Source organism: Ambystoma mexicanum, chromosome 7p (assembly GCF_040938575.1).
Source record: "Ambystoma mexicanum isolate Mex_15411 chromosome 7p, UKY_AmexF1_1, whole genome shotgun sequence".
NCBI classification, from domain to species: domain Eukaryota; kingdom Metazoa; phylum Chordata; class Amphibia; order Caudata; family Ambystomatidae; genus Ambystoma; species Ambystoma mexicanum.
In genome coordinates this window covers 901,078,853-901,150,941 of record NC_090939.1, presented here as the reverse complement: position 1 = coordinate 901,150,941, position 72,089 = coordinate 901,078,853, and positions in this window count along the sequence as shown.

Sequence of the window (72,089 nt, the reverse complement as noted above, 5' to 3'; positions counted from 1 at the left end):
ACCCGCGTGGCGCTGCCGCCGCATTCCCCCAGACAGTGGTTTACAACAGCAAAGGGGAGCAGCTCCGGTCCAATCCCTCTTTTAAAAACATCTAGCGGACTCAACTCATCCCTCTTGATCTGATGCTGCAAGCGACTTAATTCATGAGCCCACCTGACCCTTAATGTTTTCATCACTCGATAGTTTAATAATTTCTGCTTGTGGTTTCCTTGTCTACTGCACAGCCACAAGATTAGAACGCTTCGGACTACAAGATCTGGAGAGGGGACTGGGGGTGCATGGAATGGACGGGTGGGCATAAGGGGGACTGGAAGTCCAGCAAATTTATGTGGAAAATTAAAGTACTTGGGAACATTGCTACTTCCTGTTTTGCTGGGGTGCCCCGAAGCACTCTTGCTAATTGTGGGTTTAGTGCCCTGGTGTTACTTCCATTTTACATTATTTCAGCGGCTCTGGGAAAGACTCTGGGGGGCAGCTCTGGTGTGCCAGTAGTGATGCCCCTGGCAGACCTGGGAGCAGAGGCCATGGCTGTAAATTTAGGGGGGGCGGGGGTGTTTGTCCCCCCAACTTTCATGGCATACCATTTTGTCCTCATTAATTTAGCTGGGGCACCTTTTCTTCAAATGTCATGTCCCCCCCAACATTTTAAGCAAAGTTACTCCACTGGCAGAGGCCCTCAATTCTATCAGGGGAGCAGGAGCTTTGCACCCCGGTTCCCCCTGAATGTGGGGTTATCGCTATTGGGGGACGCAAGGGGACCGGTGCTGCATTAATAACGCAGCTCCCCCATGGCAGATTGCCGGGCTCCAGCAATCTGCCATGGGGTAGCCGCGTTGTAAAAAAACACCGGCAGAGCAGTTCCGGGCCCCCGCTCGCCTCCTCTCCCCCATGCATGCCCCCCAATGTGGGGGATGCAGGGAGAGAGGGGCGCAGGGGGACCGGTGCTGCATTAATAACGCGGCTCCCGCCGTGTTTAAAATAAAGCGGGAACGGGTGACTTACCTTGCACTCGCACACGTCGGCAGCAGCAGCAACAACAGGGAACACAGGACACCACAACGCAGCCTGGACACACGATCCAAATGCAGGAAAGCGCGCGTCCAGGCTGCGTTTATTTCCTGTTTCCATGGCCACGCCCCCACCATATCGCACTGGCTGAGCATGTGCATGGGAGCCAGTGGCTCCCCATTGCATATGCTCAGTTCAGTGCGGCAGAAAAAAAAAAAAAAGCGTTACTCTTTTTCTTTTCTTTTCTTTTCTTCTGGAAGGCATCACGCGCCCCCCGAGGCATGGTGGCGCGCCCCCCATGGGGAGCGCGCCCCACAGATTGAAGACCTCTGCCCTAAGGTGAATGCAAACAGGTATCTACTGTCCTTGTGTATAGGAATACTAAAGAAAGCATTCTTCAGATCCACAACACTAAAGTAAGTAGCTGAAGCCAGGATCACAGTCAATATTGTCATCACATTAGGCACAATTGGAAATTGTGAAGCGACGATCTTATTGATGGCACGTAAATCAATTATGAAATGAAAAGGAATTGCATTATTGCCTTTTTTGTACACAGGCAAAATCGGACTATTGCACAAACTATCTGCAATTTCCTCAATCACCCCTCGATGCACAAAATCGGAGACGATGCATTTCAAAGCTTGCTCACCCTCGACTGAAATCTTATATTGTGGAATACGTGGCAGCTTTACTCCATGTTTCAAGACTATTCTAACAGGCTCGATCTGCAAAACGCTGACGTCATTGTCGTCAATTGCCCATAAACACTCAGGAACTTTACTAAACTCCGGCGGCAAAGGTCTAGTCAAGAATTGAGAGACAGAAAGATGCTGTGGTGAAATCGTCAAACGCACTCCATCAGAAGAACAATGAATTAACGCATTTAATTCCTTCAACAGATTCAACCCCAGCAAATTCTCTCCACAATTCGAAGTCAAAAGGAATGTACAATGGTCCGTAAATGGACCCAAAGAGATAGGTACCGGCGAGGAAACCGGACTGACAACTGGTGTGCCAGAAAACCTTACAGAAACATTGGTTTGCCCTGACAGTGGAATGTTTGGAACCCGAGAATGATCAATGGAACACTTCTGTGCCTCTGTATCTATCAAGAATAGATGTTTCCTATTTCCCACTATCATTTCAACGTAGGGACCTTTCTGATTAACGGGAATAGGCATAGGTTCCAATCACTGCTTTGGGTAATCCTAACGAAACAGAATGTCATCGAACGGAAGTTCTTCAGAGAGGTAAGCGGCAGAGGGATGATCAAAAATGTTTCTATTATCCACACTTGGTGCCTGATTGTCCTGTGAAAAAGGTTGCTGTGAATCCTGTGCGAACTGACCTCTACCAGGACCCCCTAAAACCGGGCGACCTTTGGATTGTCTGCCCATATTTCCAAATGTGTTATTCGACCTTTGTCGAAGGACCGGGCATAGTGCACGCCAATTACCCTCTTACCTACAATAGGCACACTGGTTAATGTTAACAGGACCCAAGGGCACATTCCCTTGCGGAACATACTGACCTCTAATTTGTGAATTACCCCCTCTAGGGCCTCTAACGGATTTTTCCAATGTCGGGAATGGATTGTCTAATAGTGTTCACCTCCTGTCTCGAAAACGGGACGTGAACAAACTGTGACACATAATGTGCAGGAATTTTCACAGCAGCTGTACCCGCTGCAACATTAGCAAGGATCTCAAACTTTGGGACAAATGTCGGAGGAACCTCTCTCATAGGCAACTGAGAAGTAGGCAACTCCGAACGCTTACTAAGCAACAGAGGCAAATCGAGCGCTAAAGCAGCCGAAGAAGTGTCAAGTGAAAAAGCTCTCTTATAAATACTTAATATCTCTGTGGGACAACAAATCTTTCTTTTTACACACTCATCCTCTAGGTACTCTACCATTACCTGTATCACTTTCCTCTGCCTTTCTGGCGTATACTGACTATACGTGTCATATACTTCAACTGGAGTTATCGACGAATCTGAGATCCATCTAATCGCGTCCTTCGTGCAAATTCGCATTTCCTCAGATATCGATTTACGACAAGGGAGAAATCGCTTCTGAACACACATAATGTCCAAACTATCTTCATCTTCGTCCTCATTCTGTAACCTTTCCAACTCCTTTCTATACTCAAATACCCTCTCAACATGCTCTTGTACTTTCTCCACAGTGTCTCTAGAGAACGCTAAGGTGTTCAGATCCCTTAACCCTTGTGGGAGATCTGTATTATTTAGTCTGCCCCACATTACACACAAATAAATCCCTAATCCCTCAATAAAAACATTTTTCTCAGGAAAATTGTCCATATTAGAAAGTGTGGCAAAAACATTAGCTCGATCACCCCCCTCCATACAATGCTTAGCCCATGCAATCAACTCACGTTTCTTCTCTGGAGGTACAGTGCTGCGAGTAACAACCCTCGATCCCGCTCCCTGATCTACTACAAGCGGTGCAGGACCACTTGGAAGAGGGAGAGCAGGCAAGTTCAACGGAGGTACTATCACTGGTGCAATAGGAAAAGGTGGAGGAGCAGGTGGAGGAACAGCAACAAAAGGAGGAACGACGACTGGAGGAAGAGGAACAACAGGAGGAGCAGGGGGTGCAGAATAACAGCAGGAAGATGCAAACCAGCAGGAAGAGGAAAATATGGAGGTGGCGCAGTGGCACCAGACCTATGTTCCTTTAACAATTTATCGATAAGCTTGTCGGAAACATGAAAGTCTTTGGAAGGATAGGTTTTCTGAATGCCAAGTGAGGAAGCCCTATCCATATTCCTAGCTGACTCAGACCGTTTATCTTGGTCATATAACAACGCTTTTTCAGCGTTGTCTTATGACGGCGTGTATGTTTTTCTCTACTCTTAAACTGCTGTAAAGCTTCTTTTTTTCCAATTCTGTAATGCATCAAATGCTGCAGGTCTAGCCTTTTTCTTTAATAAAATTGACTCTAAATACTCAGTACGAGGTATTTCAAAACTACCATTGATCGGCCACTGAAGTTCGGAAGCATGTCTAGTTTGTCTGTGCCAAATATCATTAAACAGTATACTACCAATGCCATGCTTACAGTACATAGTAAAAGCCGGCGACCCCTCCTGTGGTGCCGGATGGCTAAATTCTAAAGATTGTCTATCACTGCGGAATATCAGAATACTGGTGTTACGTGGTCAATAATTGTATTTGCAGATACAATGCGCCAAAACAAATTATCAGGATACTTAAGAATCGGGTCACGACTCACCTGATCAATCTTAAGGAGGTCCGATCAGATTGCAAAGTTCTTCTAACGAATTTTACCTCGTGTTTGGTGTTTTTGGGAAATCTGCCCACCTCGATATGTGGACCCTCGTCAAGATGCCGACTCGGACCGCAAGCTCACCATCCAGGGATCGGGCCGTGCAGCGCTGTTGTGGTGTCGCGTCTCATTCAGAAAGGGGCCCCTTTATTTTACACCGTCCGATCCCGGTCCGATAGCTTCCGTCAACCTTCAACGAGCTGGCATCAATCTTGAGGGTCCCTATTCGGGCGCCATCTGTGAAACCAAAAAAGAAGATATCGAGCCGGAGTACCCCAAAAGGAAATACACCAAACATGGGTTACAAAGAAAGATACAAAGATCTTTATTCTATACTGAACAGTTTCAAAGGACAAAGCAACAGATAGCTATCGGCTCTCAGTACAACACTGCGAACTCCAGCCCTGTTCGGTGTGCTCAGTGAGTGGGACTGTACATTAGAATAGTCACACCTTTTATACAGTCCAAAACATGATGTCCAGCCCAACTACAATTTAATACATCACGGTGTTAGGGAGAATTCTCTGTTCAGGCTGAATTTCCTAACCTAGTGAGTCCCCCAGCAGCTTTGCTGGATTTTTGGGGTTTATTTTTTCTCCTGCCAGGAGTGAGACTCTTTTACCCTCACTCCTGGACATGATTTGAGAGTGTTTTCTGTGACTTGTTATGTGCTTATGGGCTAGGGGGTAATTTTCCCCATAGGCCATCATTGGTTTTTGGAATGTGTGTTACACAGCACCCTCAGTGCAGTAACACCGGGGTGTCATAGAGACCCCCAAACATAGACTCCACACCCTGGGACTGACTACTGTCTCCCTGGGTCAGTAAAGTTACCATTAACTTTACTAGTCTAAACTTAGGAACTTAACCAGTACAAACCATCTTACTGTGGAAGTACTGGTAGGGGCAATTAGATTGCCCCTGGGTCTGTTGTCGAGGGGGTACTGTCCCGTCCCCCCTCGCCGAGTTCTGGCTGGTGGCAGTGGATACCACGGAAATATTCCACCGGAATATTTCCCAATGGGATTTCCCATTGTTTTTAATGCCCCACTTTTTGGTGCAATGTTAAAGATACCGCCGGGTTATTTAATTAAAATAAATTCACCGGTTGGGATTTTTCGCCAGAACTCGCCACCAAAATGGCGTCTAGGTTCACTTCAGTAACCCTGAACCCGAGTCGAGCCTTTGTTCCACTTTTGGCAGGCTTCTGCACAGAAGCCCTCCAAAGTGGTGCCATTCTGTCTGGGTACCACAGGGGGTGTGGGAGGGGGTTTAGGCACCCTGGACTGAGTTGCCTTGCCAACTCATGTCGCCCTCTAGTGTGATTGGCCCAAGTGGTGAGCCACCCCGCTCACCACTTAGCATGTTTGAGTGACAGCTAGGCTGCATGAATGGGGGTTTGCTGCATAAAAGCAGGGTTTTTGGGACTGGTTCTTCAGAAGTCGCCACAGGACCTAAGAAGCCGAAGAGGGAGAAGCTGAGCCGACCTGCCAAGACGACACCACCGGTGGAGCCCTGCGGAACCGTCTCACCACTTTTCCCGACGACAGAGGAGATCTCCCGCCGGAGAGTCTTCTTCCCTTAACTGGTGGGGACAACTAGTTGTTGCCTTCTTTTCGCCGTCCCGAAGCATCTCGTGGCTGCCTGGCCTGTGCCAAGCACTCCGGCAATCGGGATACCACTTTTTACCTCAACCGCGGAAGAGGGGTAAAAATCCTTTGTGTGCGGAAAACTCCACGGCTGGCCTCATCCCTGGTAGTGCAACGACCTTCAGCTTTCCTCCACGTCGAGATCACCTCTTCCTCTGGACGACGCCGCAACTTGCACCCACTACCAGGAAAGACTACCACCGCTGGAGGATCCTTTCCACTTGTAAAGGTACTGTGTTCCGCCTGGCCTCCCTTGCCACCGATTGTACGGGGTAGATTTAGTCCTCGGCTCTCGACCCTGGGTAGGCCTGGGACACCCTAACTAAACTTTTCGGAAACGTAGTAAAACCTTTTCTACTCACCTGTAAAGACTTGAGACAGTGTGTGATCTTGGGCATATTTTCGCCTGGCTCCCTCTAAAGCGGCCCGAACTAAATTTCCTTGTTCCACCATTGTCTGCCTTTGCTAACCTTATGTGAAAAGTGTTTTATCTTACTGCTCTCTTTATTTCTGCCTTTTCCCTCCCTTTTTTAATAACTTGTTGGAGTACCATCTAACGTTAAGCGCTCACCTCTGGTTGGAAATAAGTGGTGTTAACTTAGAACTGTCCAACAAATGATTAGGGATGTACATATGAGTAATAGTAACTGTGTTTTGACCTTCTTACCTTTTCTCTGTGCTAGTGTAATTTATGAGCGTGTCTTTAATAAATAAGTTTATACTTTTACACCTAGCTCTGGTCAGTGTTTGTTTGTACTACTGTGCCTCTGTACCTATTGCGTATCCTCTGTATACTGCATAACTCTTCTTGAGGGAAGTCTGACTGCTCAGCCACAGCTACCACAGTGAATCTGTGTGGTGCAGACTGCTACCAAGTGGGTTTACTGCCAACACCTGTAGTCTTAAATCTTTTGCAGTGGTCCCAGAGGGAACTGCACAGGTTTCTGCCTAACACTGGTGTACAGCGGTGGGATCTGTATTGAGTATACACTTTAGAGTACTTTTGAGATACCTTAGTGCAACTAACCACAAAGCTTAAGCACAAGAAAGAAAGAGTCATTTTTAACCTGTCTACTATGGAAAGTTATAGTCAAGAGTCCCTTGCTACAAAAACTGCTGATTGTCTAAGACTTCTCTGCAAGCATAAGAATCTCATGACTAAAGGAAAGAAAATGGAGCTAATAGAAAGGTTGTTAGAAAACCAAAGTCTGGATGATGGTTCAGAGGAACCTATCACTCCAGCAAATGTAGAGAACAGCAATGAAATTGATATTAAACAAAATATTGATGATCTTGGGTCAGAACCAGAAGAGGAGGATGAAACTGTTGTAGATAGTCCCTCTAGGCCTCTGTCTGCTCTACCAGCTGTACCTACTGGACCTTTTCCAGGTCCCACATTTAGTCCTCAATACTTTGAACTAGAGAAAATGAAACTTGAATTAGAGTACAAGAAACTTAATGCTCAAACTGACAAAGAACTAAGGCTAAGGGAAATGGAGCTCAAGTATGAGCTAGAAATGAAGAAATTGTCTGTTGAGAATGCTTCTCTCTCTGGCTCCTCTAGAAGTTCCAGTCCTAAAAGACCCCGGATGCCTAAGGAATTGATTGGTATGTATGAGCCAAAATTGGATGTGTTGGATTGGTTGTCTCAGTTTGAATATAATCATGGGCTCCAGAATATCACAGGAAATGCTTTACTTACCTGGTTGTTCTCTAGGCTCCCCACTGTTGCGACTGAGGTGGTAATGGAGTTGGGGGAGGAGGATAGGCAAGAGTATGAAAGTGTGAAACTAGCTTTAATAGCTAGGTTTGGGAAGACCCCTTCCCAGTATCTTAGGAGGTTTAGAAGCCTCAAAAAGCATGATGGTACCCCTTGGGCTACCTGGGTGTGTGAAGGGTTGAAAAACTTAGAGGGATGGATTAAGGGTTACAAAGTGAACACTTATGAAGGAATGAGGAATCTTGTAATGTTGGAGTCAATCTATGATGCCTGCTCTCCTGAGCTCAGACAGCACTTGGCTGATTCACAGGAATTAGATCCTAGGAAACTAGCTAAGGCTGCTGACTTGTGGGTTGCCAACAGGGCTACTCACAAGGATTCTGGGGCAACTCAGAAGAAGGATGAGGGAAGACAGCCTAGGAAAGACTCCAAAGAGAATTCTAATAATTCTAATTCCAAAGAGGGCCCCAAACCAAACCATAAGGGTAAGCCACCTGGAAAACCACAGCAGAGTAGTATACCTTCTGGTGCTAAACCAGAAGGAGGTCAGAACAAGCCTCCATTCCAAAGGACCTTTGGGGCCTGTTATGTCTGTAAGGCTACTGACCATGTGAAAGGAGATCCCAGATGTAAGGGTAAACCTTCAGGGGTCCAGCTTGTCTCCTTCGCCTTCGCTCCAGAGGAGGAAGTCACTATGGCAAGTGGAAACTTTCTACTACTGGCTGATGAACCCACTGGAATCTCAGCCAGTGTTTCTTTAGTCTCTCTGGGGTTGTGGGAACAACAGAATTTAGATGTGTATAATTCTATCCCAGATAATACTAAAGAGTATTATAAGGACAGTGTCCATGTGAATGGTCAGGAGACTCCTGCCATCAGGGACACTGGGGCCAGCATAACTGTGGTGGATGAATCGTTTTTCAAGGCAGAGGATGTTGCTAAGGCACCCAAATGCCTCACCAAGTTAGCTGGAGGGCCTGTGCAGATGTGTCCCCAGTTACCAGTTCTCATCCAGTGTAATGATATGGCTGTAAAAATACCTGTCAGTATACAATGTGAGGTGCCAGGAAGGGTTCTGTTGGGAAATGACCTGAAAGCTCTTGGAGTTGTGTCACATACCCCCAGACCTCCTAGTAAAAGGTTACAGGAGCTCACCAAACCTGCAAGAGAGAAAACCCTGCGAGGTTTATCTCAGGAGATGATGACAGAAATCACTCCTCTCCCACTGGAGCAACTTACTGCAGTAACTACCAGATCAGGAGCAAAGGGGCAACCCAAGACTCCTAGAAGAAAACCTACAGCAAGCACTCCAGTGCTTCCAACAAGGACTTCCCCGAGGTTGTCCAAAGTTACACCTGTAACTCCACCTCCAGCTGAGGCTGAGAGGGAGGTACAACCCTGTGTGGTTGAACTAGACTCTGAAGAAGAGCTAGTAGGAGGCCCAGAACTTATTGGAGACCTGGACCCGGCTGACTATCCTGAGCTGCAGTCTTTACTGGCAGAAGGTGGACCCAGCAGGACAGCTTTCCGTAAGGGCCAAAGAGAATGTCCAACTCTGGAGGGTCTCCGCCAGCAGGCAGCTTCTCAGGCTGATGGGCAAGAGCCTGGGAAGTATAGGTTACACTGGGAAGATGGCCTCTTCTACAGTGAACCAACTGAATCTGAACCTGGAGCCTACCAACGCCTGGTAGTGCCCCAAGAGAACAGACAACAGTTCTTGCAACTAGCCCACGAGATTCCTTTGGCTGGTCACTTGAGTTTCAAGAAGACCAAGGAAAGGCTCTCCCTCTACTTTTATTGGCCAAAGATGGGGGCTGAAGTAGATAGATATTGCAGGAGCTGCCATACCTGCCAGACTTCTGGTAAGGTTGGTTCCAAGAATGTGGCACCTTTAGTGCCCCTCCCAGTTGTGGGAGTCCCATTTGAGAGGGTAGGGATTGACATTGTTGGTCCCCTTGATCCCCCAACCTCCTCAGGCAACAGGTTTATCCTTGTTGTAGTAGACCATGCTACGAGGTACCCTGAGGCAATTCCTATGAGGACTGTTACAGCTCAGGCTGTGGCTAAGGCTCTCCTTGGTATCTTTACCAGGGTTGGGCTTCCTAAGGAGGTGATCTCTGACAGGGGATCAAACTTTATGTCCAACTACATGAAAGCCATGTGGAAAACCTGCAGAGTCACCTACAAGTTCTCAACCGCCTACCACCCTCAGACAAACGGGTTGGTAGAAAGGTTTAACAGAACCATGAAGAGCATGATAGGTGCTTTAGAGGAACCCCTTAAGAAGAAGTGGGACCTTCTACTGCCATGCCTTCTCTTTGCTTATAGAGAAGTCCCTCAGGAGGGAGTAGGTTATTCTCCCTTTGAACTTCTCTATGGCCATTCAGTCAGAGGCCCCTTGGCCCTGATTAAGGAGGGGCTGGAGAGTGCTCCTTCCCCCAAGCCAGTCAGAGTGACTGACTATGTGATAGGTCTCCGTAGGAGAATGTCACAAATGATGGCAGAAGCAAGTGACAACTTGAAAGCTGGCCAAGCTCTGATCAAACATTGGCATGATCAGAAGGCTAACCTGGTTGAGTTCACTCAAGACCAGCTAGTTCTAGTTATGCTTCCAACAAGGCAGAGGGCCTTGCAAGAAAAATGGATGGGACCCTTCAAGGTTGTGGGAAAACTTGGAGAGGTCAACTATCTGGTGGATCTGGGCAACCCCAGGGAGCTCCCAGAGTCTTCCACACCAACCGCCTCAAAGCCTATGTCTCTAGACCGGAAGTAGCAGCATTGCTTCTAGCTTCATCAGAAGAGGAGGAGGAGAGTGAAGCTCTACCTGACCTCCTGAGAGGCTTACCTTTGGACGAAAAGGTTGAAGGAGTTAATCTCTCTTCAGATCTGACCCCTGAGCAACAGGAAGAGTGCAAAGCTATGTTAAATCAGTTTGCCTCCCTGTTCTCACTTTCACCAGGCTTGACCCCTTGGGGACAGCATGAGATACTCACTGGTGACTGTCTGCCAGTCAAAAGCAGAGGGTATAGAATGTCAGAACATGTCAGAACCCACATCAAAGGTGAGGTCAAGAAGATGCTTGATCTCGGGGTAATAGAGCCCTCTACTAGTCCATGGTCTAGCCCAGCGGTGTTAGTACCAAAGGCAGGATCCAAAGAGTTGAGATTCTGTGTGGACTATAGAGCTCTTAATGCAGTCACCAAGACTGATGCCCACCCTTTGCTAAGGACAGATGAGTTGGTGGATAAACTTGGTGCAGCCAAGTACCTCAGCACACTGGACCTTACGTCAGGCTATTGGCAAATAGCCCTGACCGACCATGCCAAGGAGAAAACTGCATTTTCTACCCCAGTTGGCCTATACCAATTCAAGGTTATGCCTTTTGGACTGAAAAATGCACCTGCAACATTCCAAAAGATGGTGAACCAAGTTCTAGCTGGGATGGAGGACTTCTGCATGGCATACTTGGATGACATTGCAGTCTTCAGCCACTCCTGGGAGGAACATGTGACCCACTTAGGACATGTTTTGCAGGCTCTTGAGCAGGCCAATCTAACCATAAAGGCAAGCAAATGCCAAATTGGTCAGAGTAAAGTGGTCTACCTTGGGCATGAGGTAGGAGGTGGAGAAATAAGGCCTTTGCTCAGCAAGATTGAAGCTGTGCAAAATTGGACAACACCTACTACTCAGACCCAGGTGAGAGCCTTCTTAGGCCTCACTGGGTACTACAGGAATTTCATTGAGAACTATGGGACCATAGCTTCTCCCCTGAATGTGATCTCCTCTCCAAAATTCCCTAAGAAGGTCAAATGGAATGAGGAATGCAATCAGGCCTTTGAAAACCTGAAGAAAGCTCTCTGCCAAGCTCCAGTACTCAGAGCTCCTGACTACCACCAAACTTTCATTGTACAAACTGATGCTTCCAATGTCGGTATAGGTGCAGTTCTTAGCCAACTGGATGAGAAGGGTAGGGAACACCCCATTTGCTTCATCAGTAGAAAACTGAAGGATCCTGAAACAAGGTGGGCAACAATCGAAAGAGAATGCTTTGCTATTGTGTGGGCACTGAAGAAGTTTAGACCATACTTGTATGGATCTACTTTTGTCATTCAGACTGACCACCAACCCTTGAGATGGTTAATGCAAATGAAAGGGGAAAATCCAAAACTATTGAGATGGTCAATCTGCCTCCAAGGGTTTGATTTCACCATTGAGCACAGGTCAGGGTGTCACCATCAAAATGCTGATGGACTCTCTAGGATGTATGTCATCGACTAGAGGTATGAGGTTCATGCAGGAGTGGATTAAATCCTCCTGTCCCTTAGTCTGGGGGGGGCGAGTGTTAGGGAGAATTCTCTGTTCAGGCTGAATTTCCTAACCTAGTGAGTCCCCCAGCAGCTTTGCTGGATTTTTGGGGTTTATTTTTTCTCCTGCCAGGAGTGAGACTCTTTTACCCTCAATCCTGGACATGATTTGAGAGTGTTTTCTGTGACTTGTTATGTGCTTATGGGCTAGGGGGTAATTTTCCCCATAGGCCATCATTGGTTTTTGGAATGTGTGTTACACAGCACCCTCAGTGCAATAACACCGGGGTGTCATAGAGACCCCCAAACATAGACTCCACACCCTGGGACTGACTACTGTCTCCCTGGGTCAGTAAAGTTACCATTAACTTTACTAGTCTAAACATAGGAACTTAACCAGTACAAACCATCTTACTGTGGAAGTACTGGTAGGGGAAATTAGATTGCCCCTGGGTCTGTTGTCGAGGGGGTACTGTCCCGTCCCCCCTCGCCGAGTTCTGGCTGGTGGCAGTGGATACCACGGAAATATTCCACCGGAATATTTCCCAATGGGATTTCCCATTGTTTTTAATGCACCACTTTTTGGTGCAATGTTAAAGATACCGCCGGGTTATTTAATTAAAATAAATTCACCGGTTGGGATTTTTCGCCAGAACTCGCCACCAAAATGGCGTCTAGGTTCACTTCAGTAACCCTGAACCCGAGTCGAGCCTTTGTTCCACTTTTGGCGGGCTTCTGCACAGAAGCCCTCCAAAGTGGTGCCATTCTGTCTGGGTACCACAGGGGGTATGGGAGGGGGTTTAGGCACCCTGGACTGAGTTGCCTTGCCAACTCATGTCGCACTCTAGTGTGATTGGCCCAAGTGGTGAGCCACCCCGCTCACCACTTAGCATGTTTGAGTGACATTTAGGCTGCATGAATGGGGGTTTGCTGCATAAAAGCAGGGTTTTTGGGACTGGTTCTTCAGAAGTCGCCACAGGACCTAAGAAGCCGAAGAGGGAGAAGCTGAGCCGACCTGCCAAGACGACACCACTGGTGGAGCCCTGCGGAACCGTCTCACCACTTTTCCCGACGACAGAGGAGATCTCCCGCCGGAGAGTCTTCTTCCCTTAACTGGTGGGGACAACCAGTTTGTGCCTTCTTTTCGCTGTCCCGAAGCATCTCGTGGCCGCCTGGCCTGTGCCAAGCACTCCGGCAATCGGGATACCACTTTTTACCTCAACCGCGGAAGAGGGGTAAAAATCCTTTGTGTGCGGAAAACTCCACGGCTGGCCTCATCCCTGGTAGTGCAAAGACCTTCAGCTTTCCTCCACGTCGAGATCACCTCTTCCTCTGGACGACGCCGCAACTTGCACCCACTACCAGGAACGACTACCACCGCTGGAGGATCCTTTCCACTTGTAAAGGTACTGTGTTCCACCTGGCCTCCCTTGCCACCGATTGTACAGGGTAGATTTAGTCCTCGGCTCTCGACCCTGGGTAGGCCTGGGACACCCTAACTAAACTTTTCGGAAACGTAGTAAAACCTTTTCTACTCACCTGTAAAGACTTGAGACAGTGTGTGATCTTGGGCATATTTTCGCCTGGCTCCCTCTAAAGCGGGCCGAACTAAATTTCCTTGTTCCACCATTGTCTGCCTTTGCTAAACTTATGTGAAAAGTGTTTTATCTTACTGCTCTCTTTATTTCTGCCTTTTCCCTCCCTTTTTTAATAACTTGTTGGAGTACCATCTAATGTTAAGCGCTCACCTCTGGTTGGAAATAAGTGGTGTTAACTTAGAACTGTCCAACAAATGATTAGGGATGTACATATGAGTAATAGTAACTGTGTTTTGACCTTCTTACCTTTTCTCTGTGCTAGTGTAATTTATGAGCGTGTCTTTAATAAATAAGTTTATACTTTTACACCTAGCTCTGGTCAGTGTTTGTTTGTACTACTGTGCCTCTGTACCTATTGCGTATCCTCTGTATACTGCCTAACTCTTCTTGAGGGAAGTCTGACTGCTCAGCCACAGCTACCACAGTGAATCTGTGTGGTGCAGACTGCTACCAAGTGGGTTTACTGCCAACACCTGTAGTCTTAAATCTTTTGCAGTGGTCCCAGAGGGAACTGCACAGGTTTCTGCCTAACACACGGATCTAGAGTTCATGCCGAGTTCATACATCTATACAGTTAGGGTTTACCATTAATACATTCACCAACAAGTTACAATGGCAACAGTGTGTCTTCGGATTTCTTGTTGAGCTTTCTCATACATCTTTATACAATGCAGTTAAACAAGTGTTCACATTTCAGTATTTGAATATATTATGTTTAATATGTGCTCGCGGATTAACTTTGTTGGCATAGGTAATCCTCTATACACAGGTCAACGAAGGACAAGGTCTCAGTTCATGACCCCAACATGTGACCTGCAGGCAAGTTACATATTAGCTTGTACACAGAGGTCAAGACGGCCATGTTACATTCAGAATGACACTGTCCACCATCTTAGAACATAGGGTGACTTTAGAGAGAGAATCGAAAATGGCAGATTGACCTAAAATGGCGGTTTACACTGATCTAAGGTCAAGACCTTGTAACGCGGATTCTCTTCGCAAAGCGACTTGGTGTAGGTCAATATACATATATTCATACAGTATAGGAGGCATGATATGATTTCCCGTTCGACAGTCATATCCCGAGTAGACTACGCCAACACCCTATATTTGGGTATACCTGAACTACTTTAAAAAAAACTACAACGCATACAAAATGCGGCAGCTAGACTGCTACTGAAACTACCCTGAAGAGAACACACCACAACAGCGCTGAAAACACTACATTGGCTACCAATAAAACAACAAATAAAATTCAAAACAATGTGCATCACGCATAGAGCAGTACACAACCAAGGCACTGAGTTCCTGAGAGACAAACTGCATCTACATCAACCAACAAGAACACTCAGATCAAGCATTGACATCCGCCTGGAACCAAAACCCTACAACAAAAGAAAACTTGGAGGATCCTCCTTCTCTGACATGACAGGAGGAAACTAACGACTGAATACACAGGCTGACCAAGACAGATGCACTAGGACGCCCCATCAATAGCACTCCAACCCTGAACCATTCAAAGCCTCAACCGACCAGTGTCAGATTAGATAACAAGATAATAGATATTACCAACCCAGTTGCACACCCGAAGAAATGGTTCAGACACATCTATCAGTCCATACAATACTCACTATGATACAGCTGGATCAGCGCAGCACCATCACAGCGAGACGGCCCACGAGGGACCAGCAACAACCCCACTCACAGGGATACAGCTCGGAACCAGAAGTACCTGAATCAGGATACAGACCCCTCTAACCCAACCCTCAATCTTCTGCATACTTAACCCACACAAAAGCCACACATCCATCTCTCTCCCTGCAATAAGCATGCACTTTACCACACCGCATCAACAACACATAAACATCACCTACAGCACACAAGGTCTCGGCCGATCTGATACTTGCACCAAAGCCCAGCACTCCGTGTATACCGAGCGGAAGCTACCAACAGCACACTACTTCTCCCTCTCTCCTTCTCCTCTCCTCCCGACTAACCTTAACCGTCCTCCTTCCTGTTTACAGATCCGCCAGAGCGCCTGTGGATCAATTCCGTTGGTGACGGTGAGCTATATAAGTACCTTTAACATAACATGGACCAGTATTCCCAACTTTGAACAGTTTGCAAGGTTGGAGGCACTGGTATCATAAAGCTTAAAATTCTCAACACTTAGAGAGGGTTGAAGCAGAATGAGCAGATGAAACAAGAGTGAGACACACGTGTATTAGTGCAGAGGAGAAATGTCAGCTGTGTAGCAGTAGGCAAAAGTGTGTTTGTGTGGACTGTGCACAGGAGATGAAAGTGGAGCAGTGGAGAGGGTTCACTGTGTGCATAGGAGGGAGCAGGGCTCAAGTCGAGGACACTTTTTTCAGAGGGTGATTGAATGTCCTTTTTGAATGTATGAATTAAAGTCGACCTCGGGGACCGGATCGTCAGGTTTCCAGGCCTTGCACCTCACCACTGCACTGTATATAACCTGATGTAAAATGATAAACAACTAAAGGTGAAATGTCCCATTTTCGGTACTGCAAGTTCCAGGGAAAACATTTGTATTGCTTCTTGGAATTTAAAACATGCACACTTTTTAACGTTTTCAAAAACACTATTAGAAGAAAATATCCTCTCTTGGTTTTGAGTGTGTGTTGATTTTCTGAAAGGCAAATGCCATTTGTCCTGTGCAATGCGAGTGGTTATGCAAAGCCGAGTTAATGAAATGTGCATATTTCACCATGGTATGCTAATGTCTGGTGACAGCACATCCCATTTCGTTTGTCGATGAGTCCCCTCACTTTAATTTGTAGGCTTGACCGCTAGGAGGGAGTGCAGCAAAGTGAGAGACTAAAGTGCAGAAGCGAACAGTACAGACAAGTGAGAAACAGCAGATGAGGATGGATGTTGGTCAGGGATGAGAAGACGGAGTACAATTGGAGTCAACGTCAGAAACAGATGCCTAGAAGAGGAGAGGACAGGAAAACAGAGGTGTATTGCAGACAGAAGAGGAGTGGAGGGAGGGAGCGGTGTAAGAAGGCATCTGCAGGTGAGAGGGGAGTGTAGATTAGAAAAGAGGGCCAGGGTAAAGCGCGGCTCTTGGACTTGTGGAAGTGAGCACTATTACAAAATAATGATTATTAACTGTCTGTGCTATCTTCTGACAGCAAGCAGATATGGTGCAGAGAAGGCACGCGTATCATACTCAAATGGTTTCTAGTACTGCAGAAGTCGTGACATATTACTCAGGGGTCAAAGTAGGGGAGAACTAAAGGGAACGACGTTCCCTTCTCTGGGCAACCCGGCCTCGTTCCCTTACCTTATGCGACCCACGATACTGTTCCAGAACGGCAACTTTTTAAAAAATAGTTTTTTTAAATTTCATTCCCATTGGGGACTCCAACCTGAGCCCTGCTGATATCAAGCCAGTGCAACATTGAACAGCGCCTATCATAGGTGCTGGAAGACAATTATTTATTTCAATAGGCTGCTTAGGGTACAAAACCCATTGTTGTGGCCTCTAAGGACGACAGGACGCTTAGGTGGGTCTTAAATGTCTTTATTAATAAAACAAACTGGTGAGCATAACTTGCACTTGAGTAGGGCAGGAGAGTTACTCACAGTTCCAGTCTGGCCTTCCAGTTGCTATGAGCTTCCAGGGCCCCCAGGTGGCCTCCTGTGACCTTGGATTTATGCCCTGGAAGCTGGCACTCAGAGGGTTCTTTGTGCCTCCTTTATAGTGGCTCCTTATTAGGAGCAGCGCTGTGTGCCGACCTCTTGGTCTGGCGCTCTGCCAAGATCTGGCGGCAACGCTCTCCGACGTTTTCTTGGGAGCGCGGGCTTGCAAGATCCCGTTGCGTCGAGATCTCACGAGATCGCGCTCCCGCGATCACGTGATGTCCCCACACACCTCCTTTGCTGGAAAAAGGATAGGATGTCATTCCATGACAAAGTCTGCAAACTTGCTGGGTTTCCTTTTCTCTCTTTGAGGTCTGCCTTGATCCGGAAACGGGGCAGAGCTGCAGGAGCACTCTTGGGGTGGTGCGGGTGATTCAGTTCTCCTTGTCTTGCCCTTCACTGTGACTCCCTGAGTGGAGTTGGGGAGTGTACACTTGAGAACTCCTCGCCGTAGGGTGACTCCAAGGCATCTCTTCCTGACTGGTGAGGGTTTTTGGATGGCTCTTGTTGGTCTGGGTCTTCTCCAGTTTCCCAGTGTGCTGCTCAATGGATTCTTTTCTGCGGTATATGGCCACCCTTTCTAGATTCCATTTGCTTCCGTCGCTGGTGCAGATGTGGTTTGACCCTTTCTCTATGACTTCTATGGGGCTGCTGTATCTGGAGCCGGTCGAAGTGTCTTTGTGAGGGAGACGTATCTTTACCAGGTCGCCTTTGTTGACTGCTGTCTGGCGAGCGGCTCGACGCATGTCCCCTTGGGCCATCATGGCTTCTTTGTTACGCTGCATGCAAAAAACCACATCTTCCATGTCCACATCTTCATCAGCCCTCACTTGATGGAGCCAAGGTGGTACCAGTGTGGATGCTGCCCTTCTCCACCTTAGTAGATGGAAAGGTGAAACGCTGGTGACGGCGTTGGGGGTGATGCGGTGGGCTGCGACAGCCTCCTTGACCGTCTTGTACGGGTTTAGGCCCGAGGCATGCACTAGTTGCAGCGCTCCTTTGATAAAGCGGTTCGACCACTCGACTCGACCAGGCCATTGGCCTGTGGGTGGTAGAGACTTGCTCTCCGCTGCCGAATGTTGTTGAGGTTGAGGAATTTCTCCATCTCTCGAGAGACCAACTGGACTCCATTGTCTGTCACAATTTCCTCGGGGAGGCCTTCTTGATGGAATATGGTGGTGAGTGCTTCGATGACTGTGCTTGTGGTGATGTCTGAGGTGAAGTCGACTTCGACACATTTGGAGAAATAGTCAACCGTAACTATCCCATATTTATGTTCTGGGGGCATGCTGTCCAGGAGCCCGATGAAATCCAACCCTAGTTTGCATCACACTCCTTTGGGGACTTCGGTGGGCAGCATAGGGGCTTGTCTCACAGCCAGACGCTTGTCACTGTTGGTGCACTCATGGCACCTTTCGACCATTTGACGTATGTCCTGATCCATGACTGGCCACCAATAGGCGTCGCGTATCCTGCGTCGGTCATGTTGCATCCCAGATGGCCTGAGTGTGCTCTGCACAGGATCACTTCGCGGATTCCGCTGGGTGGGATCACTTGATCGCCTCTCAGAATGAGACCGTTCATGGTGGCGATTTCGTCGTTCAACTTCCAGTATGGACGTAGGCCTTCAGGGATTGCTCTTTCGTCAGGCCACCCTTGGCGGGTCCAGGCTGCTACGCGTCTTAGAGCATCATCCTGCTCGAACTCTTCCTGCCAATGGCGCTCACTTAGGTCCATGTACTCGCCGTTCCTCAAGTCACCTATGGAGGCTACGACACTTTCATCTTCCAAGAACGTGGTCCCAGGGGCGTTTTGGTTGAGGAGCCTGGACATGCAGTCCGCTCGCGCATTTCTCCAACCAGCAATGTGGGCTATCTCGTATGTGTACTCTTGCAGTTTTGCAGCGATCCTGGCCAGTCTCGGGGTGGCAGTCTTGGGTTCGCCCGGGCTCAACATGTGGATGAGGGGTTTGTGGTCGGTGACCAGTCTAAATTTTGTGCAAAACATAAGATCTGACGTAATCGATGGCCCAGGCACATGCCAACATTTCTGGGTGGAGTAATTCTTCTCCGCTGATGATAGGGCTTTTGATGCAAACGCCACAATGTTTTCAGTGTCGCCCTTCTTCTGGGTCAGGGTGACCCCCAGCCTGTATGCGCTGGCGTCTGTTGTGATACAGGTGTCCCATTCAGGGTTGAACGGTTTCAGGCATGGTGCGTGTAGAATTCTCCTTTTGATTTCAGCGAAAGCTTCATTTTGTTCTGGCCCCCAGGAGTAGGCTGCCCCCTTCTTCAGAAGTTCCCTCATGGGGGAAATGGTTTCGGAGAAACTTGGGGACGAATTTTGCATAGTACTCGGCATGGCCCAGGAACGAGCGTAGTTCTTCTCTGGACATCGGGGCCAGGGCGTCTGTAATGGCCTCCATGAGATTCTTCTTGGGGCTCACCCCTTCGCTTGAGATGCAGTACCCAAGGTATTCTACCTTGCTCACTCCAAAAACGCATTTCTCGTGGCGTAGATGGACACCTGCCTCTTGAAGCTTGCTCAGGACTGCCCTGAGCACTTTGTGATGGGTTTCGTTGTCCTTGGCGTACACGAGGATGTCGTCCTGAAAGAATGAAACATTTGTGAGTCTTTTAAGTAGAGAACTCATCATCCTCTGGAATGCGGACGCTGCCGAAGACAACCCAAAAGGCATGCAGGTATATTGAAAGGTGCCGAACGGAGTTATGAATGCCGTGAGGGGGCATGAAGACTTGTGTAGAGGAATCTGGAGATAGGCGTCACGCATGTCCAGCTTCGAAAAGATTGCTGCCTCTTTCATCATGAGGACAATTTCGCTGATGCTGGGGAGCGGAAAGCTATCGATAACCACTTCTAGATTCAGGCTTTTCAAGTCGATGCATATTCTGAGGTCGTTGCTGGATTTATTTTTAACTAGAACCACTGGACTCAACCATTCGGAGGATTCCACGGTCTCGATTGTTCCTTCTTCAACCATTTTCCGAAGGTGGGCCTCTAATGCAGGTCTCGCCGTGGCAGGTACTGCTCTAACTTTGTGTTTCACCGGGACCGCGTTGGGTTTCAAACAAATCTTGTGGACAAAGTCTCTCACTTTCCCCGGGTTCTCGGAAAACAGGCTAGGAAACATCTCCTGGAAATTTTGCGCTGCTCCTGAGGAGACCATGAGTACCTGTTCCGGAGTGCTGGGATCCAGTTTAATGCTGAATCTGTGTTGATCGTCCCATCCAAGCACGGCTGGACCTTTGGGCGAGAAGTACACTTTGGTGGTGGTAGACCTCCCTTTGAAATCAATCTGGGCTCGGATGTAGCCCAGCAGGTTGACAGTTGCACCTCGGAAGACCGTCGGTTTTTGCCTGGTCGTTCTGATTTACACTTGTGCTTGGCCCATCATACCCTTATACATGTCGATGGGGAGGATAGTGAGTTCTTATCCCGAATCTGCCATGACACGTGTTTCCATTCCGTCCACTTTAATGTTGCAGTGGGGCTTTTCTCTCCTGGCGTGGAGGGCGTTGACCATGATGACCATGGGTCTGTCCTGTAACTCGTCATCATCGCTTGAGGCACGGTCACCATCGACGCAGGAAACGTTTTCTCCTGCCACGTACATGCCAGAGACACGTAACCAATGCATCCGCACTTGGAGCACTCCTTATTCCTGGCGGGGCAGTCACGATCATTCACCATGTGCTTGGTATTGGCGCATCTATAACATTTCGGCAGATCCTTTTGTCTGGTGCTTTTGTCTCTGGGGCTGTCGCGGGATTGCTTTTCTCTGCGCCCTCTCCATTGCAGCACCGCACGTTCTGGTGCGGGCAGGTGGCTTCCCACCTCTTTGCGCCTGCTGGAGGTTTCTTCCTCTGCCCTGGCAATTTGAATGGCCTTGTCGAGGGTCATTTCTTTTTCTTGGATGAACTTGTCGTGCACTTTCCCGGAGTTAGTGTGAACGACCAGCATGTCACAGATAACTTGTTCTGCATTTTTGCCGAACAGGCAAAGAGAAGCCAGCTCCCTCATCCTGATGATATAGTCGTCCACAGGTTCGCTCCCTTCCTGTTTACGGGTGTAGAACCTCAGCCTGTGTAGCACCACGTTCTCCTTATTGGTGAACCTCTTCACAATGCGACGGGTCGCCTCCTTGTAGACATCGTCGTCGTCATCGCCTACTGGTATGGCTGTTAGGCTGGCAAAAATGCGCAGACCTTCAACCCCCATTGCGTTCAGCAGCATCGCCTTCTTCCTGGCGGGGGCATATCCCATGCCGCCCACAGCCTCCATATACGTGGTGAAAAGGGGCTCCCATTGCATCCACGGAATTGCCTGGGTCCCAGGTGAAGGGAGAAACGCAGGGGCGGTGTGGCGCCTTGCATGGTGGGCCCGTGGGTCTTTTGGTATCCTCGTCGCCAATTATGTTGTGGCCTCTAAGGACGACAGGACGCTTAGGTGGGTCTTAAATGTCTTATAAGACAAACTGGTGAGCATAACTTGCACTTGAGTAGGGCAGGAGAGTTACTCACAATTCCAGTCTGGGCCTTCCAGTTGCTTCACTTGAGGCAAAGTGTGCTCATGGATGGCACGCTGTGAGCTTCCCGGGCCCCCAGGTGGCCTCCTGTGACCTTGGTCTTATGCCCTGGAAGCTGGCACTCAGAGGGTTCTTTGTGCCTCCTTTATAGTGGCTCCTTAATAGGAGCAGCACTGTGAGCCGACCTCTTGGTCTGGCGCTCTGCCAGGATCTGGCGGCAACGCTCTGACGTTTTTTTGTGAGCCCGGGCTCACGAGATCCCGTTGCATCGAGATCTCGCGAGATCGCGCTCCCGCGATCACGTGACGTCCCCACACCCATTCCCAAGCAGTGGAAACACCCGGCTTGATCGCGATCTGCGTATAAATGGCTGTAGGCTCAGACGTGTTAGCAGGCAATGGGAGGAGGGTGTCTGTAGCTGGCCATGTTCTTTAAGAGGTGCAAATGGTGGGTGGTGAAGGGGAGGATGCATGAAAGTATTGCTGAGTGAGACAATGACACACTAATGGATGTCATCTAAATGCATTTTCTTTCACTGTGTTTTTTTCAGTTTCACTAGAACAACAGTGGAGTGGAGGCAAGGAAGGACCTAGGTATGGGGTTTGAATGTGGGGAGAGGGTGACGGTGGGCAGCGGGCGGAAAAGGGGGCGGGTCAGTGGGAACATAGTTCCACTACTTTTTATTTTACACTTCGACCACTGATATTACTGACTCCACAATCACCTTCAAGGGGCTTTTTACTCGCCCCTTGCACCAAAACCAGCGTCTCCTGCTACTGTACGCATAGAGCTCTATCCAATATTCGAGCTGGAAAGAAAAGATTATATGGAGATTGTAGAAGGGCGATTTAGAGCGGTAGGAAGCATAAGCGTCACAAGCCAGAATCAAAAGACACCACAGATTACAGTCTTAGATATTGAGTAAAAGCAGCAACGTAATCTATGGGAACCAGAGCAGGCAGGTGTTGTGCGTCACCCCTCCTGGGAGCATGGTAGCTCCCAGGATGGGTGTAATGGTCACATGGTGCTAACCATGTGACCGGCCTAATAAATAAGACAAGCTGTTTCCGGCTCTTCAGTCTAACAAAGCGTTGACTCCAGTGTCGTTATTCCTAGTTCCATGCTGGAACTGCTCAGAGTGCGGAAGGCCCAATGGCGGCGTCACTGCCGAATGTCTGCTGCATGCACGCAGCCCCAAAGATTCCTGTTGGGTGATCCCGACAACAGCTGTGGCACGCTCCGGTGACCCGGGAGCGGGCCACCAGAGCAGAGATCAAAAAGCCTCAGTAGCAAAATCGCGGTTGTTGGTCTTCAGGCAGAGACTGCATACTTGCCAACCCTACCTATTTAGGCAGTAGTATACTGCTTTTTAAGCAGTCCTACCGCCTACCGATTTAGGGGGTAATTCATAGAATTCGGCACACAAGTGGCGCACGCGTCTGGCGCAGAGAGTGCGCGTGGGGAAGTCTGCGCCAGCCGCGTGCGCCAAAACCCATTCAGGCACACAGCGTATTTATGAATTAATACATCCATAAGCAGCCATAGCGAAGAGTGGCGCAACGACCCTGCAGCAGCGTCAGTTACGCCACCAGCCCCGCCCGGTGCACCAAAAACATTGCACAAATCCAGTACATGGCGCAAAGGCCAGTGGACCATCATACAGCCCCCAACCATGAAAACGCGTGTAAAACTCCCTGCGCACGCCCCAGAATGCACGTACCCCGCTCGCGCCAGGCCCATCGTGTGTAAAACTCCCCGCGCACCCCTCGGAATACATGTACCCCGCTCGCACCAGGCCTATCGTGTGTAAAACTCCCCGCGCACCCCTCGGAATACACGTACCCCGCTCGCGCCGGGTAAATTGCGTGGAAAACTGCCCCCTGTGGTGTGGGCTGCCTGTGGGGCATGGCCAGGGTGGATGGGCTGGCTGTGGGGCATGGGGAGGGTGGATGGGCAGCCTGGCCGAATTTCAGGGGTGCGCGGGAAGTTTCACACACGATAGGCCCTGTGCGAGCCGGGTACGTGTATTCTGGGGCGTGCACGGGGAGTTTTACATGCGATAGGCCTGGTGCGAGCATGGTACATGTATTTAGGGGTACGCAGGGAGTTTCACACGCGATAGGCCCTGTGCGAGTGGGGTACGTGTATTTGGGGGGTACGCGGGGAGTTTCACATGCGATAGGCCCTGTGCGACCGGGGTAGGTGTATTCCGAGGGGTGCACAGGGAGTTTTACACGCGATAGGCCTGGTGCGAGCAGGGTACGTGTATTTAGGGAGTACGCAGGGAGTTTCACATGTGATAGGCCCTGTGCGAGCGGGGTACGTGTATTTGGGGGGTATGCGGGGAGTTTCACACGTGATAGGCCTTGTGCGAGCGGGGTACATGTATTTGGGGTGTATGCGGGGAGTTTCACACGTGATAGGCTTTGTGCGAGTGGGGTACGTGTATTTGGGGGGTGCGCGGGAAGTTTCACATGCGATACTCCAGGCGAGAGCGGGGTACGTGTATTTGGGGTATACACGGGGAGTTTCACACGCTATTTTGCATTGTGGGCCCTCTTGGGTGTGCGGTTTCCCCCCTCCCCATGTCCTGCAGGCAACCCACACCAAAGGAGACTACCCGTCAAAACTCCCCATGTCCCACAGACAGACCACATGGCACCATGCACTTGTGAGCACACTTGTGAGCCCTGACTCATGTCCCCCACCCATCCACTGACCCCCAGTGACGGACACCTGCCAGCAGGCCCTGACTCATGTCCCCCCACCCACTCACCCACCCACCATTGACGGGCACCTGCCAACAGGCCTCGACTCATGTACCCCCACACACTCACCCACCCACCATTGATGGGCACCTGCCAGCAGGCCCCGACTCATGTCCCCCCACCCAAAACATCATCACACTCCAGACCTATGGCCCTTATGGCCACCCAAATCCCACCCCAGGCCACCCCAGTCCAAACACCCCACATTGAATTCCCAAAGTGATGATAGAAAATACATAACCAGCATGTCCATGAATACATGTCCCTCAGACCCACACAATGGTGACACATGACTGTGAAAAACAACATTGTGACATGCACAAAACAAATGATAGAAGGCCACACAAGTAAAGAAAAAAAGTGTATTGTAGAATCAACGAAATGAATAAAACCAAATCACACAATAATGAAAAGAAATAAATAAATAAGTCCGGAACTCCAAAATTGATCAAAAAAATAAAATGCTGCAACCAATAAAATACAAAGAAAAATGGCTCCTATGGGTCTGTCCATAAAAAAAAATCACAGATCAAAAAAAGCAAAGTATTCCACCATGGGTCCAAAAAAAATGAAATCCATATTGAAAACTATTTACAAAAGAACATCAAAGGGTCCATGAGCCCAACAATCCAAAGGAAAGCTACAAAAAACCCTACCTAATAAATAAATATATACAAAAAGGTGGGGCATAGTCCATGCGCCCCAAATGAAAGAAAAATAGAAAGGAAACCTAACACTAATGAACTATATACAATGGCGGCGGGCAAGTCCTACGGCTCACTTGTTGATTTCCTGGGCCAGGGCATCATCGAACTCCTGTTCAACGTCCTGGAGGCGGGCCTGTTCCCTGGCCCCGAGGTCTCACAGGGATAAAGCCATGTCCACCTCCAACTCCCTGCGAATTTCCTCAAGGCACTCAGCCCACTTCAACGCCCTGCGCATGGAGTTCTATGCCCTGACCATAGTGAGCCGTGCCTCTTCCGCCCACTGCCGCTCCGCATCTATTTGCTGGCCCAACTGCTGCCACACAGAAGACACTCCCAATCCAGGGTCCTCCTGCCCTCCGGCCGATGCCTGCCCCTCTGATGTTGACGGCCCCGAGCCATCATCACTCCCACCTTGAGCCTGCTGCTGCCGTGCAAGTGCCCTGCCTGTTGATGCCTGCACGTCCTCCTCCTGCTGGGGTCTAGTTGTTGGGATGGCTACCCCTGCTGGACTTCCGACTCCCGACTGTGGCAGGGATGTGTCCTCCACCAGGCTGGCCGCTGGGTCAGGGGCAGCTCCACAGAGTGGCCAGTTGATACATGGCCAGGAAGATGGCACGGAGGACGACTGGCGCATAGGGGGTTCAGTTGAGGAGGGGGTCGGTAGAAGGTCCAGCAGACGGAGGAACCCAGCATTGGTGACCCATCCTAGTAGGTCGACGTGGTCAATGAGGCATCTGAAATAACGTGCAGAGTCCTCACAAGAACACTGCACGTCATCCCGGATGCCACATTGACGCAACTCCACCCCAGCCAGGACAGGCTCAACATGGTCCCGGATTGCCACGTCCGCAGCGAGAGGAAGGCCAGTTGTTAGAGGATCCCCTCCCTGAAAACGGGTCTGGACGAAGGCATCCCTGCTGGTACGGGATGATGCAGTCACAGGATCGGGGACAGGATTACACAAGGCACCTCCACGGCCTGTGCTGCCTCCTGTCCCAGCCCCTGGAATGCACCACTAGCACCAGTGGAATCCCCCCTCCAGACCCTGAGAGTGACCCTTCCATGGCCTCCTCCTCAACCAAACCCCCCACCGACCTGGATGACTCCGTGCCATCTTCCTCCATAGGCCCCTGTGGGGTCTCAGCTGCCCCTTCTGCTGCCGAGGAGTCCACTTCCGACCTCTGCCTCTTGGACCTACCCTCGGCAGCTGCAGCCACAGACACGGCACCAGACTCCTCACTCCCCGACGAGATGACAACCTCGGAGGGGAGCTGGGCCTTGCGTCTCCGGTTGGCGGTGGGATCCCTGCCGCTGTGCTCCACAGCACCGTCTCTGCCCTCTTCATCAGTTGACGCTGCAGACAGGGAGAGACAGAACACAGGCATCAGGGAACTGTACAATGGTCTGATACACACATGACAGTTGCACATGAGTGGCAGTTTCAAACTTCACACATGGCATCACACTCCCCAACACACATATCATTTGAACCCACACACATGCGCAAATTCACAGGAATGTTGCAGCAGGCAGCACCATCCATACACATACAACAGCATGAGCATCCGAAGGTTAGCCTGACGTCACATGCAACACAGGGAGTGCCAAACACATGCACACACGCCACCAAACATACATGCATCTGTACATCTCCACCACCTATCACAGTGAAATCATCGCCATCCATGTCACATCTGCCATTCTGCCTCCTACATGTCGGTGTCACATGCATCAATGGTGTATCACAGTGGCACACATGTCAAATACACACACACGCACATGTAAATTGTGCACATACATGATGGCGGAACCACCATCCATGTGTCACACCACAACCATGTCACAGTACATACACAGAAATGTAAACATGTGTCCACCGACACATGCATTTGGGCACCATGCATTTGAACACATAAACCATTGATGTGCATCACACATGACTGGACTCACATGCAGCAGACTCATGTCCCTGTACATACACATCCATACATGGGCCTTCCAAGACATATGTGCAACCTGCACACTCCTGCCACACCTCAACATGCACAGCGTTCAATCAGTACGCATGGACACTTACCGCTCGACTCCGGACGGGTCTACCTCTGAAGGATCTGGAGGTGGAGCGCTGGGTGTATGCGTTCCAGGACCCTCATCTGGATGTTGGTAAGGCAGACCCAGCGCCCCTCTGCATGCTTTGCCTTCAAGAGGCGCTGGGCCTTGCTGAGGGTCCTGGACCTGAAGTCCTCCCAGTGCTTTCGGACGTGTTGCAGGTCGCGGGCTGCCATCCCCTCCACGTTGATGGCAGCCACAATGTCCTTCCAGATCCTCTTCCGTCCTTCATTGTCAGCGCGTGAACTTCCAAAGGGCATACTAGTCTGCGTGTTGATCGCGTATGTATTGTTTGGGCTCCTGGCTGCCACAGCGTACTGCGTGTGTTTTTTTACACGCACGTGGGCAACAGGGGTCGCTTATCTCTTTTTCTTGCTTTTTCTTGCTTTTCTGGGATGCCTGTGCATTGCATGACACGTCATTTCTCCTAGGGGGCCACAGAATGGGACATTCATCGTAGCTGTATATACGTGTTTTTTGTTTGCGCACACTTTTGTAATGCGCAGGGATGCTACCGGAGGAGGTGTTTAGGCATGTGTGTCTTTTTGGCCGTGCACAGGTTTCCCCTATTCAATTCCATGAATACATGTGGTTCGCGTGTGTGTGGGTGTTCCGTGTACTTCCCAGCAGTACATCCCCAGTTACAACCTTATTTTCACGCGTTGTTCCCCATTCCGCGCGTCACGCCCTATGTTCTGCCCCCTTTTTTGGTGTGTGCACTGACGTTGTGCGCTTTCGCTGTGTGCCTCACGCACATCGTTCTGGATGTTGCAATGACATGTGCGCCGTGTGCGCCATGCACGGATTTTGCACACTTACTGGGGGAAACACTCGCAGGACCTTCCATGAATCTGACGCATGCGCGTGCGCTTTCTTTTTCACGCTTGCGCCGGTTTGCGGCACGATTTTTGGGGGGCACATTTGTTCCATGAATCGGCCTCTTAGTGGCAACAAATACCGATTTTAAAAAAACAAAAAAAATACGTCTTTTTTTTGGCCTGGATTTAGCAGCCTGTTCAGCCACGGTTGCAGTGTGCAAGTACACAGAATCCAAGGAACGTTCTTCAGTGGGGATGTGTCCAAGCTGCTGCTTTTATAATGGTGTGTTGTTACTGGCAGCAGTTAGCAGACCAGTGCGCCAGTGCAACCTCCCCAGACTGTCAGAGGCGCCCGTGAGATCCGCTCCAGCACTTCTGAATATCAACAGCCACATGGTTCACCGTACCTCAGCTCCCCAGTGCCAGTCATCTACATGCTGGGGCGAGCTCCTGAAACAATGGTGAACCACTCCTCCTAATGAATTATGGCAGGTGTGAGCTTGCGCCAGGAGCTAGGGGAAACCACACGTTTCAGCCCCGCCCTGTGCGAGTCTCGCCACTTCCACCCTCCTGCAAGTGCAATATGCTATTTCTTCAGTGTAGTTGCACAACGCAGCGCCCCTCTCTCCGGCACCTGCTACATACTTGCCAACCCTACCGATTTAGATGGTAGGATACCGCTTTTTGAGCAGTCCTACCGCCTACTGATTTAGTGGCAACAAATACTGATCTTTTCAATATTTTTGAAACTTTAAGTTTCCTACAGATGTTGGTCACAGAATGTTGGCATGTATGAGACTGTTAGTGGTCATGCATTCTTGGACATGAAGAAGACACTCTCCCATACCTTGAGAACCCACTGAGCTCGGTTTGGTTTCGAGGTTTCGAGGTTTCGAGGAGTAGCTGTGTTTCAAAAGCTTGAACACAATATATGAGGCACACCACAATGCATGAGGGCAGAGTGAAGTTCCAGTTTCCGTGTGTTTAGGTATGCTTTTGCAATTGTCTGCGGTTGTCAATGTTGCCCGTTTCAGAATGCTGGAAACATTTAACAGCATTGTAGGACTTCAAGCACAAGTAGGCCTCCAGACTCGAGTCCTAAAAAAAGTAGTGGGGACTCTGACACATATTTGCTAGTGAAGTTACAGACATCAGGGAAATATACAAATTGTATTCAGGCTTGTCTTTCAGGATTGTAAAAACGACACACGACAAAAAAACAGTTGCCAAGAGAACAGTTTTTCATATAGACTTGCTGCTTACCTATACTAATGCATTCAATGCACACACCTTTTTAATCTGAAAACCTGTAACGCAACATGCCCTGACTCATAGTATGATGTCAATATAAGACATTTAGCTATTCTACAAGGAGCGAATACCGTAGTCTTGTGGTTAAGTGTCTCCTCTAAAATACACGAGGCCAGTGGTCGATTCCTGAATACAACCCGTTGTTTTTTTTCCATACCTTAAACACAGAGGGGCCAGAGCGGTGTACACCATCTTAAAAAAGTGAGCGGACGACATCCACCGACAAGGTCCCTCTCCTTCAGCGCTGATACAAGCACCTATTACAGTACAAGATGGACGCCACACACGAGACTCTGAATGTAATTCCTGCCGGAGGCCTTATTGCGGCATCTGCACAGGGGTTGTTGTGACATGCCTAAACGAACACCTCTCTTTGAGAGTTGACTCACGTGGCTCTGCCACGCCTCAGAGCTGCAAGCGCTCTCCCTCCTGTCGCCATTCGGAGTACCCAACCCATGCCATACCTCCCTGGGCTTGTCCTGTTGTCAAGGTGCTTGTGTGGCCTTGGCTGGGACATTTTGCTCCTACAGGGCAGTAAACAGTGGAGCCTAGAGGTTGGTGACCCTTACTCCCATTGTGCTTCCCCAATAATCACTGAAACATTGTGCAAGTGTTTGGCAATAAAAGGCAGTGGTTTTTATTGCACATTACGTAATATTACACAACATAATATTACGGAGCATAATATTATAACCATATAATACATAATGTACACTTTTGGCCACATGGTCCAGGGTTGTGCCCCGTGGCCCGTGCTGCCTTCTTCCCACAACGACGTGGGCACCGTTTGTTGCCCTGTACTTCTCTTCTTCCCTCTTTTTCTCCTTTTCTTGGGTGGGTGCGTTATTGGGAACAAGAAAAGTATTCTGCGTGCGCAGATTTCTTGTGGTGCTCCATACGGACTTCCAATGATTCTGTTTTCTTGCTGCTCAGGCAGCTCCTTCTATCCTAAAGGATTTGCCCTGGACTATGTGTGTTTGTGGGGGGCTGGCTAGCGCTCACAGCAGTTAGCACCTCAGGGTGACCATTGTTGGTCCCCTGTGGCTTCCTGCCTCCCTGAACTCTAGGTGCAGCACTTGCTATCTTGGCACCCTGATGGGCCCCTCATCCTGCCTGGCCCTGTGTAACTCTGGGTGAGAGGTGAGGGGTTTGGGGCAGCAGCCACTGTGTCTGCAGCATGTGTTCTGTCCCCTCCCCTCTTCTGTTGTCCTCCTTGCCCCCCAGGTTACCTGTCTGCGTTCTGGAGCTGCAGGGTGCCCCCTCCGCGGCGCTGCCTACACTACGGTGCGCTCTGTGTAATACCATGGAAGATGGCAGTAAGAGGATCTGGACTCTCCCATCTCACTCCACGTGTAAGTGTCTCACATAGACCATGCAGCAGCCTTGCTCTGAAAGTTTATTTTGTGCAAGCGAGATAAATGATACATCAAAGATGCAGAGAATCTTGAAGATGCCGAGGCCGCTGACTGGAACTACACTGCCAAGAATGTATGCCTCATTACGAGGTTGGAGGCAGCCATGGAGCTATTAGCTCCATGGCTGCCTCCAAAACCCTACCGACTCCGCCCTGGTGAATGGAGCAATTACCGGTCCATTCCAAGGTTGGTGGGACCGGTAATTCCCCATTCACCATGGCCCTTCCCCATTCCCATTTGAGCCCCCATACCGGCACCAGTGCCCTTATCGGTGCCGGTAATCCCTTACCGCCCACCTCGTAATGAGTGCATCTTATGGCCTACTTCATTCCGTTATTCAATGTTGACTATAAGGTGTGAAGAGGTCCCTTGGTTGAGGTTGGGATGTGAGGTGACTAAAAGGGGAAAGGGGGGGTGAAGGCAGCTGCTACATGCCGCTTATTCAGTGATTTTGAATGGAAAATAAGTCTGGAGTGTTGTAGCGTGGGGAAGTGGTGCAGGTATATCAGAGTAATAGATATCAAAACCTTTTTCGGACCACCCCCTCCCTTCTTACACAATTCTGTGTCAAGACTGGAGGCCAGCATTATGCTTCGATTTATTACTCTTCAGCAGTTTAAACAAAACATAAGAAAACTGAAAAAGCTTTCCCTTTTTCTTCTTTACTTTTCTTATAAACTACAAGTCCCACTGTCTCTGTAGTCCTATTAGGGTCAGCCCAGTCCATGGCCCTCTTCTTGTTCCTGAACCTCCTCCTCTTCTTTTCCTGCTCTTCAAGCATATAAGTACACTTTCTCCTCTATGCATATGATGTGACTAAATTGCATGATTTTAGTACTCCTAATGCGACTGACAGACAGGAAAGCAGAATTGTTGCGAGAATCGGAAAAGAATGACAGTATGTTTCTAGATGTGAGTGCAGACCAAGTAGACAATGCGCAAGTCGCAGCTATTGTATTGCGATTAAAAACTAAATATAGGAGCGCGAGATACAGCGCAGTGCAGTAGCAGAATTTAACACACAAGAGCGAAATACCGGCGAGAAGGAGGCGAGCCCCGTGTCACATTCCTGCCACGCCCGGGGGCTCGCCCTCCCTCATAGCCGGCAGGAGTACCACAGCTCCAGACCCTCGCGGGGCAGAGTAAGAGCGGGCGTGACAGCGAGAGAGATAAGAAGCTGGGCCCGGGGGTGAATATAAAGATCGCTCGAACGATCGGAGCGAAGAATTAACAGCTTGCATTGCGAGCAGCTGAACTGGTCATCTAAACGGGAACGGAGCACAGGACTGCCTGAATCAGCCCAGCGCACAGCTGGTTGTGAAAGGCACGAGAGTCGGAACAGACCGACATACAGCATAACAAGGCCTCCAATGGCCATGAAACAACACAAACAGGCCCACGAGGCTCATAAATGGAAGTAAAGGTGCTAGCCGCATAGTAAAAAGTAAAAAAAAAAGAAAGCGATGAAAGATAGAGCCTCTTAGTACACATAAAGACAAGAAGCCTTTACTAAAATATTAAGCATAAAATCCAACACAGCAGTGGGCATGCACAAGACATCTGTAACAAAGGTATAAGGAACACAGCACCCAATAAAATGTCAGAATTTGAGTGGAGTGAGGAGGAGCAATCACTGAGCCACCACCTTGCAGTTAGGACCTCCCCTATCGCCTATTCAGAACTAAGACCATCCATTGGCTCAAGACTCACGACACATAACGACCTCTTGCTCTCTTGCTACCCTAACGCTCCATCACTGTGATTGTAAATATGTATATTTAGGGTGTCAACTGCTTAGTGTAGTCGAGAGAACAGCTTTCATGAGACAACTGATTTATTGTATATAGTATTACTTATATTGTATATTTCTGTAACCCATGCCTCATCGGCGTGCATTGTTTCTTTTTACGCATCCAGCACTGTAACCACGGCTGGACTTCATTCCTTGTATGTAACCAAGCTTTGCATTCCTCTTGTTGCCTCTGCGTCTTGCTACCCCTCTTGGGGTTAGGTGTGCAATATAAATAAATACTAAATACTAAATACTGACCTCGCCTCCAGCTTTAAAGAAGTGCTGGGAAGCTTGTTGGTGGATGCCGTGGCGCAAGGGGTGAAACTCCTACAAGATAGGCTGGTGATCTTAGAGTCCATCCTTAGCCATCCCTGAGAAAGCACCGAAGAACCTGACAGCATGGCCAGAGAGCCTCCACGCAGAGGCATGAAGGGGAGTAACCAGACCCGCAAGAGGAAAGCCTCTACTGACCCCTCGGGTCGACCTTACGGAATGGAAGAGAAGATCCCAGAGGCAGCAATGCTTTTGCTAAACTGAGAGATACCTTTTTGCAAAGATCGGCGGTGCCAGGCCTCTTGACCCCCTACCCAGGGGAGGATAATTTGAGCAAAGATGACCTAGGCTCAGAAGAGGAGCCAGCCGAAGGCAACCTGTCCTCCCAAGAGGAGGAAGAGAAGGAAGAAGAAGAATGGGTCAAACCCAGAGAAGGCAAGAAAGTACGCAAAGAAAAACACCTAGAAGAGGAGGTGGTGGAAGTGACGGACATGTTTGATCCAGACAGTATTAGGAATCCAAGGTCCTCGGATTGGCAGCCCTACTACAGGGTGACAAAGTACATAGCCCTAAGGCTAAGAAAAGCACTAGACAAGGAAGTGAGGCAGAACTTAGGGGCAGAATGCCCCGGCCAGACCTCCCAAGGCAAAGTGGCGGAGATGCCGGAATTGGATCCCAAAATGTTGCCATTTGTGTCAAAGACCAGCAAAGTTCCCCGAAAAGGGATAGACAGATCCTGGAGGAGCTGCCAGGAAAAAGTACTGGATATTTCCGGCCCACTAGCTAAGATAATGGATTTGGCCGAGAGAACCAGAGATACCGGGGAGGAGGCTAATTGGGCGCAGAGGGCAGTATGCCTATTAGGTAATGCGAACTGCGCCATTTCCTCTGAAAGGAGTAGAGGGCTGCTGCTCAAGATCGATGCTAAACTGTGCTATCTAGTCTCGTATGAAGCCGGAGAAGCGGTCCAGGGCCTTCTCTTTGGAGAGACATTTGGTAAAGAGATGGGTAGATTTGTCAGTACCTACGCTTCCCTAGAGAAAGCTCAGGTGTCAATACTTAGATCTTCCCCAGCAGAGTTTTTGCCAGGGCCGACTGCTATTGTGGTCGAGCAGCCGGCCGCTTTCAGGGAGCCAGAAGACTCCAGAACAATAGGGCCCAGTACTGGGAGAATACGCAACAAGACTCCTTCTTCCCGGCCAGAGGACGATTTACAAGAGGGCGCAGAGGAAAAGGATCCAGCAGAGGCCAAAACTTTACCCCAAGTGAGAACACCAAAGTAATCTCCAGTGGGGGGGCAGAACGCAGTGTTTTTGGGGAAACTGGCACACGCTTTCCAGCGATGCTTGGGTTTTGCAAACCATCAGACGTCTGCAGCTGGAATTTAACAGGAGCCAATGAAAGAGAGCTGGCCCAGAGAAATAAAGTTAGCACAAGGGTAACGAGAGAGTTTGCACCATGAGCTTCGCCAGCTAGGACTGAAAGGAGCCATAGAGAGGTGCAGAATGACCCCAAAGTTTGTGAGCACTATGTTTCTAGAACACAGAAAAGAGAAAGGGCAACCAGTTATAAACCTGAAGGGGCCGAACGGTTGGATCATATACTGCCACATCAAGATGGAAGGGATACAACAACTGAGGGAAACCCTAAGAGAAAAAGACTGGCTTACGCAAATAGATCTGAAAGACGTGCCAATACAGGCAGAATTCAGGAGTTACCTAGCTTTTGGCTGGAAAGGCCAACTGTGGCAATTCAAAACAATGCCCTTTGGGCTAGCCCGAGTGCCTTGGACTTTTACCAAGCTTATGAGACCAGTAGCAGCAGCGATCCTGGAGAAGGGGATCCGGATAATCCTATACCTGGACGACCTACTCGAGACACACCTCCATACCGATTGGGTGCAAAATCTTTTGACGTCTCTGGGATGCCAAGTAAATAAGGAGAAGTCAGTCACTAACCCAGCACAGAGGTCCGAATTCCTAGGATTCATTCTAGATACCCAGACAGTGACACTGGAGCTGCCAGCCCGGAAAATAAAGGATATCAATAAAGAGATCAGAGACTCTCTTCGACAACAGAGAATATCTATCAGAGTCCTAGCGATGAAAGTGGGAATGCTGGCGGCATCAATCCAAGCGATCTTCCCACGGCCACTGCACTACCGCGCCTTGCAGAGGTTAAAGATCAGACACTTGCAGCAAGGTCTGAAATATCATCAGATAATTCCCTTAGACCAAGAATCCATCACCAGCTAGAATGGTGGTTAAAAAATATGGATGCCTAAAATGGACGTGCCATATTCGGAGATCAACCTGATTTAGTTATCAGATCAGACGTCAGCCGAGGCGGCTGGGTAGCGAGATGCAGCGGACTGGAGCTCCCGCTATCTAACAGACTCCAGCAATTGGGCCCGGTGGTCGACGTGGAGAAATTCCCATCCCACTTCAGCCCCTATAGTAACAATATTGAATTTCCTAGATCATCTTTTGCAGGATGGGAAAGCATTCAGGATGTATAAGTCAGTGATCTCAGCAGGTCAACTGCCAATGGAAGGAGTGCTGGCGGAGGAACACCCTGCAGTGTCCATACTCATAAAGGGAGCTCAATATAAAGCATCCACAGAGCCGAGATACAAGCAATTGAGGGACATTACGGTGGTGCTGCGGCTGTTGGCGAGCTGTCCGGAGAACAGATATCTGTCGCTGAAACAATTGTCAGGCAAATTGGCCATGCTATTATGCTTGGTGTCCTGCAAACGAGTGTCAGACGTCAAGGCCCTGGAAGAGCACAGGAAATGCTTTGGCCCCGAAAGAGTAACCTTTTCCATAATTAGGAGGACAAAGATAGGGTCCACCTCAGTGCATTATACCTATTTCCCTAACAATACAAAGTGGTGCGTCCAAGATGTATTAAAGAATATGAGAATTGAGCAGCGGAGTGTAGACCAGCAGGTACTACGCAGTTGTTGATAGCATGCAGGAACCCATTCCAAGCAGTAGCAATGGCCACCATAGCCAGGTGGATGTGAGAGTTGATGCAGCTAGCAGGCATCGACTTGAATGAGTATGGAGCGCATTCTGTGAGAGGAGCAATGGCATCCAGAGCATTCTCAGCAAGCGCGTCATTGAGCGATATTATGCAAGCAGCTGTTTGGGCAAGTGATACTACTTTTAAGGAGTTTTATTTTAAGCTAATTAATGGTTTAGCTACAGCTGGCTAAGGGAAGCTTCGAAGAAGCATAATGCTTGCATCCAGTCTTGACATAGAATGAAGATTACCCCTGCTAATTGCGCAGGGAGTCTTGATTATTCTATTATAGACTAGGAGGCGAACATTAATTTCCCACCCCGTCTACATGTATTGTATATCATGTGATGTAAATATCGATGATTGACTTGACAGTACCCTAATATTTGTTGTTTGTAGGACCCTTAGGGGAAGACCAGAAGAATAATTGATGGTTGAGGGGTCGTGGACAGCGGAGCTTGAATCTGCAGAAGTTTATTGTTGGAATGCAGCAAGTTGGAAGCCTGCGGCAGTTGGAATAGTTTGCCTCGTTGGATTGGGAAAAGTTGGATAGTTACAAGATATGCAGTTCAGAGCAGTCAAAGAGAGGAGGAGTTCAGGAACAGGAAGTGGGTCATGGACTGGGCTCACGCAAATAGGACTACAGAGACAGTGGCACTTGTAGTTTATAAGAACTGTAAAGAAGAAAAAGGGAAAGTGTTTTTCAGTTTTCTTATGTTTTTGTTGAAACTGCTGAAGAGTAATAAATAAGAAGTTGAAGCTTGATGCTCGCCTCGTAGTCTTTAATAGAATGAAGACTCCCTGCGCAATTAGCAGGGGTAATCTTCATTATCATGCACAATGATGAAGAAACCCAAACCATGCAAGGTGGAAAATTAGGCCGTAAGCTTTATTGCACAATAGGCTACTCATAAACCAAACAAGAAAAAACAGAAATGGTAAAAGCATTTTGGGGAACATGGGATCAGGTGAGCGGGGGGACCCTGCTCCATCATAGGGCCAACTCACTGCTGATCCCTGCCGTCCTTGATAAAGCTCATACCTTTTAGTTGAAAGGTGTTGAGCCGTGTCATTTTTTCCGTTTCACAACTTCCTTTAGCATTTCTTGTCAATCATATGCCTATTTTTCATACCTCTTTTCGAGACGTTTGAGCTGTGCCATAGTTTTCTCTTTTTTTGTATTTTATTCATCCCTTGTGACCAGGTGTTGATGATTTTTTCCCCTGACCCTCTTCGGGATGGGTGGGAGAGTTTTCTTCAGCACTTTGTGTGCCTTGCCTTGTTGCAGCAGTTTGCAGCTCTGCGAGGCAGAAAATTGTGAAGGGCTTACTTTGCCCTCAGCAGATATTGGCCACAATTGGCCTGAGTGCAGACAACTCATCCTACATTCTAAAAGACCGGTGGCCCCCCATCCGTCCTGATGGGAGGCGTCCTGTCTTTTGTTGTCAGGGGCTGGGACCCCTGCTTGTCGGGTGCGTGTTACCTGTCCCAGCCACCTTCGCAGGGCCTGGGCGCCCAGTAGTCTGGGGTCGCCTTTTGGTTGTCCCCCGTTTCCTTGCGTGATGAAAAGGAAGCCCTTCTTCCCTTCATTCCCACCTCCCCACTTATGCCTCTGGGCCTTCTTCTTCCGGGTGCCAGGGGAATAAGCCTGGAAGTGTTATAGCGTGGGAAAGTGGTGTAGGTATATAAGAGTAATAGATGTCAAAACCTTTTTCGGCCCCCCCCCCCGTCCCTCCTTCCACGATTATCATGCACAGTAATGAAGAAACCCAAACCATGTAAGGTGCACAATTAGGCCGTAAGCTTTATTGCACAATAGGCTACTCATAAACCAAACAAGATAAAAAACTTAAATGGTAAAAGCTTTTTGGGGAACATGGGATCAGGTGAGTAGCAACCCTGCTCCATCATAGGGCCAACTCGATGCTGATCCCTGCTGCCACCCTGAAGGGGTATGCGGCCACTCAGGCCCCCCCAAAATATGCCCATGTACATCCTCTTTCCACCAGAGTCCCAAAAATGTTTCTTGTGAAAATCTCCATTCCTTGTTATTTAAGGTAATGGCCCATGCTTGATGAACTTGAGGCGTATGGTGGGGGGCCAGAGAGAGAAAGGGTAGGGTGGGTGGAGGTAGAGAGGTTGGTGGTACGCTGGGTGGTGCTAAAGAGAGTGGGATTGGATGACAGTGGCGACCGGGCGTGTGAGGGTAGAGGGGGAGGGGTTAGGGTGAGTGGGTTGGGTTATAGAGAGAGGGGGTGGGGTGGGTGGGTGATGGTAGTTGGATGGGGCAAAGAACATGCATAACAAAGCAGCCTCGGGAGGACTTGTCAAAAGTAGCCCAAACAGCACACGTAATGGGAGAGGAGTGGGTGGGGGTAGAGAGAGTGGGGTGGGTGGGAGTAGAGAGAGTGGGAGTGAGGTAGGTGTGGGTGGAGAGAGTGGGGTGGGTGGGAGTAAAGAGAGTGAGGGTGGGGTGGGTAGCTGTAGAAAGGCAGCCTCAGGAAAACAGATCTGCTGTCAAAAGTAGCCCAAAAATAGCCCTAGTGGCTGCAGAAAAATAGCCCAATGTGAACTCACTGTACAGCTGGGAAATAATTTGCAGTATCATGTCATATCACGGCCCGTTGCTAGGCCAACCAGATATTTTCAGTTCAGAACCTCCCTTCCCCCTCTCTGTTATGCAACAATGGTTTTGGCAATTTTGTGACGCAAGTGCCACAAAATTCACCAAAACCAGAAATGTTGTTCCATGCCTAATGTTCTGGCAGCTATGGGCCCTGCATGTTCAGCTTCCCTTTTGTTCTGCAGGGTGGGTCCTGGAGGAGACATTATGGACACTGCAGGAGGAGAAGAGAGGAGGAGGGAGAAAGTACAGCTTCCAACAGCAAAGGCTCCAGGAGGTATCCTGTATTGCGATCCAGATAAATAAAAAGCTTTAATTTTCATCTCGTCATGTAAATTGAGTACAGGTAATGCCTTTTGGTCTTTGAGAAGTGCAGGTACTCATTTTCTCAAAAAGAAGTGTTGGTACTGAGGGCCGGGTAGGACCGATCCATTTGAAGCAATTGGCCTTTGGGTTTCAAACTGCCATCTTTCAGGTAAGTGCTTTGCTTTTGGAAGGAATCTTCTTTTGCTAGGTAACCATCTGCTCCAACCCTGGAGAGTCAGTCGCCAGCTCTCACTGCAGCCCTTACTTGAGACCGATAGTCCTCAGCTGCACCTCGCGGTATGCTGCACCTCACCGTAGGCTGCACCTCGCGGTAGGCTGCACCTCACGTTCCAGTCTCTCCAGAGAATCTGGTTCTTCCCGTCCGCCTTCCAGGCCCAGGCTGCGCCATGCTGGGTGTGGTGCCCTTCAGCTCTGCACCTTCACGCCTCCACCTGTTGAACAGCCTTAAAAGGAAGGTATGATGATTATTATGTTAGGGTAGAAAAAATAATGGATGTTTTGCTGTGGTCTGCCGATTCACACCGCGCACCATGCCATTTTTATGGTCTCTAGGCGCTCTTGTGTTTCTGAAATGGAAAGTGGGGTGGGTGGGTTAGGGGAGAAAGAGGGAAAAGACGGGCGTTGTGCTCCTCTATTTATTATTATTTTATTTTTTTGTAACAGTTTATTAAAAACGTTTAATTACATTACATTACATTTCCATATCTCTACACAGCCTCATCTTTCATTTACAAAATTTAAATAATAACTCCATCCCACCTCCAAAGTTCGTTTGGTGGTTTAAATGTATCCAACTGGTCTACTTAGTCTTCCACTTCATGACTTCCACTTACGGATAATAGTCCGTCTTTTAAAGGGCCTTTTTTTAGGATTTCCCCAACTTTTTTTCAGTCATTTTATTCCTCCTTTGGCTCGTCTTCATGTTTTCACACTGCACCCATAACATCAACTATTGCACAAGTGCTCCTCTATTGATGTGTGTAGAACCAGGATTAACTGGCGTCTGTGCAGGTGTGTTTTCTAGTTGTGTTTTTTGTTGTGTACACCGGAAGCTTAGTGTTGCCAAATTGAGACACCCACACAGTGTTTGAGTTGTGTGTTTGAGTTGTGAGTTTATTGGAGAAAAATGTGCATTCATTTGAGCATTTCAGTAAGCTGTTTTTTGCTCTAGCCATCAGAGGTGTGTGTGGTCAGTGTGTGGTGCACGAGGGTGCTTGAGTAGGAGATTGTTAGTAGGTTTGGTGTATCTAGTTGTAGATAGCCACTGGGCGCAGTGCAGATTTGCCTTATGAAACGTGCAGCTGATGGCAAAACATGGCAAATGATGGTACTACTTGGCCAAAAGGTGGTAACAGCTGGCACATTTTATGAGTATTTCGTATTTCTGATTTCTTTATTTGTATAGCGCGCCTGGCCCAAAGGCATCTGGGCGCATGTCGTGGATAAGTAGATACAGGCAAGTTACAAAACACGCAATGCTGGGACAGAAATTACAAAGTATTTACAAGGAATATTCACAAATGGGATTTACAATTATCTAGGATATGGTAACTTGTGTCATCAATATGCTGTGTACATGGCGAGAAGGCAAGTTGCAATGCAAGAAATATAGAAATTGCAGAATATTTACAAAGAATATTAGCAGCTAGATATTCAGTAATCTCGGGTAATATAACATTTGTGTTGTCAATATGCATTAAACATAGTAGGACAAGACCCCAATTACATATACTAGGTTCCCGCTAGATGAAGTAGAGGAGTCACGGGATGGTGATGCTGTTGGGCTCTTGAGCAATGAGCCACGATTTGGCTTTGCTCTTAAATGCATGAAATGATGGTTCGAGTCTGAGTGGGGTAGGCATGGAATTCCAAAGTTTGGAGGCGAGGACCGGGAAGCTGATGCCACCAGATTTTTGGAGTCTAAATCTGGGCACGACTAGGCGATGCTCTTGGGCAGATCTCAAGGGTCGGTTGGAGGTGAGTGGAGTAAACCGGCAGGCAAGGTATTGTGGGGCGTTGTTGGCAAGGCATTTGTGTATGAAAGAGAGGGATTTAAGTGCAACTCCTTGGGCTACAGAGAGCCATCTCAGATTACGCCAGGTGTCAGAGATGTAAATAGTACAAGGGTAAGTAGTGGTAGTGTATGTCAAATGTCTATCCATTGCCTAGAACAAAATCCAAAAGGCTTGTCAATGCTTGTTTCGCTTGCAGGCCCAATTTAAACCTTTTTTGAGAGACATATTCAACCACTTATTTTGTTTATGTCCCACTTTACAATGGACCTCATTACAAGTAAAACCCGCAGGCTGCCGCCAAACGTGCAAAATTCTCAGGCACCCGCGAATGCGCAATTACCGGGTCATTACACCCACTGGACCCGATAATTGCCCGTTTGCGGGCGGCAGAAAATATTCGTCCCCATTCCCACTTGAGCCCTATAGGGCTCAATGGGAATGGGGAAGCCAGATGAACCGGCACCATTCGTGAATGTGCCGGTGCATCTGACATGGTCTGCTCGCGGGTGCCGGTACGCCCGCCAGGCCAGTGCTGGCGGGTGGGAAGGCACCCGCGAACAGAATTTGTAGTTTGCCGGTCTGGTAACTACGGTACCAGCAAGCTTACCGGTACCATAGTTACCGGACCGGCAAACTTGTAATGAGGCCCAATGTATTGTTTTTCGAGGTAGTGGATCACAGTATTTCAGATTTTTTTCCAGGAGCATTACAAGGCCATCGATAGTGTCACTCTTTGGTTGCACAGTAGCATGCAACAACCATCTTTCATAGTGAACATTTTTCTTCAGTGGGAAGTAGCTGTTCAAAGGTGTTTTGAAGTTGTCACAAGAATGACTGTCATAGGGCCGGCCCTATTCTGAAGTGAATGCAAAAATAGGAGAGTGTTCTTAAAAGCACTGTATTCTAACAAAGAAATAATGTGGTGCAGGGACATGAAAGCCTTGGCTTTGGCATGTGCCTGATTAACTGCCGGGCCATGACTCTGGCGACCGTCAGGAATGTAGGACAGACGCTGTGAGGGGATGTTCCTGGCAGAGCCGTGCTTTTGCACATTAAAAAAAAACAGAAATTAAAATAAGTCTCCTGTTAGGTGACATTCACCTCCACTGCATGTGTTTTCCCTTTCTAAAAACAGCATTTCCCGGACTGCAACACCCCTTTTCTATATTGCTGAAAGCTTAATGAAACTTTAGCAAATTAGAAAAGTGTCAGTTAGAAAAATGCTCACAGTGCCACTTGAGCACATGTTTCTCCCACAACAAGATATTTGAGCAGCTTTTGCTGCAGGAGAGCACGCCATCTCCCCACCAATCCTTTCACCCACACCTGAATGGCGGTGCTGGAACCTGGCGGGAAGAATATCTGCTTTCCACACACACTTTACTGCGAGCTCCAATCGAGCCGTGTCAGGCATTTTGAAAATGATATTGCAGAAATCTGGGCCTGCAAACAAAGTGACTTTTCCAGAAACATAACGAGCCCTGCGAAGCTCTACACTGCTACCTTTTGGATCTCCAACTCTCAGTAATTAAAAGCTTTCCTTAACCTAGCCCCCCATATGACCTCCAAGCTGCACTTTGTCCAACTAGGCCTTGCTGTTACAGTACCCCAGTTTCTCAGAATGACGTGCTACCTAGGGGCTCCTTTTTTGGACCAAGGTACAGTGAATTGAAAGCCTAAAAGTTATGCGTAGGACTTTTACGCTTTCAATTCACCGGGCACCCCCTTTTCATCAATATGTAATGGCGGAGAAGAGGGACGGAACACAACTTGCGTTTCTTCCGCCTCCCTTACCCTCTGCCAGGCAAATGCTCCAGCATTTGCTCCATAGTGCATTTTTATGCCGGTGCAAATGCTGGGGATCCCTATGGATAAAGCAGGCGGACTCCATAGGGATCCATTGTAAATGCTGCCAGAGGGCGTGCAAATGTGCAGGGCAAAAGGGGGTGTACATGCACAATTTGGAAGCTGGGAGCCACCTACATGTATGTCTACATGCAACTGCTCCCTGCCACCAAATTACTCTTTGGAGCAAAATGAGCTCCTTAGTCTTGAAGCCACTTGCTGCTTACCATTGATCTTATAGTATGGAGACTGCTCCATACCCTAGTGGAGCAGCACTTGTGTTGATCTTCTGGTTGTTTTAAAAAAACAGAGTTCTTGAGGAGACATTGTTTCCATGTTCATACTACAGTTCCATATCAACAAATAGCACATACAAATCCCTCATCCATGGAGTGTGGCCAAGATGGCGCAGAGTACTGACGTGACCTGAGTTAGCTCCAATCTATCACTGCTGAGAGCCACACGTTAACACACAAATCCAGATGCAGGCTTAATGATCATGCTGAGCTCTCTCCCCTCCTCCCCATCTGGAACTGCGAGAGCCGACAAAGTGGTGGAACCAACTCTAACAATGTGGAGAAGAGGCAGTGCAGCCCAGGGGAAACATTGAGAGTGACGCCACCCCCAGATAAATATGGTGATCCGGGAAAAGGCAGAGAGGTGGCACCTGCAGGTGGAGGCTGCATCAGAAAGATAGGTGTGAACTTTGTGCCGGAGGCTGCCCGCAGAGTTTTGGATTTGATCCAGAAGGACATCCCTGACAACAGGAGAGCATGGAGACGAGGAAATAAACCCCCACACGAAATCTGGAGAGTAAAACCCTCCCAATGCCAGAAACTGCTGATTCGATGCAAAAATGTTCCCAGGAAAATGTAGCCATGTGAAAAAGAAGTCAGCAACAAGTCATTTTCATAAATGTAGTCATCGATGCAAAAATGTTCCCAGGAAAATGTAGCCATGTGAAAAAGAAGTCAGCAGCAAGTCATTTTCATAAATGTAGTCATTCAATACAAGCAATGCAAAGTCTGAAAATGTTGCCAGTAATAAGGTCGCCAAAAAACTATTTTTAAATATTCAAAAGTACAAGTCTGTAACCCTAACAATGATCCAAACCTCTAATGAAACCTCCACAATCACCCTAGCTCCATTCCTAAACCTTACCCTAACTCTAATTACAACCCTCAATCTACCCCGAATCCTTACTGAACTCTAATCGTTCAGCATGTGACTCAGTACAAAACACAAAATAAGGGAAAAAGAACAGTTAACCAAGCTCCAACCCCATCACTAGTTCACCACAAAATACATAGCCCTCGCGCTAACCCAAACCTTTCCTCCAATCCTAACCTTAGTCTTCCTCCAACCACAACTCTAACAGTTATCCTCATGTTTACTCTGCAATAGCCACTAGGTTTATCCTAACCTCTATCGTACACCATCACCAACAGTTCTCTCCAAACTCGCTATCCCTTTCTTTAACTCATGCCCAAACCGTTACTCTATTAGCTCTAGCCTTACCATAACCCCTGCCCTAACACTTAGGAGGTCATTACGACCTTGGAGGCAGCCATGCCGCTATTTGCGGCATGGCTACCCCCATTCCGGGTACCAGGTCTGGGTTCCTCGAATGGGGAAATACCGGGCCATTCCGACCTTGGAGGGCCCGTTATTTCCCTATTCCAGGAACCTATCCCCATTCCCATTCGAGCCCCCATAGGGCTCAATGGGAATGGGGAGCATGTTAACAACGGGCCTGTTAATAACGGGACCATTGTTAGCATGCTGGACCGCTCGCGAGACCCGCTAAGGACGCCTGGTAAAACCACGCGTCCTTAGCGGCTCCCGCGAGCGGAACTCGTAATGAGGCGGTAGGGGGTTAATGAGGCCGGCAGCTCAACCGGCCCCGTTAACTCCCTACCGCCAGGGTCGGAATGGCCTCCTTAATCTGCTCTAACCTCTAATCAAACCTCAACATCATCAGCCCTCCCACAACCACCCTGACCCTCTGACCATACCTTACCCTAAATTTGCCCAAAATCTTTATCCTAACACCTATCCTTGCGCTAACCCTAAAGCAGGAAATCACAAGCCCACTCAACCCTCATAAAACCTAACATTTACCCGAGTAGCACAGCATTTTTGGGTACTTTTCAGCTGCTGCTTTTTTCTTGGCGACATTTTCACTGCAGAGGTATTTTCACCACAATGTATTCACTGACTACATTTTTGTTGGCAACATTTTCACTGGATGCCAAACTGTCTTCATAAATCCCCCCAGGAGTGATGGCGGGTCTGTGCACAGTCCTAGTCAGCGTGGACCTGAAGATTGGGAAGAAGAGACGAGAACACCCCACGCCTGAGCTGGGAGAGCGAAACCCTGGAATTCAATCATAGTGCTGGGAGTGCCCTGCGCCAGCGAGGTTTCCCTGGAATGCCATCAAAAGCTGTTTAAAAACGAGAAAAGAAAGGGAAACTCCCACGCAGATCACCAGGTGCTCCCTACGGGCACGGGTGTGGGTCGAGTTTACATCCTAGACAACGGGAGACAAAGGTACGAGGAAATTAGCTGAGAGCCCCCCAAACTGGGACAGGAGAAGCACTCATTGACACCCAAGCGCAGCACCAGAGACTCACTGCGGTAAACGAGGAGGGCATGAACAGCGTCCCAGACACTGTGTACTGAGGAGAGTGGGTAAGACCTCTGCAGGCTAGATACAGGAGGGCGGCGCCTCGGTTCCGCGACCTCCCTAGGAGCAAGAGCGAGTTGCCCCAGCTGCCACGCCAGGTGAGAAAAGAAAGTGACATCAAGATACGTGCGGGAAAAAGGCAGTTCCTTTCAGAAATGCCTTCTAGGAGAAAACACAAAGAAGCAAAAAAGTGGTCCAGCCCCCCACCCAAAGGGAATAAGATTAAAACAAAAGTTTAAAAAGACAGCAATTACCAGTAACCAGTTGGTCACGCAGCGACTAAGAGAATGGCATGATCACAAAAGCAAGCAAAGGCAGACATGGAAGCTTACCTACCACAAGTCAACAAAATATTGAACCACAAAAAGAAGGGAAAATTAGTGGTGAATTCCAAGATGAGATGAGGGAAGAAACTTTGTTGCTAGCCACTGAAAAATGCATACAAACACTAACAACATTCCACGAGGATATTAATTATCATTCAAAATGGAGATGACATCTCTATGCAGCTAATTCACTCAAGCGGTCGCCGCCATCAGTAAAGAATCTCTGCTCTAAGAGAAAGGGTACGCATTACAGAAAACTCAATTGCACAATTGGAAACCAATTCACTGCTACACAGAGAAATTAGAAGAGCTTCAAGAAACAACGATCAACCTAGAACAAGAAATCGAACATACTGAAAACAGAGCCAGGAGGGAGAACCTCAGAGTACACCTTCTAAAGAAAGGTACAAAAAGATAAAATATTGTAGAATGCACACAATACTTTTTTCTGCGAGGTGCTCCATTGTCACCACGCCAAGGAAGTACGATTGTACAAGCACTTGGATAGACATTCCATGGCGAAATAAGATAAACCCACCAAGAGACATTGTGGCCAAATTTTGTAACTTCTGCTCCAAAGCGGAAATCCTAACAATGGCACACAAGAAGAAAGAACTGGAATTTAGGGGGAGTCAAGCGCAAATACTCCAATACCTGGTGCCAGCAACCTTAATGAGGAGAAGACAGATACAAGTGATTACCTAGGAACTGACCACACGAGAGATAAGATGTAAGTGGACATATCCATTTGGCATCCAGGTAAGCATAGAAGATTACATGAAAATGATATTTAATCTCATGGATGGAGCAAGGCACCTGAGGATACCCTTTGATGAGAGGGCGGAAGTCCACCATACCTAGAAGTCCAGAAAGATGACGGGCCCAACAATCCACTGGCAAATCAAGACAGTGGCAAAAAGGTGCGCAAGAAAAAAAAACTTGGCATCCTGAAGTCAAAACAATGAAGAGGCTTGATTCTAGCCCTGTAGAGCCTCTAGCGCAAAGAAATATCAAGACCCTACGTTTAGAACATTATATGCTTGTAATAGACCTGAGGCTGCGACTGAAGGTTTACTGTGTGAAGGATACCCAGACATTCAAGACTATGGGCCTCATTCCGAGTAGGGCGGTAAGGGTTAACGGTCACCGGTAACGAGACCGGTGCCATTAAACCCTTACCACCCTACTAGTAGAGTTCCCTTTGCGGGTCCTTCCTTAACACCTGCTAAAAGCAGGGGTTAAGGACGGGAACCGCAAAGGGACTCCGGGGTCAATAATGGTACCGTAATTTACGATACCGTTATTGCTGCCTTCCCCTGTCTTTCTTGCCCATCTCCATCCTTTCTACCTCCCTAACTCGCATCTTTCTCATCCACTCATTATTGTACCCTTCCTTATCTTTTTTCCATCGTAGTTCCTGCTCACCTTTCATCCTTTTTGCTCTCTTTATTTCTGAATAGTTCTTGCTCTGCGTTCTTTCTCTTGTTTGCTTTCTCTCTCGTCTATTTCCCCCACCCCCCTTTTGTCTGTCTTCTCTGTTCTTTCATCTAAAAGTTCCCCCTATCTCTGGCACCCTTGTTGTTCCCGTGTCATGCCTTCTCTGTTCAACCACTGTGCCAGCACGGGGCCCTTTGGGCATTTTCACAGGATTGCCATTCTGCGTTTCCGTGTTCTTATGATGCCAGCCCAGCCAGCAGGCTACGTGAGAGCAAGAGTGTTGGGCAGGAATTCCATTGAGATGATCTCTCATGACAATCTTTAAAACAACATAAGAATCCTCTGGAAACAGTACATGTTGAGAGCTATTTTCCTGTGTAAATAATTATGCACCTCAAGGTTATGCACCCAGCACCCGCATGTTGTCTGTCTTTCCCAATCCCAACCCTGCGCTTTACTACCCCTTCACCCTACTTAGCTGACTGCCCTTTCTGCTGTTTACCATCTGGTTGATACTTTGCCTCCTGGGCTGTGCAATGTTGCACCTACTTGCATCCATTGATCTGACATTTGAACCGCTTTCCTTGATTTCCCCCTTCTCTGTCTTCTGTCCTCCATGTTCTTTGTTACCCCCTTGCCCCTCTTCTCTCTGATCTACAACCAGTTCTCTGACTTGCCGTTTCTCCTTCTTGCTTATCTGCACCCCTGGTATTTAACTGTCAGCCTGTGCTTCTTCTTCTTGCTGTATACCCACCACCTTCCCCTTTGACCTCGGCTCACTGCCTTGTGTTGTGCTTGATCTGTCTACCTTCACCCCTTCATCCCTTGTTGTGGCGAGGCACAGCTGTAGCACAGCTACACTTGCCAGGCACTTGCCAGGCACAGTGCTACTTGCCAGGCACAGCTGTAGCAGAATTAACTACTCGTTGTAGAAGCAGAAACATGGTGCAGGTTCCTGGGCATCATGATCTAATAGCAGTGCCTGGCAGAAGCTTACACCGTATGCACAAGGCCAACATGTTGGCTTTGTCAATGCTTCTGTTTGAACAGGATCTCAGTGGCTTTGCCAATGCTGTTTTTAACAGGACTTCAGCGAAGGACACGCAGAGTGCTTATAAATCGGGTGCCTGAAGGGCTGCAGCAAATTAATTTTGTAATGTGAGCTCCGCAAAGCGCACTTTTAAAGCCCCAGAACGAAAACATTACAAAAATGTATATATGGCAGCGTTATATAACTGTTGACTGGAACATGGTGGTAGTTGCTGGTACTTTCTTTACACATTGTACAAATGATTATTCTGGTGCAGCTTCAATGTTACAAGCAGTTAACTCTCTCTCCTTCATGTGTGAAAACCATTTTAATACTGCTCTGAGCCTATGTTGTCCTTTCTCAGAAAAGTCTCTTGCTTTCTCTTTACAGACCATCAGCAACACCTTACATGAACAAATCCAACCAGTCCAGGGCAATTGTGCAAGTAAAAACATGGGACTTCAACCTCCACAGTGCACCTTCCGGGATTTGGATTTCCCATAGCCTGCGAAGGAGTTCATTGCAGTGACCATTCTCCAGAACGAGGTGAGCTAGCATGAGTCATTTGTAGGGTTTGGTGCTCAGGGCACTCCAACTCTGTTTGTGTTCATCTGTAGTAAAGAAGGCACACAGCTATCTTGTTTAAATTTTATTTTAAAAAGAAGCCCATGTTTGTGGGGATCAATGAGGTGGGGGAAAATCTGATGAACAGTAGAGACTACAGAATGGCATCTATGACTAGCTGAGATGGTGGAATTTGAAAATGGAAAGTCATACATATAATGCAAAAAGGCCTGCTTATGGTTCAACGGAAGCAAACCTGTCCATTTGGAAACAGTTTTTCGAAGGATAGGATTGGGTGGTGGTTCCCACTTACCTCATGATGTCCTGGTATCTTCCAGTTGAATGGTATACAGTAATTTGTTTTACTGCTGTAAAATCCCAGTCTTTCAAAAATCAGAATACCTTCTTTCTAATCTTTACCATTGCTCCCATAGTGCTTGGGAGGAGTTGGGGTTGTGTCATGCAGTCAGAAAAATCTACCTACATTCTAAACAAAGTTTTTTAGAACAGTATTAACAGAAGAAACTTGCCTCATTTCTTCCTTAAGTACTCAGTTGCCAAACAAGCTGCAATACGTACTGCGTGTCTGGTGTCACATTTGCTAATGGGCATGTGTGTTAATGCATGCATAGATAACATCGGCAATTATACTCAACTGTACTGGTCGATGATAAGTACAGCAGAGTTGTGTATAATTGCAGACGCTATCTGTTCAATAGCGACTAATTATACTTATGTGTTATTGAAGAGCATACCTAACAATGACTACATGATCCCATCTACATATACATGTACATAATCATTTTGCTTATTAACAGGTGTCACTGTTGCTGAAAATGAATTCAGTGGACCAATTACTCTCAAACCATTTTCCGGACTCGCACACAGTGAAAAACTGGAGGTGAAAAGACTAGGGCCTGATCGGCCAGATGTAAAAATTGAACAGTCCGCAAAAGATAGGGGAAAGGCTTACACACGCACATTTTCCATGGTGTGGTATGAAAAGAAGACATGGCTCACTGGTAGCATTGCTAAGCGGTCTTTGTTCTGCTTCCCTTGCCTGCTGTTTGGAGGTGAAATGGCATGGACAAAAACCGGAGTCACTGACTTAAAGCATTTGTCAGAAAAAAGCAAGAGACATGAATCGTGCAAATCTCATATTGAGAATATATTACAGCTGCGCATGTTGGGAAGTGTAAACATTGCAACACAGTTGGATGATGCCTATCGCCGGAGCGTGATGAGGCATAATGAGGATTTGGATAAAAACCGATACATCTTGTCAAAGTTAGTAGACTGTGTGCGTTTTTGTGGTGCGGTTTTTGTGGTGCGGTTGAATTGGCTTTACGTGACCATGATGAAACTGAAGACTCTTTAAATCCTGGTGTATTTAGAGGCCTGGTGGATTTTGTATCCAGCATAGACAGTGCAATGGAACTACACTTAAAAAATGCAACAGTATTCAAGGGCACTTCAAAAACAATTCAGAGTGAACTGCTGGACTGCATGCTCACGGTCACCAGAGAGATCAATGTAGAGCAGTTAAAATGCACAGATTATGTGGCTATTCAGGCAGACGATACAACTGATGTTTCCACTAAGACTCAGTCTGTGCTAGTCTATCGCTACATTGATGAACGATACAGAATTGTTGAAAGGTTTTATGGATTCTCTCATCTGAAAGACTCTAGTGCGCAGACCATTGCTACTGCCATAATGGAAAAATTGGACAAATTATTCCCTGAAGATTGACACAAAAAAAAGTAATTGCGCAAACATATGATGGTGCGAGTGTAATGAGGGGGGTGTCTGGTGGAGTCCAAAAGAAAGTAGCTGAAGTGTATCCAAATGCACATTATGTACATTGCTATGCACACCAGCTTAACCTCATCATTGAACAGGCTGTTTCAAAAATCTCAGAAGCTCGAGTTTTCTTTTGTGATATCCCTGGCTTCTGTACATTTTCTTCTCGTTCTCCAAAAAGAACCACAGTTCTAGATGAGGTATCAGATCAAAGACTTCCAAAACCATCTCGCACTCGCTGGAGCTACCATATTCGGGTAGTGTAAGCCATATATCAGCACAGGGAAGCACTCCGTACATGCTTTGAGACCATTATTGAAGACGGACTGATTTTGAGGGGGTTACTGTGCATTAGGCCCAGGGATTCATTCGAACTCTGAAAGAGAAGGAGTTCCTTTTCTTCCTTTTTTTGTTCAATGACATAATGCCCCATGTTGACATTCTATATAACCAGCTTCAGAAGCGAGACATTGACTCTGTGTATGTGCAGAAAGCTACTGCAACTTTTATCAAGTGCATTGGCAGAGTACATGAAAGCACTGACAATCTGGAAGCTAAACTTCCATCAGAGGTAACTTTTTCAGGTCGCAATGTAAATATGAACACTTTGAATCGTTTGGCTAAAGAAGTATGTGATATTATAGTTACACAAGCCCAAGAACACTTTGCATTTACCAACCACTTGGAGGGGGCCGAATTGTTGCAGAGTGACCTATTTCAAACACATGGACAGTCTTTTCCCAATGATGCAATGAATGCAACTGTCCAAGCGTACCCCATGTTAAACAAGGAAAGACTGCGCACTGAGCTTTCAATTGTTTATGAGAGACCAGAATTCTGTAGTTCAAGTGGGACAATTTCTTTATTAAAAGTGTTTGTTGAAAACAATCTCGAAGAAGCATTTAGTGAGACAATGCAGTTATTAAAAATTCTGATTACTACACCCATGACAATAGCTGAGTCTGAGCGCTGTTTCTCCACCCTGAAGCAAATTAAAACATTCTTGAGAAACACAATGACTGAGGATCGTCTGAATGCTTTGGCCATGCTGTCCATGGAAAAACAACTAATTCAAGAGATCCCTGACTTCAATAAACGGACTATTGATAAATTTGCCTCTCTGAAAAATAGACATGCACAATTTGTGTACAAACTTTCAAAATGATTGACCAGTGAATGTTCTGTTACAAAAAAGCTATTTGCAGTTATTCTGTGGGTTACCTTGAATTCTTTGTTTCAATGGCCTTATGTATGTTAGGATTTTGTGTAAGGTTGCATTGATCTATTTGACAGAACAGTGAGAAATGTGAAGTATGTTTTGATGTTATGGTTGTTGGTTGATAATAAAGCACTCAACATAATAAATTTAGTAAACTATTTCTGTTGCATTTTTCTCCATGCAATATGCATGTGCTATTTCTGAGACCTGTGCATTCCATGTGTTGCAAGTTTGAGAAACTGAAGCAATGGCATCTCAGCAAGGCAGACAGCCCTTAAAGGTAGGACAAATGTCGCATTAATTAAGTGGTTAAAAACTAAAGTAATATTTTAGCTTAGTTTCCCCCTTTCAGAAAATGCCTAAAATCCCACCTTAGTAAGAGGATGAGCGCATGTGAATGGCAGTAACAACATGACAAACATATGTTTCCATCATTACTGACTATATAATGAATTTCTTTATGGATACACCATAGTACCAGCTATTCTCAATACAAGCTGCTGTAAAATACACCATCACACTTGCACATGTAAGAATAGTGTACCACCATTAATATGTAAAACCAAATGCTTTTTTCATATTTCGGTGGGTTTTTTGGACAGTAAATTGCACATTTTGTAGGCCATGTTTCCAAACTTTTTACGGGGGGAGAACCCCTCCCGTACCCCCTTGGGGGGGTGGGCTGGCGCACTGCGCGTGCTCGCTACTAAATTCGCCCTGCAAAATTTACGCCCCACCAGCTTTCAAACTCACCAGCCGCCACTGGTGTCAATTATGTTTATGTTAAATACGGTCAGCAAGAAAACAGAGTACATAAGGACAGAGACAGATCTGTATATGAGAAAAGAATCCCCCCTAGGGACAAGCGCCATCCAAAGAGCTTACGCAACACATTGAACAGTGACAAACGAACATGGTAATCTAGGGAACAAAGTGTAGTCTCTTAATGTTAAGGGTGTAATTCCCACCCAGCCCCCCCAAAAAGTGTTCAAATATGTAGAGAGCTGCTCAGAGAAAATCCTTATAGTTGCATTACAGGAAACACACCTTCGAGCACAAGACAAAAGCAGACTCAAACATAAAACATTTCCACAACAATTCCATTACTGAGCAGACATCAAAACGGCGGGGGTAGCATTATTATTCCATCTGAATATGCATTTCAAACTGATGAAACAAAATAAAGGCTGCAAACGAAAAGGGGCAAAATCAGAGCACAATCTTACACATTTGCATCCTTTTAGGCCACCAAAACCTACCAAAATAAATGCATGTTAAACTTTCTGGAGACACTGAACGAATTCTCATAGGGAAAGTGCATACTAGCTGGGGATACGAACATGGTAATGAATCCAGATCTTGACTTCTCAGGTTCAGTGGAGGAGCAAGGAACAGGAGTGTCATCTAAGCAGGTCAAAGAGAATCATTGACTGTAACTTGGTAGATGCCTTGAGCCATATACACAGTTATGGGAAGGACTTCACCTTCAACACATATGTCCACCACACTTACTCAAGAATGGAGTAAGTGTGGGCCCAGGTGGGCCCAGGTACCTGCTCACCCTGCCACCCTCCCGCAGGCTCGGGCCTCCCTCTGGAACAGCCTCCCTGCCACTTTAAAACTTGAGAAGAACCATCTCCGGTTCCGGAAGCACCTCAAGACCATCCTCTTTTCTTCTGCCTTCGCTCTCCCTCTCCCCTGCTGATCTGTTCTCTCTTGGCACCATGCACCTGGCCACCCTCTGTCCTTCGGGCCCAGGTACCTGCTCACCCTGCCACCCTCCCGCACTGCCTCCGGGCCACCCCTTTCACTGGCGTCTGTATCTGTACCCATACAGCCCCCCTTTTCTTCCTGCACTTATCAGACCTACCCTGTCTGCTGCCTTAAACCTAGCACTTGCAAATTGCTGGCTGCACTACCACTGTTTGTTGCCTTTATTATTTATTTATTGTTATTTATCTGTTTCTCCTCTGCTTCGCACTTTCCACTTCTCCCCACTTCCATGCACTTTTTGCCTCCCCCTCTGCCAGGCACTTGCACGTTCTCAATGTCACTGGGCCTAGTAAGATCTCTGTTTTGTTCTCCCCTGTCCCCCTCCCTTGCCTTGTCGTGCTCTGAAACACTTGTGTACGAGCACGATAGAAATAAAATATCAATATCAATATCAATTACAGGGATGTTCTGGAAATGCTACAAAATAGTGCAATTCTACCATGCACATACAGAGACCATAAAATAGAAGAGATGGTGCTACTACTTGGCCAGGCCCTAGGCCAACAGATATGTGGAAAATCGATGAGCGAGTACTAAGGAATGCTTATGTAAAAGTCAAAGTGTAGACAAAATAAAAGAATACTGGAGAACAACAAAGAACAAGATACCACCCAAGGAATAAGATAGGAGGCACTCAAAGCAACAGTGATGGGTAGATTCATCTCTGGATCAGCATTCCTAAATATATTGAAAACCCTTGAGGAAGAAAAGCTGACAGAGGAGGTTAAACTCACACAGAGACTAAACAAGGACAGCAAAACGATCCCCAATCCCTTCAATGTTACTAACTTTAGATGCGGAGAAGGCATACGATAGGGTCGAGTGGAACTTTTTGGAAGAAACCCTGAAAAATTCCAATTTTGGTCCCAAAGTGAGACAAATGATATTAGCGAATTACAAAGCCCCCTGGGCAAGCTGTCTAACCCCTTTTCACAAACTAAGGATACAATACAGGGGTTCCTCCTCACCCTCTGAACTACCAATGGAACCCTTAGCAAAAATAATTTTTAAATTTGACCACATAAAGCAAATAACTATAGACAGAACACAACATAAAATCATCCTCTTTACATACAAAGTGGCACTCTCCCTTTCAGACCCAGCGCCATCGATCCCCACACCCACATACATTTTAGTGTATCCACTGGCTTCAGGATTAGTGATTCCAAATCTGAAATACTAATTAAACATAAAAAAGAAGATTTACAAAACGTAACAAATATGACGCAATTCAGATGGGCAGAAAAGCCCATTAAATACCTAGTCTAGGAGTGAATTTAACTCCTTAGCTTTCTGGCCAAAACAAAGAGAATTACCCAGACTTATTTAAAGCAATCATTAAAGGTACCTGAGGAGATTGACAGTGCTAGGGTTCTCCTGGCTAGCCCCCATCACAGTTGTTAAAATAGACATTCTTCCAAGATTGCTGTACCTCTTCCAAGCGATCCCAATTGAAAATTCCACAGTACAACTTAAAAAATTGCAGGAGGCAATCTTACACGCTGTATGGAGAGGCAAGAAATCACGCATACGTTAAAAAATTCCATTAACACCATTACAGAATTGGGAGGCATTGGCTGTCCTGTCCTACACAAATTCTATCTAGCAGAACAACTCTGAGTCATACCAGAATGGATGCAAAACCGCTCAGAAAAGAAACAGGCCCTTATTGCGTAAAGCATAACCGGTAACCACATATGCTCACAACCCTGGCTAACAAAAGCGGGTAGATCCTCAACCTATTTTTTTTTTTATTTGATTTAATTGCATTGCAATTTTTACAAAAGAAAATGAATCCCATTCCCAAGTAAGGCCCTCCTTAGTATACTTTATCCATTGCTCTGAGACGAGGGCAAAGATATGAGAAACACAACATCAAAATGCAAGACATATTAATTTCCTACTAGTATCGTATTACTCAGTTTCCCACCGGCAAAACCTTCTGTATAAAAGATACTACTGCAATAGTCCAAGCTGTGGTCTCACCGTTGATCAAAGCTGACCAACGCACCTTATCATCCGTTGTACTGAATTTTCCCATCAACGGTTTAAGAAAAGAGTCACGCTCTGTGGTCAGACCAAGGCCATAATTACGTGCTTAATTGTCTCCACTTCATCAGGGTTCCGGCAGAATCTACAGATATTGGAGGAGCTAAGCCCCCAGATTCCCATAATCTCATTTGTCATAATCAAGTTGAAACGTATTCTCATGAAGGTTTCTCTAAAAGTTCTATTAAGGAACTTCAGGAGATAAGGACGAAGCTGATTTATCTTCCTGGCGTTAGGCAGCAGATCTCCCACAAGCTTATAAGCCCCTACCTTCTCCTCAGTGTGGATCCAGTCTAATTCCATAAGCTTTCTTTTGACTTTCATGGGATTTGACATCAGGACCTTCTCGTTACAACCTAGTTCTTCCTATTTCTTCCTGGCTTTGTTGACCCAATTTGTTAGTAAAGATGACGAACCTGTCGTAATTTCTCTGTTTATTAGCTTCAGGATCGTCGGACTAGTTGGTAATAACACTTTACGTAACAGAGCCATCCCTTTCCATTTTACTGATGCATACAGAGATGGGAGGCCTAGTTCTCTTCTGATTATTGAAATTGGTAGTGCGCTTGGCAAATTCAGAATCATTTTCCATATCGCGCCTTCAGGTTTTGGCCATAGGCTTTCCGGTATCTGTGAAAATGCCTCCATGCCGTATGTGAGAGTGGGCACGACCGTGCCTTTATAGAATTTAATGGCAGCCAAAAGCGAGAACCGGACGTATTTGTTATCGATGAGTTTTGCCTGTATTGCCAGTGTTTTTGCTTTTGTCAATAAAGCTTCTTGGAGTGGGGTTTCTACTTTGATAGTTATTGCCAGGTATTTAAATGTTTCTACCTTTTCAATTCTATCGGCGCCCAAAGTCCATTTAAAAGGTTCTTTGTTCAGATTTCCTGGTTGAAAAGACATTATTTTTGTTTTCTCTTGATTTATCTCCAACCGGTTTAAATTTACATATATCTGTAAACTATCCAACCGCCTTTGCAGTCCTATTTTGGTCTGGTCGATCAGTATAAGATCGTCTGCATAGAGTAGTCTACTAACTTTCACATCACCGATAGTAGGTGGGAACGATCTCAACTGGGGCTCAAATCATTGGATGTCTTAGATAAAGAAGTTATAGATCGCTGGGGCCAAAGGACACCCCTGCTTTACTCCTTGAGAAGTTGGAACTGCTGCAGACAAAAGACCTGCTCGATTTAAGTGATCTCTTATATAAGTATATGTATGGAGGGTGATTAGAGGGTCCATTACATCGGTCGGGCACTCCCTTTCTTCTAGTTTTACCCACAACAAGTTTCGGTCCACCCGATCGAAGGCCTGGACAAGGTCTACAAATGCGATGAACATCTTTCCTTTGCCGTGGTGGGCCTTGTTTTTCAAGATGTTGAGTGTAATGATGGTTGGTGCAGTTCCTATTCAAATCCCGCTTGAAGTGGGTCTGTTGATTCAGACACCTTGGTCCATACGAGGAACTTCTCTAGTAGGAAGGACCCAAAAATCGTACCTATCACTTCTAACAACATGATAGGTCTATAGTTTTGAGAGTCATCCTTAGGCCCCTTTTTGAAAATGGGGACTATTATTGCAGATTTCCACGATTCTGGAATCGCCATTTGTTGGAATACATTTTTGAATACTGCGTGTATAAAAGCAGGCCATTCTTTGGGATTTTCCCTCAGGATCATGTTAGTTAGGCCGTCAGGCCCAGGTGCTCTTGATGGATTGAGCTTACTAATCTTTTCCCTGATATCCTCTTCATTGTACTGAAATGGCCATGCCTTCCCTTTGTGGGTAATTTATGCTATTTAGACTGTCGATAAGGACCCTCGACACAGTTCTGTATAATGGGTGTTCCAAGTTAATTCACTCACATGGTTAAGTTGAGTGTTGTCGATGTTAATTGATGTTTGTTTAATCAATGACCAAAAGACATTAGATTTTTCCCACTTATTGCCCTCAGCATGTCCTCCGTATCCTGTTGGATCAAGGTGTGTCTTCTTGCAATGATTCAGGATTTGTAATTTTTACATACTTTTGCTGCATGTTCCTTGACACTTTCATCACTGGAGATGGCTGCTCTTCGCTTTACTCGCCTCATTTGTCTCCTTTTCTCCACCAGGATCGAGTCAAATGTGTGGCCCATTCCTTTTTTTACTTGGGGCTTGATGAGTTGTTACTCTTATACTGGTATAACAGGGGGCTGTATCCCACCGAGTTCGATGTGAGGTAAGGCCCTTCCAGGGGCCTGACCTCACGTATTTCCTTGTTAGAGTTGTTATATCGTTCGATTTTAACTTCAAGCGGTTCCTCCCTTTATTCATCTCCAATTTCGTGTTCATGAATTGGGCAGATGGTTTTAAGTCCCCAATCATCACCATGCAGAGGAGGTTATGGTCACTGTTCGCAGTTCTTATTACCTCGATCTTGGGGTTATCCGTAAGAGTTCTCTTGAAACAAACATGTAGTCTAAATGGCCGACTGCTTTCCTCTTTATACGGCCTTTATAGTCTTTCACTTTTAATTAGTGCATATCAGAGGACTTCATTGTTTTCCGCTATTGCTGGGGAGAGAGCAGACGACATTTGGTCGAGAGCAGGGTAATCAAGTGTCACTGCGCAAAACACTGCTCATGATGGAGCACTGTTTAATAACTGTAGAGCGGCAGTCTGGAAAGCGCTCTGAGTACAGTATCCAGACACGTCATATATGGGAGCTATAATGGCACCGACAGGATACAGCAATCTGGCATATAAGTCGCCAGCGCATAGCAGAGACGAGGGTCCAGGGAAAATTTGTGAAAGAGAGGTAATCTCTAAAGTCCCGAGGGACAAAGAGAGAAGGGACAAGGAAAGAAGTGATCGACCAAGTACATCCTTAGATATAGGACAGGAAATAAAGAGATGGAAAGGAGAGAAAGATAAGGCTGATGAAGTAGCGCTCATACAAAACGTATGGTGGGCGGTCAGATTTTTCCCAAACTTAATGGAAAGAACATTGAGGAAGTGAGGCAAAGAGAAGATCGAGATGAACAAGATAAGCGAGAGGAACGATTGAAAGGAGATGGGTCTTAAAGGAAGAACAGACAAAGGCCAGACAAAGATGGGAACAGTTGTATCAAGATAAACAACTGAAAAAGAAGGAAAGGGCAGAGGAGCAAAGAAAATATGATAACAGACCGAGGGCAATCGAAGAACGAGAATGGCTAGAAAGAAAGAGAGGAAGAACAGAAATTAGGGGTTAAAAGAATGCAAAAATGTAGAGATGAAGAAATACGAAGGGCAAATGAGAGAAGAGAAATGAAAAGACAGGAAGAAGAAAGGGTGAGAGAAGAAGCAAGGAAGCGAAGAGAGCTTGATGATGAAATAGAATGTAAAAGAAGGCAGAGAGCACGAGACATTGATCAAGTGGAAAAGGAATTAATGCAGCCTAATCCAGTAGTAGCATGTGAGGATATAGAAGAATTCTTCCCGACAAATGAACCAATGCCAGGTCCATCTAGAGCAAATCAAGAGGAAGAGTTGACTCTAGAAGCATTGGGGACGCAATCAATAAAGTCTATCATGACATGAAGACTAAGAAAGAACTGAAGGGAAAGTGTAAAAACGATTGACTCGAGAGTACGCAGTTGTATGACAGAGAGGGAGGCTTGTGTAGTTTTGAGCCTAAAGAGTTGTCTTTAGATAGACTAACTCTAAATAGAGATGAAGAGGAGGGAAGCCACACCAGTTGGGGACAGGAAATGTCAGACGAGGACAGAGAAACCCTCTGTGGGGAGGAGGGTGGTGACGCATGTGGTCCTGAAGGATGTTCTCCGATGGACAGAGAACTGGAATGTTCAGATCTAGATCTACCGAAATCACAGGCGTCAGAATCACAGGCGCGACATGATTGATCCAGAGGGTGATCCCATGGTGAAAGGGGGGACTCGCAAACTTATGTGAGCAGGTTAAGGTCGCTATCAGGGAGAAGGCGGTGCAGAACTATTGTCCCTGCTATGGACAGACGGACAATTGGGGATGAATGTGAGTTTGGGATCTCACAGTTTCCCTTGTTAGAAAAAGGAGGAGCCAGACCGCAGTATATACCATGGCCACAGATGGATACGGATAATTTAAAGTGTAAACTCCCAAGTTTAACTTCTGGTGCTGGGAAATGGATACATGAATTAGAGAAAATGATAGGAGGAAACACGTTAGCTATAGGAGACATTAAAGGTCTTATTCTATTAATGGGTACACTCTGTCATCTTTCATACTATTGCCGTTCACTTCAGGCGTGGTGGGGGTACCAGAAGGCTCCTCACCCCCCTCTTTGCATATGTTAAGTATCCAGTCCTCAGGAGGCAGCTATTCTCTTTCCTCCTGGTACATTTTCCAGAACTCTAAGCTCGCTAACCTTTTGTCTAACTTTTTTCCAGTGTATGCGGCATACAAATATGTCATCATGTGTTGCATAACTGCCTTTGATAGTGATCCCCCTTGTGGCCATGGCATGAACATCTTCTCTGCCGTGCCCTTATCCCATTCTGCACTGTACTGCTTAAGCTTGGGTGCATGTTTTGGCAGCTGCTTGCATAGATGTGTAAGCGGAGTAATATTCTCCATTTTGACTCGTCACCCTTGACTGTCAATACTCACCTTTACACTATGCACTTTTCAAAAATATGTTTCAGAAAAATAATACAATATGAGCGGGCACTAATAGTCGTAACTCCAAGCCTTTTATATCACGTTTTACTTCAATCTACTTATTCGCTAAACATCATCAATTTAACTAAACAAATAAATAAATAAACTCTCAAATCTCACATTTTCTTTTTCACGTCTCTTAATTAATCTATTATTTCTTCACCACACATATATTTATACAACACATAAAACAAACGGACAAACTGAGAGACTTGACTGGCCTAAATATATCTTTAGCCTACGTTCCTCGAGACCATTCCTTTACTCACGTTCTTCGTGACACCCCTAAAATATACGCCTATGGAGTTTGAGCCGTTCTATTTAGACAGTCTTTAAATGTGTCCGTAACTTACGTCATCCACTAATGGGACTCTAGTACGACTCCTTCTGATACGTGCTATGACGCAGGACACTGGGCTTACTCTACTGTGACGTTCCTCGTATCTCTGTTTCTTAAATGCTTAGGGATCCTCGTCTCAAGTCAATTACTTAATAACTCGACGCTCATCGTCTCGAGTTGTTTTACGCTAGCCTCTGTTTCCCCTTGTCACTCAATCCACTCACTGCCCATTCACAATTTTGCCACCTCATGCAATTTTTACTCACTATTTGCTTTTTCGACTTGCAACTCCAGGGATCGTTGCCTCTTTTACCAGCCTCTTCAACCTTCCGTCCGCTCAGCTTCATGTAGAAATCGTGAAGGGGTTCTGCCTGAAAACAAGGTACCTGTCTCACCTACGCTTGCAAGCTTTACTTTAAACTAGTTACTGCTATCTACAGGGAGCTTAGCGTCCTTCCAGCTGAATGGCAGAGGACATCTGATATTGCCGGGACCCCAAAGCTTACAATGTCGACAGTTCTTTAACCATCATCTCTGCTACCATGGGAACCGAGACAGTCGACCCAGCCCTTTAAGACGAGGTAGCAATACTTTGAGATGAATGGGGATGCAGAAGATGCTTAAACATCAATAATCAAAACGACTCAGGAAGTTGGCAAAGTTGACTGTTTTAATGTCAATTCTTTAAAACAGGGAGTACAACGGACATCAACAGACGTCTCACAGCATGATCTCAAAGAAATTCATAAAAACATTATTTTTAATAGCAAAAACATGTCATTGCTGATGTTAACCTATGTATTTGCTAACGTCATCCTACGTGACAAACTACAAATACCTAGTGGCAAATGTGATAGGCTTAGAGGGAACATCTAGGTATACGTTCCATACTAGTCTAAGAAAGTGATAGGCTCCTTAACGTCAGGTGGGGCAACTAAGCCATCCCCTCAAACAGGTCACTATGAACATCACTAAATACACGACGTCCCATTGGTTGCACAAACTATAGGGCCCTTATTTACGTGGCCCCCTATAATTGGTTGGCACTCTTATATCCGTCAGTACTTTTCCACCTACGTTAGCAGCACGCAGGGTGGACGTTCAGGTGCTGGTGAGCTGGTCATAACCATAACTTCTCACCAATTAGCGATGGCTCATTATCACCTCAGTGGTCTGCACGCCAATTAAGGCTTTGGACTTGGCCTTGGAAATGTTCCTTGTTCTGGAGAATACGAGGGAGTGGAGGCACGCTCTGCCTCCCAACATAGGTGTGGTTCGTCATGTTTGTCCAGCTTCATACCTCCATGTGACTAAAGACCACAAATTTGAGCTCTGGTGCATTTAAAATACTATTATTTAATGAACCCCTGACGTCTTCCATGTTTTCTTTCATGTCTTCTGAATAGGAGTTTCATTCTTTCACACGATTGTAACTATTGTCTGATCAACCCAGCCCAACACAACCTTGGCTTCTAGGGGCTGGTCCAGCCTTGCCCTTCTGAGATTCACTTCTATAATTCAATTGCTTTTCAACTGCAACACACTGCAAAAGGCCTTCCTTCTCTGGCCCAGCTCTGCTATAACACATATTGGAATCATCCATTCTTTAATTACTCACAGGGGTGTTGCTAGGTCTGGAAACGACCCAGGACTACGCTAATGTCGCAACTGTTGGGACTGGGGGCTAGCTGGCCTTTTGGTTGTAGCTCCTTCGATTCTATCTGGGGCTACAACCAAAAGACCAGGGGCTATAACCCTCTTAGCCCCCCCCTAGCAACGCCTCTGCTTACCCATATATATATATATACGTTGGCGGATGCCGCAATCTATTCACTACATATCTAGCCTCAAGAATACTTTAATTGCGCTTCTTTGCATCTGTACACCTGTAAAATAACTTGACATCGTCACCATTTCTGTAGCATAAGCCTCTTCATTTCGACCATAAAGTGTTACCTGTCCTCAATGCTTTCTTTGATACTTAAAGAATCTCTACATTCTCTTGTCTTGCATATCTTCTGAGTGCGTCAATCTTACTTTGCATGATGTCCCCAATCTGCTCTTTCATTCATTTGTCCTGCTTCTTCTGGGATTTCATTCAAATGACCATCATACTGTTGTGTATGCAGATATGGCTTTCTCAACGGGAACCTTGCCTCCATGATTGTCCTTGTTATCGGTATTTTCACTGGTACTGCACGTGTCTCACACTCTGGCTCCCAACAAAGAGGCAATATGGGCGAGATGCTTGAGGTGGGGGTACGTGGCTCCTTCTCTACAGCTACACTGGCTTTTGGTGCAGTCAGTTTGGACATGTTTTCCCACTGTGGCATGTCATTTTTAATGGTAAAGCCAACTGGAGGGTGTTCTTACGTGAGGTCCTGCCATATATTGACAGAACAAGCATGGGCATGTTTTCTTATGTCATTACTGGCATTATGTGCAAAGCAAACATAAGTATGTTCTTATAAGGGAATACAGCCACATATTTATTTATTTATAACATTTTTATTTTGGTGCGGCCAGCATGGAAATGTATTGGCACAGCCGATATGAACATTTACTGACATATATTGTGGGCAAAGATATCATAAAAATGTGTTGGGGAAATCAAAGATTGAAATTAAAAAAGCAGGAGCTAAAAGCAGCTGCTGGTTATCCAGCATTAACCAGGAATCAGGAGCTAATACTAGGGAACAAGGAGCTAGTACAAAGTTCCTCAAATGTAACTTCCACGTAAGATGCAATCATATAACTGTGTTAATTATTTATGACACTATAAGCTTTAAATGTCTTATAGATGTGTCTAAATGTTTACTTATAGATTGTACCAAACGCACAGAGTTAACATTACGTAGGTCTGTTTGTGCGGCATCAATTGGCCTGGGGAGCCAGAAGTAGCACCTAGTAGCTGTTGTCTAGCAAACCATTCTCTTCAAGGCTACAAGCAAGAGTGAAATAGCTACCAACCTCCCCCAATTTTTAACCCTGGAAATGCCACTGTGCGCTGTTGGTGACTTGCACCAATTGGAATTTTTCACGAGTTACCGTACAAAACCAGTTGTAAACTGATTTGCTTTTTACCCTTACTTTTTCAAAAATGTGTGCTGTGAAAGGCCCATTTTAAGCCATTATTTTAAAAAACGCCTCTAGGATGTTAGGGGCGGGGGGTAACCTCCCTTTCCTCGAACCCCTTTTCATTGGTTTGATGGATATTTGGTGAAAATATGTATGTCCCTCCAATGAAAAAATGTGCCAGTCGCCACTCGAATGCATAACCAGAAACTGAAAACTGTATGTAAACAATCCTATAGGGGCAACGTAAGATTCATGCAACCATTGCTAAAGAACCAAGGGAGCAGTTTTTTTCCTTTTCCCCTGTATTCTGCGCCTGTAGGCAATATTTCATCTGTTAAACTGACAGTCCTTGAATATTATTTGAAACAGAGGTATGATTTAAACTGACTCTTTTTGAATGACTATTATTTAAAGCTCTGCTGAAAGTGATGTCTCATTAAGTTAAACAAATGCAGTCTCTTGTTGAGTGCATACAGCATTTTTTCAACTGTTGAATGTGAGTTAACTTTTAAGGACGTATATTAACTTTATGCAAAACGTTTACTGTCTTAAACCTACTCTGAACATGCTTAATGTCAAAACATTTTAACCAGCTTGGTAACATATAGGTATATTTTAACCAATTTGGCATGTTGACCCTTAGTTGATATGCCACTGCCCCTGTTATAAAATAACGGGATGGACACTGTTGTTTGCATTACAGGCTTTCGCTCATGCACTAACTTGCGTGACATGCATGTCACCTCCTTTATTTAGGGAATGCTATGACATATGTCGTCCCTGACTCCTTAAGGGGAACATACCACACTCCTCGATTTTCTTAATAGTTTGAACACAACATCAACACAAACAGCAATATAACATTTTCTCGAACTGTCCCAAAAAATTGCTGCTTTTGTTCTGAAATGTCAACCTCGTATTATTGGAGGTAAATAGGACGGCATCAGGATTCTTTCAGAGGGTATCTTCTTCCCCTTTCCGGCTCCAGGATACTTTCTCTCATGCTCCCACTTCCAACTTGGTCAGCAGGTCCATTTTCATCCTCCTCTGCTTGAGGGACAGCATCGTCCATGTCCTCCTACAGCTCCTCCATTCTTGGGACGGAGGCCTCTCCTCGTCTTCCAGCTGTCTCTCTCCTTTCTTCTGGTGAGCCTGCCAGCTTTCCAGAAGAAGCTAGAGTTCCTCCTGACAGTGTTGAATGTAAGGCCCTTAGGGTAGCATGTATGCAGTGGATGGGAAGCAGAATAACTCAGAAACCCAATAATCAAACCAATTTAGGATGATGGCAAAGGTAACAATTATCTAAAACAGGGAGTTACAACGGACATCAACGGACGTTCGCTCGAGCTCTCAGCGCATCTTACAAAAAAATCATTTATATAGTAAAAACGTGTCATATGTGACATCATATTATGTGGCAAATATGAAAAACCTAGGAGGGATTGTGATAGGATCAAGGGGAACATCTAAGTATACTTTCTATAAGAGGTTGGATTGTGATTGGATCTCTATTGTCAGGTGGACAACTTATGCCCACCTCTAGTGCATGTCATCTTCATCACTATTAGGTACACAGTATATCATTGGTTCTCAAACTATAAGGCCCTTCATTATATGACCCTCTACAATTGGTTGGAATGCTAGTGCCATGTCTAGACCATTTGGCTCACTTAGCAGCACGTAAGCTCAAACCCCAGGTGCCAGGAGGTGGACTTGACTGTACCTCTGCACCCAATTAGCCCAACCTCTCTCATCACCCAGGCCTTCTGCCATGAAGATTGTCTTTGAACATGGCCTTGCAAAGTATCCTTGTCTCTGGGAATATAAGGGAGTACAAGCATGCACTATCATCGTTCTAGAACTCCTCGCCCAACTCTATTTCTATCCTTGGCTCACATGACAGGGGACCACACTTTGGTCCATTTTGCAGCATTTAATTGTCTTAAATGAATAAAACTTGCCACTCATGGTGTTCTTTCTTTGCGCCTTAACAAGGGATGATTCAGCTTCTCACGTTTACCATCTTCAAGAATAGAGAACCAGTCTTGGCTGCTTCAGCCTTGACACCAGGCCAGACAGCCCTTCCAGACTCTTCCATGGACCTAGCTAATTTGTGCTGCGACACAGCTATCAGCTTTACTCTCCATGGGTCTGGGCTTACTAGATTTGTGACACCGATGTCAAGCTTCTATACAATGGTGGCTCCACCTGTAGTCTATTCACTACTTATAGCCAGCGTCTAAGATTACTTGATCTACTTGCATTACAGCATCTGTACAGTCATTGAACGGCTTGTATTTTCTGAAGTGCTTCTCACGCATGCAATCTTCTTTTCGCATAAAAAGGTTTACTTGATTTCTTTACTTCATCATCAGTTTCTATAAGGTCATACGCTCTCTTCTTTAGCCAGTCTTCTCTGTGTGTCATGCTTGTCTTTTATGACGTCACTAGCTTCTCTTTCACTCCTGTTCATATTCCTTCAGGGCACTCCTCCATTAGATTGTCATCTCTTCGGGAGTACATTTGATAGGGTTTTCTCAGTGGATACATTTTTTCAAATATTCGCTGCTGAATGGTCACAACTGATGGTGTCAAACATGCCACAATTTCAGGCTTCCAGCATACAGGTGGCATTGGGCTGGGACTTCCTGCAGAGGCATGTGGCTGCTCCTCTACAGTGTCCTGCCCATCTGACACAGTTACCATTGATCGCTTTACATCTATCACTTGGAACGCACAAGGCTTGTGTGGGAGAGTCTTGTAGATGTCTTCAACGCACCAATACTTCATCCTCTATTTCTAGCAGATGTTTCCATAGACCTCTTCTGTTACACTCTTCTTCATTTGCCTTTCTGCTCACGTACCTCTTGGTTGTCAATCATCCGGGATCAATCCCCTGGGGCATCTTCAGAACAGGGCTTCTGTTCTGGGTACCCTGTTGAGCAATGGGGGTGGTGCGGTATTCCAGCAGGAATTGGTATGATGCCCCTTTTTCCACACACCCCTTGGCCATGGGTGATATGGAAAACTTTGTTCAAGGTCTGCATCAAACTTTCTGCTTCCCCATGGGCCTGTGGCCACATAGGCATCACTTTCCGGTGGCTGAATTCCGAAAAGCCATTGTCTTGGAATGGGGGACCGTTGTTAGAGCATATTTCTGCAAGCAACCCATGTGTTGCGAATATCTTCTCCAACACTGGGATGAGATCTGAGAGGGATGTGGGTGATTTAAACTCCACCTCAGGATATAACGACCACTGATCCAATATCACAAGAAAATGTGTTTCTCTGCTCGTTGACCCAAAGTCTACATATACAACGTCCCATGGATGACAGCTCCTATCCAGAGACTAAATGCGTGGCTCCTTTTGAGCAGACATATCCCTTGATGAATCCAACCATTTTATCTTCCTTCCAGTCCTGGGAACCACACTTTTACTAGGAGTCGCGCTTTGGTTTTTGCTGCCCCCTGGTGCACCAGCTCTATCGCTCTTGGTACTAACTTAGCAGGGATCACCATCTGGGACCATCGCAACAAAAGTCCATCCAAGGTGAATCTCAACTCATTCCTTATTCGCCTCAACGGTTCCAACACTAGGGGTCCCTCGCAAGGTCGCTTGTTGAGTTTTGCAAGCACCCCTTTGCATTCCCCTCGCGTGACAGCCTCTAGTATTATCCAGAAGCATTCATCTTCCTGTGAAACTACCTTTATTTCATCCAACAACATCAAGATGGGAGTGGCTGGGTCTACGAGGATGCAGATAAATTCTTTGGTCTCATGTTCTGCCTGGTCCTTCTCAGCTGCACCCAGGAGATGATGTATGGACAGGCAGTCTGCTGCATTGTCATTTCCCAGGTGGAAGATCAGATCCATCATGTATTCCTGGAAGGCGAGCATCCATTTTTCAATCCCGCAGGTGGCTTGGACAAGGAACCTGCCAGGATGCGGCGTCTACTGCCACGCACTCTCTTTTTCGTGAGGTTCCGAAGGGGCTCCGCAAGGGAGGCCAAGTTCTTGATGAACCTCCCACAATACGTGATCATTCCAAGGAATCTTCAGACCTCAGACACGTTGTCAGGGAGCGGGAATCCTGTATGTCCTCGACTTTGGATGGATCGGCCGAGATGCTGCCTTCCTAGAATATGAAGCCAAAAAATGTAAGTTCCCTACAGGAAGGTACATTTTTCCTTATGCAGAGTCAGTCCAAGTAATTAAATCCTCTCAAGCGCATTCTTCTGTCTCTCTAGATGTTCCATTTCGCACCTGGCAAGTACCAAAATATCATTGCTGATGTTGATGGCACCACGGATACCAGAAAGTGCCCCTCTCACAGCATTTTGAAACACCTCTGCAGCAGATGAAATCTGTCAGGATCCCATTACAGGCCCAGGGGTGGCGGGCTAACACGGGCAGGGATACTCCCTTTCGTACAATAGGGAAAAGGTGGACAGGGATGGTGGCTGGCTGGCGCGAGCCTGTGGGTGGGCGCGGTGTGGTTGCGGCCCGCAGGAAAGAGCGGAAGGCAAGGGCACCGCCCATCACCAGCCAAGAAGCACGGAGCACGTGTGAGCCTGGCACGTGCAGCAATGACCCTGGCACATGCGCAAAGCCAACGCTCTTACGCATTTAGCGCCGGGAGGGTGTGGCACAGGACTATAAAGCTGTGCCCAAACCGCACCCTGTGCTTAGCGTTGTTTCTGCTCCTAACAAGAGTAGTGTTTTGCTTACTGCTCCTGTGCTCAAGCATCTTCTTGCGTTGAGCTCCTCGATCAAGAACATTCTTCTGCAGCCAGTTGGGGCTCCTTCAGCCTCCTTCGGTCCTTCAGCATCCTTCGGTCCTTCAACATCCTTTAGTCCTTCAGCATCCTTCGGTCCTTCAGCGTCCTTCGGTCCTTCAGCGTCCTTCGGTCCTTCAGCATCCTTCAGTCCTTCAGCATCCTTAGGTCCTTCAGCATCCTTCGATCCTCAGCATCCTACGGTGCTTCAGCATCCCTCAGCTCTCTTCAGGACTTTGGTCTTTCTTCGTTATCTTTGACCCTCAGCATCCTGTTCAACGCCGCTCCGCAGGCGGCTCCGTTCTCCTTGCAACTGCATGGACCTGCTATTAGCCCTTGGTCTTCCAGGTCCCTGGCTCTTGGTGTCCGACGCCCTGTTCGAAAGCAAGCAACAGGGTTAGCATTCACCTTCCGTCCTTCGCCCATCACAACCACTTAAGAACTCGAGAACTTACCTGTATCCCAGAACGAGCAAGTCTCCTGCCGGGGTTCCGCCACCAGTACAACGCCACGCTCCCACACCTGGAGGGAGAGAAAGAACATAAGACAATTAACAAAGACAGCACATCTGGGACAGTCTGCTACCTGCTTCAACCCCTCTCCTGGACCCGTCTCCGGAGCCGCGATTGCAGACACAGAACCACAGGTGAGCCGCATCCACGTGCTCCAGCCAGCCTTGCAGTTTAAGGGGATTAGAGGAGTGGAGAAGGGAGGGGGTGAACACTACAGTTACTTTCCCACAGTACACTTACCCTTGCTTCGCCCCGTAGGTTCCACCACAACCACCCAGACACCAGAACGCAAGTCCCAAACACACCCAGACCCCTCTCAACCTCACTGCCCCCTTGGAGGTCTGTCCTCCAGGAGACAGATGCGGGAAGGCTTGGTTTGGACATATGACCGGGTGAAAAGGGCGACCAGCACGAGAACCATTCTGCAGTGCCGTCCGGACCTGGCATTCCTGCAGGGCACCAAAGGTAAGCGTGACAAAATCCCAAAGTTCAGACTTTTGTACCTGTACAAACCATTATGAGTATTGAAGGCAGTTATGTACTTGGATGCCGGGTCAAGGAGTAGCTGGTGATAGCCGGTCCTCAGTTCGAGTATGGAAAAGTATACTGCCCCTTGCAGGTCAGCTACAGTGTCATCTATAGTCGGGGTGATGTGTCTTTCTCTCCTGCTGGCACGATTAGGGAGGCGCATGTCAATGCAGATGCGCACAGAGTCTGGTTGTTTAGGTTTTCTTGCCACAACTATGGGGTACACCCGTGGATGGGGTAGGACATTCCACTTTCTCGATGATGTCCATCTGTACCAACTTGACTAATTCCTGTTCCACCTTTTCTCTCAGATAAAAGGATACACGTCTGTGTTTCAGGGCAAATGGCTGCACAGTGTCATCAATGTGAAAGCGTAGGGAATCACCCTTCATCGTCCCTATACCTGTAAACACCTCCTGAAACCATGTAAGCAGGGACTAGATGTCTTCCATGTACACCCCAAAAGCAAAATGTACTAGGTGAAGTGCTTCTGCTGCAGCACAGCACAACAAGGTCTTGGTGACAAAAAATCGGGCTTTAATGTTTATGCCTCTGTGTTGAACTGGGGCAACGAACACTCCTTCCAGTGATATGGGACTTTTCCCCCCAAATGTAAAGATCCGGACATTTGCGTCCTTGAGTGGCAGAGGTTTCTGTAGCTGTCGAGAGTGAATGTCAGCCATTACATTTACGGATGCCCCTGTGTCAATAAGCACGGGATTGTCAGTGCCATGGACTAGCACCACACCCTTAGGTTGACGTTTCTTCTTCGACCCTAGCTCTAGCATGCCGGATAGAAAGAAAATGTCTTCTTCATCGACATCTGCTTCTGGCTGTTCACTTCTCTCTTTCGGTTGTTCAACCTGGGCTATTTTCTAGGTGGTCCTCTGGAACTGATACCTTGGTCTGGCTGTGCCCCTCGAATGACTGGCTGGTGCCGACGTGCAGCAGACCCTTGCAAAATGGTTTGCCGTTTCACATCTGCCACAGACGTGACCTTTTGCCAGGCAGTCTTCTGAGTGTGGGAGGTTATACCCACATTGGGGACAAGCTGGCGTTGTACCCGCACGGTTCTCCTTCTTGATCCGCAGGGCGTTCTTTTCTGACCCGTAGGGCTGCGTCTTGCCCACTGCACATACTTTTTCCAGCTTGATCTTCTTCATGGCAGCATCCATCTTGGATGCTCTCACATTTGCGAGTTCATGTTGCCGACCCAGCTCCAATATCTGTGCCAATGTGATAATTGAATTTCATAAAATATGTCATCTCATCTTTGCTGAGAGCCCCCTTGGATGATTGTTTGGCTTACTTCTGCTTCTCATTTGTCAGGGCACACATGAGTGCATAGTGGCGTAATCTGCTGTGGAAAGCATCAAGGGATTAACCTTATTTCTGCTTGGCTAACCTCATCACAAAACGTTCGTAGTCAACATTGACCATGAGCACAAAGTACTCCTTGAGCACAGCCAACGTTGATCCATACGTATTGTCAACAGGTAGAAGGGTCTTATAGATCGTATGCACTGGCGGGCCAGCAGAGTATAGTAACGTTGACTTCTTAGCACGGTCGTTTAACTCCCCTGTGGCATCGAAAGTACATCTCTAAGCGCTAAACAGTGGTCGAAGTGTACAAAAAGAAGTAGTGGAACTAAGTTCCCTACTGGCTTGCACCGCTCCCCACAGATCCCATTGCCACACACCTTCCCACGCACAATACAAACCCCAAAACACATGCTCCCACTTTTTAAAGGAATGGTTCGGTCTGAAAATATTATTGTCCCTATGGTTCGTCCATGTGTTTTTAACCATAAGTCGATCGATCGTACAAACATTTCCTATGCACCTTACCAGAGTTTTCGTCTCTTGAACACAAGCGAAATCAGGCAGCAGGGCACGGCCATCTTGTGATAATCTTATCACTTGCCGCATCACCCTGGGTGACCTACGTTTGCGGCACTAAATCATATTCCCCGCCCTGAGCCTGACATCATCAAATCATTTATATTCTGCGCCTCTCTCCATGACGTTACTGGGCAACGTAGCCAAACATGCCCAGTCGTCTCCTACGCGACTAGACACGGAACCCGGAAAACAACACACACCGTCTCACAGCACAGCGCGTCACAATTAGGAATATGAAACTGTACTTTAAAAGAAAACAGCAAGACTGTACAATTGGTAAAGTACATTTATTTTACATTAAATGTTTCGAAAACATTTGGTGTCTGACATAATCAATCAAAATGGGACTTTTATTCTTTGCTCTCGATCCGCAAATCGGCAAATGTTGATTGTGAGTCACGCGCTGTTCCTTTTTGGTACACATGGAGTTCGTTTTGTCTAAATGAAGCACTTCAGTCGCACAGTGAATTGCAAAGCTGGGGCATGAACTTGGCACTAGACCACCGTAAAGGTTGTTATGTTGCTCCTAATCGCCAGTACCGC